This window comes from Oncorhynchus masou, chromosome 29 (assembly GCF_036934945.1).
Source record: "Oncorhynchus masou masou isolate Uvic2021 chromosome 29, UVic_Omas_1.1, whole genome shotgun sequence".
In the NCBI taxonomy this organism is placed as follows: Eukaryota; Metazoa; Chordata; class Actinopteri; order Salmoniformes; family Salmonidae; genus Oncorhynchus; species Oncorhynchus masou.
The window spans coordinates 76923696-76994435 of record NC_088240.1 but is presented as its reverse complement, the minus strand read 5'-3'; the positions used below and the strand labels follow the sequence as shown (position 1 = coordinate 76994435).

The 70740-nt window shown below is 42.9% G+C and overlaps 5 protein-coding genes across 5 annotated transcripts in view; 3 read left to right on the top strand and 2 right to left on the bottom strand.

The window, feature by feature from the left end:
* LOC135520619 (ephrin type-B receptor 5-like) overlaps window positions 1–2960 on the top strand; it is a 100864-nt gene extending 97904 nt beyond the window's left edge. The window contains exons 15-19 of the mRNA XM_064946303.1: window positions 1–188; window positions 377–526; window positions 872–1056; window positions 1237–1392; window positions 1513–2960. The exon at window positions 1–188 is cut by the window's left edge and continues 31 nt beyond it. Of these exons, the coding sequence (XP_064802375.1) occupies window positions 1–188; window positions 377–526; window positions 872–1056; window positions 1237–1392; window positions 1513–1618 (785 nt within the window). The 3' untranslated portion in view covers window positions 1619–2960. The remainder of the gene's footprint in view (window positions 189–376; window positions 527–871; window positions 1057–1236; window positions 1393–1512) is intronic.
* Window positions 2961–12446: 9486 nt separating this feature from the next.
* On the top strand, window positions 12447–22496 carry LOC135520617 (transient receptor potential cation channel subfamily V member 6-like). The gene is made up of 16 exons (XM_064946302.1): window positions 12447–12527; window positions 13942–14102; window positions 14571–14791; window positions 14901–15041; window positions 15127–15225; window positions 15318–15493; window positions 15713–15865; window positions 15945–16024; window positions 16124–16259; window positions 16370–16456; window positions 16564–16640; window positions 16756–16921; window positions 17062–17128; window positions 17478–17746; window positions 19473–19579; window positions 19717–22496. Exons 2-16 carry the CDS (start codon window positions 13972–13974, stop codon window positions 19988–19990), a joined length of 2184 nt encoding a protein of 727 aa, XP_064802374.1. The 5' UTR covers window positions 12447–12527; window positions 13942–13971; the 3' UTR covers window positions 19991–22496.
* Window positions 22497–29816: 7320 nt separating this feature from the next.
* On the top strand, window positions 29817–43591 carry LOC135521317 (transient receptor potential cation channel subfamily V member 6-like). The gene is made up of 16 exons (XM_064947236.1): window positions 29817–29890; window positions 32888–33048; window positions 37538–37758; window positions 39602–39742; window positions 39828–39926; window positions 40019–40194; window positions 40283–40435; window positions 40516–40595; window positions 40695–40830; window positions 40941–41027; window positions 41135–41211; window positions 41327–41492; window positions 41631–41697; window positions 41934–42199; window positions 42391–42497; window positions 42635–43591. The coding sequence occupies exons 2-16, from the start codon at window positions 32918–32920 to the stop codon at window positions 42843–42845; spliced, it is 2118 nt and encodes a 705-aa protein (XP_064803308.1). The 5' UTR covers window positions 29817–29890; window positions 32888–32917; the 3' UTR covers window positions 42846–43591.
* Window positions 43592–51545: 7954 nt separating this feature from the next.
* On the bottom strand, window positions 51546–56965 carry LOC135520615 (CD209 antigen-like protein E). The gene is made up of 6 exons (XM_064946299.1): window positions 56662–56965; window positions 53617–53721; window positions 53075–53242; window positions 52726–52877; window positions 52460–52557; window positions 51546–52327 (listed from the first exon to the last, which is right to left on the bottom strand). The coding sequence occupies exons 1-6, from the start codon at window positions 56765–56767 to the stop codon at window positions 52201–52203; spliced, it is 756 nt and encodes a 251-aa protein (XP_064802371.1). The 5' UTR covers window positions 56768–56965; the 3' UTR covers window positions 51546–52200.
* A 1612-nt stretch (window positions 56966–58577) lies between these two features.
* On the bottom strand, window positions 58578–61389 carry LOC135520616 (gamma-aminobutyric acid receptor-associated protein-like 1). Its single transcript, XM_064946300.1, has 5 exons — window positions 61171–61389; window positions 60068–60157; window positions 59671–59749; window positions 59330–59448; window positions 58578–59063 (listed from the first exon to the last, which is right to left on the bottom strand). Exons 2-5 carry the CDS (start codon window positions 60155–60157, stop codon window positions 58998–59000), a joined length of 354 nt encoding a protein of 117 aa, XP_064802372.1. The 5' UTR covers window positions 61171–61389; the 3' UTR covers window positions 58578–58997.
* Window positions 61390–70740: the final 9351 nt, after the last annotated feature.

Genomic DNA, 70740 nt, shown 5'->3' with positions numbered 1-70740 from the left:
TGGTAGGGATGGTGAGGGGTGTTGGGGCTGGGATGAGGTACCTCTCTGAGAGGAACTTTGTCCACCGGGACCTGGCTGCCAGGAACGTGCTGGTCAACTCTAACCTGGTGTGTAAGGTGTCTGACTTTGGGCTGTCGCGGCTCATGAGGGGTCTGGACCATAACATGCCCACCTACACTGCCTCACTGGTACATGCTGCTGGGAAATTTGAGTTTTCCTGTTGATATGCTTCTGTGTTTGTTTAATGATGATTAGTCTTGTATTTCCATTCTAAAAGACTACTTATGTTAATAGAAGATCACAACATTCACAGTCCTCAACCACTCATCCCCATCGCTCTCCTCTCTCAACCACTCATCCCTCTCTCTCCTCTCAGGGCAGTAAGATTCCTGTCAGGTGGACAGCCCCGGAGGCCTTCCAGCATCGCAAGTTCAGCTCAGCTAGTGATGTCTGGAGCTTCGGAGTGCTCATGTGGGAAGTGATGTCATATGGCGAGCGGCCATACTGGGACATGAGCAATCAGGAAGTGAGTTGTGGGAGGGTTAAGCGAGAGCCAAACAGAGACTAAACACACTGACAGCTGAACAGAATGTTTAATCATCTCTAAGTCCCTCTGCACTGATGGGACCTCTCTATATAGGGCAGCTTGTTAACATCCAGATGGTTACTAATGCCCTTCCTCCTTCCTTCTCTCTCTCTCTCCCGCTCTCTCTCTTTCTTCTTGCTCTTCCTCCCTTTGCCTCTCTCTCTCTCTCTCGCTCTCTCTCTCTCCCTTTGCTTCTCTCTCTCTCCCTTTGCCTCTCTCCCTCTCCCTGCCCCTGTCCCTCTTCTTTCTCCCCTACCTCCTCTCTCTTCCCTCCCTATAATACAGGTAATGAAGGCGGTAGCAGACCAGTACCGTCTCCCAGCCCCCCATAACTGTCCTCCAGCGCTCCACTCACTGATGCTGCAGTGTTGGCAGGCTGAGAGGGGCGACCGGCTAGGCTTCGACTCCCTCCTCTCCTCCCTGGACAGGCTCATACGACACCCTGCCTCCCTCAAGGCAGAGCAACCCCGGTGAGACTACACTTCCCATCTGCCTTTTCTTCCATATTTTATACAGCAGACGTAATGGATCACATTCACAAACAGTGATCTTAGGAGAACATGTATTACGTTATCATGTAAATGTATTGAATCATTTTGCTATGTTAGGCCAATAATTTTCGATCTCGATCTTTCCCTCTGCAACTCAAGCTCCACCCAGCCACTGCTGAGCCCCACCCCCACAGACCTGTCGTCGGTGGCGACGGTCAGTGAGTGGCTGACAGCGTTGAGGATGGACAGGTATAAGGACGAGTTTGAGAGGGCACATCTGGACACACTGGACCGAGTCAGCAGGCTAACCATGGAGTGAGTCCTGGGCTTCCATTTCAATATCAATAAAGTTATTTTCATATGATGCAAATCGTGCCTTTAGAAGCAATGGATACTTTTCTGAACTCTCTCTCTCTCATTCTCTCCTTCCCTCAGGGATGTGCAGAACCTGGGGGTGAACCTGTTGGGACACCAGAGGAAGATCACCAATGCGGCCCAGCAGCTCAGAACCCACCTCACCCAGGGCCAGGTGGAGGTCTAGAACCCACCAATCACCTGAGAGCTTCACAGGAAGTAACAGAGGTGCACTATTGAAGCTGTAGTCCAAGGCAAAGCGAGATCTGGGAGGAGAGTTGCTCAGAAGGAACAGGGAGATTTGAGGGAGAAAAGTCTGTGTTATTTCACTTGTTTGCTGTTTACATTCTCTTTCTCTTTGCCGGTCTCTACCTCTCTTTCTCTCACTCCTCCCAAATTGTCTCACTACTGTCTCTCTTTCACTCGTAAGTTTCACTACCCTCAGTAAATTAAAACAGTGAAAATGATTTCCCTTCACAAGCAATTGCATAGACAATCAAATACTGTTTTGCTGATTAATGTTGATATCATGAACATTGTTCATTATTATTTGTCAAGATACACCTCTTTACTGAAATCAGAAAATGCCAACCCCTGTTGACTAAACATTAGCCAATGGTTTCTCCCATCGGTCACTAGCCTGGTCACATTTGGGGATTATTCCATTAGACTCAAGAAATGGGGGTGTAGTTCATGTTGTGACCGAATGGAGTCACCCACCATTGAGCAGCACCCTCCTCTGTGTATATTTCAGTTCACACTCCTTTTTTGGAATAGATAAAGTCACTGGGTCATTTGAGCATTGTGAATGTGAAATGGTTGCCCATCGAAGTAAGGAAGGCGATGTTATGCTTCGTGAGTATTCTGTGTCTGTTTGAGTTCATGTGTGTATGTTGTATGAGGAGTGTGTGTGTGGGGGGGGGGGTGAAGAAATCCCCATTAACTGAGGAGGGTCACCATTCCTTGTCACTCCTCTTTGAACTGTCCGCCGTCCGGCTAACAAAATCACAGTTTCCCTGTAACAATAAATCCATAACACTTAGAGTACAATAAAACATAAACATTTGTAACATGACAGTTTAATTCACACAGTAACATTCATTTCATCCATCTTCACACCTCCAATGGTGTCCACACTCCCAGGGTTCTGGAGGAACGTCGTCCCCGGAGAAAGCCTCAGATAAGGTGTGTTCGACCCCTTTGATAGCCCACAGATGGTCAGCCATCCAAACAGTGTCATAAATTGGAATTTTGTCATCACTCTGGACCTCGGCGCCTACAAGTCTCCAGTAATGAGTTTCACCTTCTCTCATTCTTGTGTGTGTGTATGAGTGTATCCACATGAGTAATTCTTGTGTGTGTGTATGAGTGTATCCACATGAGTAATTCTTGTGTGTGTGTATGAGTGTATCCACATGAGTAATTCTTGTGTGTGTGTATGAGTGTATCCACATAAGTAAGTATGTTCATTTGTATTTGTTCACCACTATTCCACTATTGTGCAAATTTGTAAAATAAAGAATATGATTTTATTTAAATCACTGCATTAAGCCTGTTATGTGTCTGACACATAAAAACAGTTTAATCACCAGGGGCACTGGTGATTTTAGCATGTAAATATTGGTGGGGCAAACTCAACTTCTTTTTTTTTAAATGCATGCCAGCAAAGCCACTACACAACACTAAGCAATACATGAACTGCACTATAACTGTGAAAAACGGTGCCCACAAACTGTTGTGGCTAGCCGTAATTTTGATTAAGACATTAATGAGCAAGCTAAGACGGACGTAGTCAATATAACTATTTGTTCAGCACTTTTAAAATGTACAGAGACAGAATTCAGAACATGGGCCGTTCTTACAGTATTCTCCCTGTACACCAAGTCAGGACCGTAGGATCAACTAATGGGGCATATAAGCAGAAAATGAAAAATCTTACAATATTTGAAGACATTTCTCTAAAACAGGCTATAGGCTACATGTGTACCACCAAGTCAGAACAGTAGGCTAAGTTTAGAGGGGGAAAGGGACCAAATTATTAGGGTGAGGCACATAGGCTGCTAACAGCTCACTACACAACATACATTTAGTATTACTATCTTATCTACAGTATACATATTTCCCTGGCATATTGCAGCAGCACACAAGACAGTTTTGGACTTACTGTTGTGCTGTGCTCACTTAAACAGGAAGGTGGCATAGCAGTCCTTCTTGTGGGCAAATTTTGTCATGAAGCTTTGTCATCAAAGTCTGGCATTCTTTGGATGTATGGTGCTTTCAAGACAACTGGGAACTTGGAAAAAACAAGGTTGAATTATGACGTCAGTGATCTTCAGGTCGGAGCTCTAGAAAGAGGCCAGAATTCCCAGTTAGATGACTGCTCAAAATGTTTGATTTTTCCGGAGTTCCCAGTTGTGTTGAACTCACTGAAGTCTGAGATTTCCAAGTTCCCAGTTGTTTTGAACGTGGCAGAAGTCATGCTGGATTGACAGCATGGCCAATGTATTCAATCTTCTCTGGCCCATGGTGTTGCGTGTGAATGTTTATCCTTTTAAGCTTGGAAAAGAAATGCTTAAACACAGACTTGGACCACACACCCTCTCCACCGAATAGCAGGTAGGGGAGCAAAATAGTGATTGCTTTGCAACGCTTGCAGTTAGCCACTGATTCCTTCCAAACCACTCATTGTTGAACTTGCTGTGTAACTTTTATGTCCAATGGCCGATGATCACTGATACATTTTATCTATAATTTCTCTTCATATGACAAGGATTGAAAAGGATTTGCCAGTAGACTGTCAACGTGATTCATGACGATGACTGCTTGTCCAGCTTGCTAGCTAAGATTTTGAAAGTATGATGTTGACATGAGTCAGTCCAATCAGTCCAATCAAAGCTACGGTAGATATAACGTGATTTGACATCATTTTACCTGTGGCCAATGACCTTGAGCCTTCTTGGATGGGTATTTCTAATGGAAATCTATGGCAGCACCCAAGGGGGCTTGAAATTTCTAGCTCTCCCTGTAGATTTCGCAGTGACAGAACACTGAGCCAATCACGGTGCAACTAGAGAAGATTACCAACCCCTACGCTCTGTATTGTCCGCTAGCTGCCACCACAGAAAGAACTGAGCTAAGCTGAAACACCTGTGTTTTGGAGCTGCCTTACTCAAGAAACCTAAAAAGAGACCATGTTAATATGCAGCTTTATTAACTCAATAAATGTTTTACATTGTTTGCAAACTGATATGCCCCACCTGCCCTGAATGACGGGTTGCCACTGACCAGGAGGCCTCAACTATAAACATTGCATATGCGCAAAATATGCCCAAAACACGTTTGCCAATTTTTACGCAAAAGTTAGCATTTATAAAAACTGAAATTGAGGTGAGAATGTGCTTATCCCCCGCAAACTTTAGATCATGCATATGCACAGTTTCTAGTGGTTGAAGTATTGCATTGCAAGAAGGCTAAAATAGTCAGTAGCCTTGTGCAAATGGTATCATGACTCATGATGTGACCCAGATGCAGACACAGGAGGAGACAAAGGTCTGTGAGATGAAGGTTTTATCCGATGCTTCAGATCCGAAAACACCCGGTCAGCAGCTGGGGACCATGTGAACCAAACCTTGGGAGAGGTGAGAACAGAGGGGACCACGAAGAGTTACCTCAAGTAAAGAAAACAGTAGCTGCCTCCACTATACCAGCACCATTTCAACCTAAACATCTCAACATCATCAAATCACCTATGCTTAGTCTAATACAGTAACAACTAAAAGATACCAAAATCAAATTAGTCCAATCAATGTAAGCTAAATGTGATGTGGCTGTCCATTGTACTGGTGTGTGTGTGTGTGTGTGTGTGTGTGTGTGTGTGTGTGTGTGTGTGTGTGTGCGCAAGTTTAAAAAAAACATGTTGACTCACCCTAATTGTAGGTAGAGTCAAAACGGACTATGACTGTCATACAGTACACACTTTTTGTTTCTTTTGTCCTAGGCTACCTGGCTAAAATGCTTGCTCGCTAGCCTAACTTCCTTTCATAGACAACGATGAGTCGGCTAGTTAACATTAGCCTACTACATCTAGCTACATATTGAACTTCCATCCTCTCAGGCCAGGGGCACAATGTATGAATTTATGATTTGGAGGAAAAAGGGGGACGCTTGCAAGCCGAAGAACACCATCCCAACCATGAAGCACGGGGGTGTCAGCATCATGCTGTGGGGTGCTTTGCTGCAGGAGGGACTGGTGCACTTCACAAAGTGGATGGCATCACGAGGTTGGAAAATTATGTGGATATATTGAAGCAACATCTCAAGACATCAGTCAGGAAGTTAAAGCTTGGTCGCAAATGGGTCTTCCAAATAAACAAGGACCCCAAGCATACTTCCAAAATTGTGGCAAAATGGCTTAAGAACAACAAAGTCAAGGTATTGGAGTGGCCATCACAAAGCCCTGACCTCCTTCCTCTAGACAATTTGCGGGCAGAACTGAAAAAGTGTATGCAGCAAGGAGGCCTACAAGTCAGTTACACCAGCTCTGTCAGGAGGGATGGGCCAAAATTCACCCAACTTATTGTGGGAATCTTGTGCACGACTTATTGTGGGAATCTTGTGTAAGACCTGAAACGTTTGACCCAAGTTAAACAATTTAAAGGCAATGATACCAAATATGAATTGAGTTTGTGCACACTTCTGACCCACTGGGAATGTGATGAAAGAAATAAAAGCTGAAACAATTCATTATCTCTACTATTACTCTGACATTTCACATTCTTAAAATGAAGTAGTGATCCTAACTGACCTAAGACAGGGAATTTTTACTAGGATTAAATGTCAGGAATTGTGATAAACTGAGTTTAAATGTATTTGGTTAAGGTGTATGTAAACTTTCGACTTCAACTGTACATTTAACCTCTTGCAAATTGAAGGAAAATGCAGAAACACAGAGAGACAAAAGATCAATTGTTTAGTATGTTTTTAATGTTTTTTTCTACATTTTTGGGGGAAGCCTGGCTTTCCTTGGCATCCGTGAATACACGCCACTGGGCCTAAGCCTACAACAAGTTAGGATGTGCTACAATTCATCCCATCTCTCATTTAATTGGACCCAGTTCACAGTAAACAGATAAGCTATTTCAAGTATTTTGATCTATGCAATATGCGATCCAGTCTGCAGCACATTGAGCGCAGTTTAACGGTAGAACAGACGTTCACCTTTTCTGATGACTTACATAGGCTACGTCTGAAAACTGAAATGTCACATTTCTCCACTAGACTATTTCATTTATAAACAAAATACATTAGACATATATCATAACCACTGCAGAATAAATTCCTCATCAGTTCATATTCCCGATCAATACAACAAATTCCCATGCGCATCATTAATTGGGCCTATTAGATTGGCTATTATATCTGAAAGGGAGCAAGATGAATAACATACAGTAGAATTTAATTGGAGAACAGACAGTGTGTAGGCTACCACTGTAAATAGGCCTACTATAGTTGAGATGTATTTTTAATAGTAGGCAATGTTACAGAATTCTCGGGCAGTGCAGCATATTTAGGTCGGGTAGATATAAAACAATATTGAATTCTATACGATCTGTTTACAGGTCCACAACCATTTGTAATTGTTTTTGTCTTTCAGAAATGGTCAAATAGGCCAACAGCAAATTTCACTGCAAAAGAAAACATTCTGCCAACACTTCTAGAGACAGATGGTCAAGTTTGTTCTCGCTATTTCCTTTATAAAGTGCCTTGGCCTAATTCCAATACTTTCACATTGTACAGCAAATAAGGACGTTTTAAATGCTCGTTCATGCACACACAGTTTTTTAGGATGAGTCTGATTAATACCTGGAAACTTGCTATGTATGTGTGCGCCAAGTTTATAAATCTCTATCTGTAAATATTTGAAATGACATGTGGTTTAATGTAGTGAGCTTTGAAATTATGGATGTACAGTACCAGTCAAACGTTTGGACACACCTACTCATTCAAAGGTTTTTCTTTATTTTTACATTGTAGAATAATCAAAGACATCAAAACTATGAAATAACACATATGGAATCATTGTAGTAACCAAAAACGTGTTAAACAAATCAAAACATCTTTAATATTTGAGATTCTTCAAAGTAGTCACCCTTTGCCTTGACAGCTTTGCACACTCTTGGCATTCTCTCAACCAGCTGAGGTAGTCACCTGGAATGCATTTCAACTAACAGGTGTGCCTTGTTAAAACCTCTTAAGAATCAGCCCCTTTTTTTCTATTTTTGCCTAAAATGACATACCCAAATCTAACTGCCTGTAGCTCAGGCCCTGATGCAAGGATATGCATATTCTTGGTACCATTGGAAAGGAAACACTTTGCAGTTTGTGGAAATGTTAAAGGAATATAGGAGAATATAACACATTAGATCTGATAAAAGATAATACAAAAGAAAAAACAACATTTTTTTGTACCATCATCTTTGAAATGCAAGAGAAAGGCCATAATGTATTATTCCAGCCCAGGTGCAATTTATTTTGGCCACTAAATGGCAGCAGTGTATGTGCAACGTTTTAGACTGATCCAATGAACCATTGCATATCTTTTCAAAATGATGTATTAAGACTGCCCAAATGTCCCTAATTTGTTGATTAATAACTGTTCATGTTCAAAACTGTGCACTCTCCTCAAACAATAGCATGGTATTACTTCACTGTAATAACTACTGTAAATTGGACAGTGCAGTTAGATTAACAATAATTTAAGCTTTCTGTCAATATCAGATAAGTCTATGTTCTGGGAAATATTCTTGTTACTTACAACCTCATGCTAATCACATTAGCCTACGTTAGCTCAATCATCCCACAGGGGATCCACCAATCCTGAAGAAGTTCAAAGTTAATTGGTGGAATTTATTTTTATTCCTAATACATTTGAGCCAATCAGTTGTGTTGTGACAAGGTAGGGGTGGTATACAAAAGATAGCCCTGTTTGGTAAAAGACCAAGTCCATATTATGGCAAGAACAGCTCAAATAATCAAAGAGAAATTACAGTCCATCATTACTTTAAGACAGGAAAGGAAGACCCAGAGTTACCACTGCTGCAGAGGATAAGTTCATTGAAGTTACCAGCCTCAAATAAATGCTTCACAGAGTTCAAGTAACAGACATATCTCAACATCAACTGATCAGAGGAGACTGTGTGAATTGCTGCAAAGAAACCACTACTAAAGGACACCAATATGAAGAAGAGACTTGCTTGGGCCAAGAAACACGAGCAATGGACATTAGACCGGTGGAAAACTGCCCTTTGGTCTGATGAGTCCAAATTTGAGATTTTTGGTTCCAACCGCCGTGTCTTTGTGAGACATAAAGTAGGTGAACGGATGATCTCCACATGTATTGTTCTCACCGTGAAGCATGGAGAAGGAGGTGTGATGGTGTAGGGGTGCTTTGCTGGTGACACTGTCTGTGATTTATTTAGAATTCAAGGCACACTTAACCAGCATGGTTACCATAGCATTCTGCAGCAATACGCCATCCCATCGGGTTTGCGCTTAGTGGGACTATCATTTGTTTTTCAACAGGACAATGACCCAACACACCTCCAGGCTGTGTAAGGGCTATTTGACCAAGGAGGAAAGTGATGGAGTGCTGCATTAGATGACCTCGCCTCCACAATCACCCGACCTAAACCCAATTGAGATAGTTTGGGATGAGTTGGACCGAGAGTGAAGGAAAAGCAGCCAACAAGTGCTCAGCATATGTGGGAACTTCTTCAAGACTGTTGGAAAAGCATTCCTGTGAAGCTGGTTGAGAGAATGCCAAAAGTGTGCAAAGATGTCATCAAAGTGAAGGGTGGCTACTTTAAAGAATCTAAAATATATTTGGATTTGTTTTAGACTTTTTTGGTTACTACATGATTCCACATGTGTTATTTCATAGTTTTTATGACTTCACTATTATGTAGAAAATAGTTTTAAAAAATAAAGAAGAACCCTTGAATAAGTAGGTGTGTCCAAACTTTTTACTGGTACTTTATGTCCATTTAAAAGTGGTTACAATTCATGAAATGTTGATGACGGTAGCATGATAAACTAAAGTACATTTTCATTCACTTTTTAACCTTTTTTTATACCAATTTGAACCAAAATACCCCAATATCTCATAATTGATAAGTAGATGCAAAAATGTTATTTTAGTCTGTGGTGCCTGGCCTTAAAAGGATACTTTGGGATTTTGGCAAAAAAAGTCCTTTATCTACTTCCCCAAAGTCAGACTAACTAACATTAGTGCAATTGCTAATTAGCATCAGCGCTATGACTGGAAGTCTATGGTAACAGCTAGCATGCTCGTAGCACTAACACTAGTTAGCATCGGGCTCGCGAAGCTCCCTCTAACTTCCTTCATACTGGATGAAGAGACATAACAATGGTATCAATGAGCTCATCTGACTCTTGGAAAGTAAATAAAGGAAAACTTTGGAATGCTGGCAATGAATCCCTTTAAGTGCAATGTATTACCAATCTAGGGTTAGTGTGAGGGTTAAGGTAACCCAATTTGACATAAAACAGAAAAGCATCCACACTATAACCTTTCCATCAAACAGAATGAACTTCATGTTCCCCCATGTCTGATAGGAATAGACAGATCAGCACATTTCACCTGAATCTGTTGGAGATCTGTTGACTTCAGCATTAGAGAGAGGACAAGACACCTGTCTCCCAGATCTGGTGGCATCAGATAGGATCTGACCTGAGGGCCTCTTACACAACCACCATGTCCATTTCACCTGATCATCAAATTAACATCCAATGTCTGTATATAAATGACTCAACTAGAGACTTAAAGTAAATAAGAAAAATTCCTCTCAGTCTCAACTCCTTGTTCTTGTTCTGTAAAATATTCCCAAGGTTATCAAGTGTAGGGGAACCGGAGTTGGTTGTCGCACTTCTTACTCTCATGTCTATTTCTCAGCACCAGTATCTTACAAGACTCTTACAAGACTCTTTTCAATATTAGGATGAAGACTAAGATCTTGGATTAAAATGAGGACCGTTTTTACCCTTTTTAACTCCAACATGGAGTTATAAATCATCCAACACACTGTCCTCTTGTGACAACCAGCCCAATCGCTGGGTTGGTTGTCACAATGTTCACTAGTAACTTATTCCTTTTGTATCAGGAAATGAAGAAAAATAACAAACAGCCTTAGAAATAGCTAAGCCTTTCTTTGATTGAACAAAATACAGCATTTTATGCCTTGAGAATAACATATGACAATTTGAGTACATTATTTTGTGTATGCGTGCCTGTGTGTGTATGCATGTATGTGCATGTGTGGGTGCGTGACAGGAAAAATATGTGTGTCAGAGAGAGGCAACACTAATGCTAGTTAAGATATTACTTGCCACATGGCTTGACCTAGGAACTCAGAAATTGGTTTGAAACATAGCTCTCCCTTTTCTCTGTTCAACAAACATAATTATTTATGGATACTCCCATAATTCAAACATTTACAAAGAAATTACCAATATATATCATTTTTTTACTTTCACCTATGAAAATCACATACATTCCCCTCACCTCATTGTTTTGTCATGCTGACATGAATTGACCAGTTGTGACAGCCAACCCAGGTCTCCCCTACTGAGCTTATGAGAGCCAGTCCAAAACCCCACACACACATACACACACACACACACACACACACACACACACACACACACACACACACACACACACACACACTGCAATGGAACCTTGTTATTGTGCCTAAATAAAGACATGACAATTGAAACCACTGGTCTATATGGCAGTACTCCGGTGTCTCACTGCAAGGCGCTGTAAATAGCTATTATCAAGACAACACAAGATGACTGGCTCAGTCAGAACCATTACCCAGGCCTGTCTGATATAAACCTGCATTGAAACCCTTTAACACACTGTGGGTAACCAACATGTTACTCATGACCTATACATGGTACACACAAACACCTGAATACACACACCAAACCATGGCATTTGGAAAGTGTTTTGGGTGTCTGGGTTGTTATATATAATAGATGGTCATCAAATATGTGGAAATTAAAATACTGTATATCAGTTTAGACTATTTGCTTTACTGCAGAAGAGGTTTGGTTCGTAAGAAATCAAATGTACCATCAAGTCTTTTTGTCAAAAGGAAAAACATAATGCTCATAGGATTACACTAAGTACTCAAGTATTATAGTCTTTGAATAGTAACAATTATCATGTTCGTGAGCAATGCTGTTGACAGTTCAGTCAAACACACATTGTGAAAATATGATTTACCCCAACTAATTGGTTGAACAAGAACCCTTAGATTAGCATGTACTGTAGGTGTTGACTGGTGTCGGACTAGAATATACTTCTAGATCACAGCCAGTCAAAACTAGTTTCTATAGACCTGACAGGTAAGGTGTCTATAGGATCATACAGCTGAATCAGCAGATACTTGTCCAGGTAGACAAGCTCACCTCAATATGAGCTTTTTGATTACACACCAGCATTGAGACAATTGAAAGGTAGGCGACTTTCGAACCAGTTATCTGAACGGTTCACTGAGAATAAAGACCAAAAAGTGTTGACTGTCATGATGTTGACATTTTTTACATGGGGGTGATGCAGGGGCTGAAAATGAGCCAAGGGGGAGACCTATGGACCGTGGACCAGTCTCAGGGCATCTGCCAGGTAAACTGAGTGTGACGGTCAAGCACAAGGCCAGAGCACTCTTTAGTGTTCGAGATGTTTCAGCAAAATGTCAAACGGCCTTGGTATACTGCAGTAAATTATTCCAATAAAATGATGGATCTTTCCAAAAGATAATGCTCAATTTAACTACTACTCCTTTCCACCATTTGTCCTCTCCCTCTCTCCTCCCTCCTCTCTCATCCATCCATCCTCCTCTTGACCTCCTCTCCTTTATCTCCTCCCTCTCTTATCTGTCTTGTCTGCATATATATATAGATCCCCACCTGTGAATCCTCCTTCTGTTTCTCAAATCAGCTTGGTGTCACATGTTGTCTGTGTACCTGACTGTCAATTAGGAGTAAAGGACTAACTGTTTTCTTTCATAAAGGTAAGTGGGTCACTCCACCAATTCAGTGCCTGTTGAAAAGTGTAACTTGGTCTAATTGTTTGGGGGGATTTCACCTAATATTAGCATTCTGTCATAAAACAAATGTTCCCATCTCTAGAGGTTAAATAAGAAAAAAAGACTATATTAAGTGCCTATTAAGTGCCAAATAATGTAACAGGGTTGACCATAACAGTGTTGACCGTAACAGTGTTGACCGTAACAGTGTTGACCGTAACAGGGTTGACGATTTCATCTTAAATCGGCCATGAATTCTCTTGTGGCAGGAAGAATGTAAGCTTGTTGTGTGCAACAGGGAGTGGCAACTGAATGCAGGCTTCACAAAAACAAATGCATTGTTATCTATGGGTAATCGTGTTGACGTGTTATGCTCGACCCACTCAGTTTTCCACCACAAAACACCAGAAAATGTTTGGTCTGTGGGATTGTGCTGACCTGAACAGCTCACCCATTCTAGTTTTGATTTTAGTACCATTTTTATGAGCTGCGTCTGATGGTACAGTCTGGTCTCATAGACTAGACGTAACATAATATATTTAAATCCAGGCTCCTCAAATGAGTATGATATGTTACATTTGGTATGGTTACATAAGACAAATGTTTAATTGGTTGGGGTGGGAGGGTTGGCTTATAACGCCACCATCTAGCAATCCAAAGGTTGAGAGTTTGAATCTGATCATGGACAACGTTAGCATTTTAGGTAATGAGCTACTTTTCAACTACTTACTACTTTTGATCTACTTTGCAACTACTTAGAATATTAGCTAGAATTTGTACCATTTCATATGTTTTGCAAAACTGTAACATATAATACGTTTTGCAATTCGGAACATATTGTATGTCACCTAATATTAACATTCTATCATAAAAAACACGTTTTCCCATATCAAGAGGTTATATTTAAATTAAATAAAAAAAGACTACAGTAAGTGCCTATTAAATGCCCAATAAAGTAACAGTTTTTCTAAACCATAACATAGAGTACGTTTGCAAATTCGTAATATATTGTGCGTTTTGGAAATGAGTAACATATAATTAATATATAATAATAATATATCCCATTTAGCAGACGCTTTTGTCCAAAGCGACTTACAAGTCGGCTGGGGCCACTACTTTTACATATGGGTGGTCCCAGCGGGAATCGAACCCACGACGCTTGGCGTTGCAAGCGCCATGCTCTACCGACTAATTCAAATTGTAATTCGTAATATAGCATACGAAATGGGTGATAGAAATTAAAATACATGCCATTCGAAATGTAACATATCACACTAAATGGAGTGTCTCGGATTTACTTACAGAATAAAACTAAATGCTCTGAGACCATGTTGCAGGATAGCTCACGGTTTCTGACACTTAATTTCTCACACACATGCAAATTTCTTTCTCATCTCAGCAGTTTCAAATAGACTCATCCTATGAGAGGATGGCCCCGCCCCTGGCAAGATCTGCTCCAGGTGAACTCAACCATTGGTGGAGCCAGCTCAGGTTCCGCCTCCAGAACAGGAAGGGGTGGAACGAGATGCTTGATGAAACATTTTTGCTGCAGAACAAAAGGTGAGACTCCTATTGGTAACAACAACAAAAAAACAGCTCCTGACAAGTATTGGTTGTTATTATGCTGCGTTCATAACAGGTGAGAAACTCAGAAAATACTTCTTGTAATCTGGGAGCATCAGTTGTGTGTGTTCACATGCTTTTAACTAATTGAAAATTGCAGATTGGCTGATGACAAACAAGCTGCATCAACCATAAACTAAAAGTACAGCTATCATGCTTGAAAACATAATGTAGTGTTCAAAAACCCTTTGAACAATTTGGTACTTATGAAAATTGTTTTGTTGTTGGATTTAACTGCTGCAAATGGTCTGAGCTCAGAGATTATAGGTAGTTTCCCACTAGTAATTACCAGCTGGAGGGGCGTTCAAGTTGATTTTTCCCAGTCGTATGCTGATATGCTGATTACAACATGTTATGAATGCAGTGTTTGAATTCTAACTTGCAAACACACTCTCTCTCCCATAGGACAAATGACATCCCTCTCTTCTTTGCGGCCAAAGAGAACAGTGCAGGTTGCATTAAGAAACTTCTGGACTGTGCATCCACTAACATATTTGAGAGAGGTGCTCTGGGGGAGACAGCGCTGCATGTGGCAGTTCTGAATGATAACATGGATGCTGCCATAGCTCTGATGGACGGAGCACCTGAACTCATCAATGAGCCCATGACCTCTGACCTCTTCCTTGGTACATATAGTCTCACACACAATGGACAAATACACTATAATATCATAAAACTCACACAGATATTTAATCACACAATAATATATTCTCTCTCTTACTCGCTCTCAATCAGGCATGACACCTCTCCACATTGCTGTGGTGAATCAGAACTTTAACCTGGTCCGCAGTCTGATTGGTAAAGGGGCGGATGTGGCCACGCCCAGAGTCACAGGCCTGTACTTCAGGAAGAGAAGAGGAGGGCTGCTCTACTATGGTAAGATGACTGTTTGTGGTCTGTAAGGAGTAGAAAAATGCATTCTGGGAAATGTGGGTATTTTATTCCGTTTGCTTTACTTTAGGTGAGCACATCCTGGCATTTGCGGCCTGTGTGGGGAATCAGGACATCATCTCCATGGTGATCAACGCAGGAGCCAGCACCAGGGCCCAGGACTCCATTGGTATGAAACATTCCTCTTTCATCTCCTCCCCCTCCCCCTCTTCTCTCTGCTCCCGTTTTCAGCAGTTTAATATCTCCATCTCTCCCCCCTAGGTAACACAGTGCTCCATATTCTGGTACTGCAGCCCAATAAGACTTTAGCATGCCTGGCGTTGGATCTGCTGTTGGCATGTGACGTTGAGCTGGACCAGACTGTGCCACTGGACATGGTGCCCAACTATCGTGGCTTAACGCCCTTCAAACTGGCTGCCAAGGAGGGCAACCTTGTGGTGAGGAGGGATAGAGGGATAGAGAAAGAAACAGGAGACAATGTATGAGAGGAGAAGAGGGATAATGTTTCCCCTATTATCTTTAACTTAACCCGTAGTTATAACCTTCTCCTCCGTAATATTCTTTATACAGCATATGTTGTTATTAGAATGTATTTAACCTACAAATTAATTGTGCTGCATTTCTAGGTTTCTAAGGTTTTTCTATCTCTCTCCCAGGCATTCCAGCACCTGGTCAACCGGAGGCGAGTCGTCCAGTGGAACCTGGGACCACTGACCTCTAACCTCTATGACCTCTCAGAGATCGACTCCTTGGTCGCCGACGACGACCTCTCTGTGCTGGAGCTCATCGTGGGCAGCCAGAGGAGAGAGGTACATTACAGAACACAAACATGATACGGTCTAATATACACTACAGGGAAACTGATGATGAGGATGATCTCTTCCTCAGGCAAGAAGGATACTGGAAGTGACTCCTGTTCGGCAATTGGTCAGTCTCAAGTGGAACCTCTATGGAAAACACTACTTTAGGTAACCACACATACAGTGGATCATGTTCTGATGTTGTGTTTGAGATGCTGTCATTTGTTTATGTCTAATATTGTAATTTTATTATTTTGTTGTGTACAGATTGTTGCTGCTGCTGTACCTCCTGTACATTGGGACCTTCACACTGTGTTGTGTGTATCGCCCCCTAAAGGACGCTCCAGAGAATTACACTGTATCTGACATGGACAAAACCATCCGTGTGCAGAAAACTCTGAAGGTGCGGGAGACATGAAGGCATCTTCATATGACAGCCTGTGTGCAAACCTCAATCAGAGGTGTTCATATGAACCCTTTGTGATCCACGTGCCCTGTTCTCTGTCCCTGTAGGAGAGTTATGTGACCTATGGGGACAACTTGCGTCTGGCAGGAGAGATGATCAGTGTCCTGGGTGCCCTGGTTATTCTGCTACTGGAGGTAAAACATACATCACCCAATAGTTTTACATGTCACTTATATTTACACTGTAGATGAGATCACATTATTGGCTGTCAATATAATCTGTGTTCTTCCCAATCCCTAAGATCCCAGATATGCTGAGAGTGGGGGCCAAGCAGTACTTTGGGCAGACGGCCCTGGGGGGACCCTTCCATGTCATTCTGTAAGTCAACCTTGGTGCCTATGTGGCCTTTATTACCTGCCTAGTGATGTTGTTGTGTTATATCATGTCTATGTAGCATTTATAACCTGTGTAATAATCTGTGTTTCCTCCCCAGTATTGCCTATGCGTTCCTGGTGGTGCTGCTGTGTGTGTTCAGGGTCAGTGGGGTGCAGGGGGAGGCAGTTGTCATGGCTGTGTGTCTGGTGCTGGGCTGGAGCAACGTCATGTTCTTCGCCCGGGGCTTTCAGATGCTGGGGCCTTACGTCATCATGATACAGAAGGTATGTAAGGGAAGCAGACACACACATGTGAATGCACACACACACACAATCATTAGCATGACGTTACTGTAGAATGTATGGTTTTGCTGTTTTGATTCCCATGTTAAACTGTTGTGGTGTTTTGTCTCATTTCCTCCTAGATTATATTTGGAGACCTGACCAAGTTCATGTGGCTGAGCTTCATCGTGCTCATGGGGTTTTCCACCTGTAAGTACATTCTGTTTAAGAGAAACTGCATTAGCAAATCTTGGCATTTCAAATAAGCAAATGTAACAGATGTGAAACGGCTAGCTTAGTTAGTGGTGCGCGCTAAATAGCGTTTCAATCGGTGACGTCACTTGCTCTGAGACCTTGAAGTAGTAGTTCCCCTTCCGCAGCTTTTGTGGAGAGATGGGTAACGATGCTTCGTGGGTGTCAGTTGTTGATGTGTGCAGAGGGTCCCTGGTTCGCACCCGGGAATGGGCGAGGGGACGGTCTAAAATTATACTGTTACAGAAATTGTATAAATTGTATAAACAAAAATCCTGTTGTCCCTCCCTCCCTCCCTCCCTCCCAGCCCTGTGGATGGTGTACATGACTCAGGACCCAGACTCTCTACCTGCGTACCGCTCCTTCCCCATCACTCTGTTCTCCCAGTTTGAGCTGAGTGTGGGTCTGATAGACCTGCCAGTGGACCACACCATCACAACGCCCCCTATTGTCCATGTGCTGCACTGCACCTTCTCTGTGGTCTCCTACATACTGCTGCTCAACCTGCTCATAGCCATGATGAGTGATACACACTGGAGAGTTGCCCAGGAGAGGGACGAGCTCTGGAGGACACAGGTGTGCATCAGTGTGACACACACACACACACAAGCACACATTTTCTATTACAGTTCCTTCAGAAAGTATTCACACCCCTTGACTTCTTCAACATTTTGTTGTGATACAGCCTGAATTTAAAGTTGATTAATTTGAGATTTGTTGTCACTGGCCTACACACTATATCCCATAATGTGAAGTGGAATTATGTTTCTCGAAATGTTTACAAATGAATTAAAAATTAAAAGCTGAAATGTCTTGAGTCAATAAGTATTCAACCCCTGTTATGGCAAGCCTCAATAAGTTCAGGAGTAAAAATGTTCTTAAGAAGTTACATAATGAGTTGCATGGACTTATTTAAGCTTGCCATAACACAGGGGTTGAATACTTATTGACTCTATAGACATTTCAGATTTTTATTTTGTGCAATAATAGTGTTTAACATGATTTCTGAATGACTACCTCATCCCTGCACCCCAATTATCTGTAAGGTCCCTCAGTCGAGTAGTGAATTTCTAACACAGATTCATCCACAAAGACCAGGGAGGTTTTCCAATGCCTTGCAAGGAAGGGGACCTATTGGTAGATGGGTAAAAATACAAAAATCAGATATTGAATATATTGAATATATCAGATATATCCTTTTGAGCAGGTGAAGTTATTCATTATGTTTTGGATGGTGTATCATTACACCCAGTCACTACAAAAATACAGGTGCTCAGTTGCCGGATAGGAAGGAAACCGTTCAGGGATTTCACCATGAAGCCAATGGTGACTTTAAAACAGTTACAGAGTTTAATGGCTGTGATGGAGAACTGAGGAGGGATCAACAACATTGTAGTTACTCCACAATACTAACCTAATTGAAGGAAGCCTGTACAGAATACAAATATTCCAAAACATGCTTGCACTAAAGTAATACTGCAATTCACTTTTTGTCCTAAATACAAAGTGTTATGTTTGGGGCAAATCCAATACAACACATTACTGAGTACCACTCTCCATATTTTCAATCATGTTGCTGGCTGCATCATGTTATGGGTATGCTTGCAAGCGTTAAGGACTGGGGAGTTTTTCAGAATTAAAAGAAAAACGGACTGGAGCTAAGCACAGGCAAAATCCTAGAAGACAACTTGGTTCAGTCTGCTTTCCACCAGAAACTGGGAGATTAATTCACCTTTCAGCAGGACAATAAAGTTTTGACTTAAATCTACTTGGAAATGTATGGCAATACCTGAAAATGTTTATTTTTTATATTATTTTTTTATCTGTCAATGATCAACATCCAATTTGACATAACTTGAAGAATTTTGAAAAGAATAATGGGCAAATGTTGCACAATCCAGGAGTGGGAAGCTCTTAGAGACTTACCCAGAAAGACTCACAGCTGGAATCTCTGCCAAAGGTGCTTATAGAAAGTATTGACTCAGGGGTGTGAATACTTATGTAAACTAGATATTTCTGTTTATCATTTTCAATAAATATGCATTTCTAAAAACATGTTTTCACTTTGTCATTATGGGGTATTGTGTGTAGTTGGGTAAGAAATAAAGTATATTTAATACATTTTGAATTTAGGGTGTAACACGACACAATGTGGAATAAGTTAAGGGGCGTGACTACTTTCTGAAGGCACTGTGAATACTCCATAAAAATAGCTTAAAACCATGATGAAAGTGTATACAGCATCCCAATCAGTGCCATTCTAATGATCCTTATGTCATTTGTCCCTGCTCACTGTGTGTAGGTGGTGGCCACTACCCTGATGTTGGAGAGGAGGTTGCCCCGCTGCCTGTGGCCCCGGCTGGGGGTGTGTGGACTGCTCTACGGCCTGGGGGAGCGGTGGTACCTCCGGTAAGACAACAACACGTCATCTAACTGGCCTATTACTGTACTCTCTGTCTTAGGTGTGGTGGTGTTAGCAGTGTTTCCCCATCCCCATCATACACAGGCTTTGTATTATAATGGCTCTCTTAATGTCTCCATTGCAGGGTTGAGGATCGCAACGACCCACTGGTGCAAAAGATGCGTCGCTACATCCAAGCCTTCTCTAAGGATGAGGACCAGAGGAAGGAGCGGGAGGAGATGGAGAACACTGACATGTCAAAAGGACCTGGAAGCCCTCTGATCAGACCCAAACACAGGGGTGGGATAGATGGAAACAGGAAGTCCCTGGCATGCTGGCAGATGATTCGCCACAGCGCTCTGGGTTTAGATGTGGAACAGGAAGAGCCTGAGGATGACCAGGAAGTAAGATACGTCTGAGGGATAAGACAGCAAAACAGATCATTATATTGTTATTATATAACATATGTGTGATGCAATTATGTATGTATGCAGTATTATTTGTCGAAAACAAATGATTGCATTGTAGTAGCTAGTGTATATGGGCAAGACTGGGTTGAAATGTAGACTCGATTCATTTTCAGTCTTTTTGGACCATGTATGTCACTTTACCATTCCAAGTAAAGCACATCAATATTTTTTTATTAAAGATTTTACAAGACAGTATATTAAACTTTACTTTTCACTGGAACCTTTTTTTTCAGGATTGTAAATCCAAACAGAAAACCAAATGATTGGTTAATGCACATAATAATGTAGATCATTATTACATTCAAAGTCATTTAAAAAATATCTCACCAAAACAAGCAAATAAGTGCAAGATATTATTAATCTTTTACATTAGTGCAGATTCTAACTGAAACTGGCAGGCTGACTTGATTGTTCTTCACAAGGCATAACTAACTGTAATGTGATTTTATTTACCATCATTGGTTATACCTGGATGTCTAATGAATTATAACATAGAATTAGGTCATACAGTGTATAATAATGGTTTAAAAGGCTATTGATAGAGATGTGTAATCGTGGTTTAAAAAGGCTATTGACAGAGATGTGTAATCGTGGTTTAAAAATGCTATTGATAGAGATATGTAATCATGATTTAAAAATGCTATTGATAGAGATATGTAATCATGATTTAAAAAGGATATTGATAGAGATATGTAATCATAGTTTAAGGGGCTCTTTTCCAAGTTTAAAATGATAAACATTCAACATTGGCCATGCTGTCAATGAAGCCTGATTTCAATTGATTAACAACTGTTAACTCGGAGGCAGGAATAAATGAGCTCTGATTGGGAAAATGTGTTTTGAACGGTCATCCAACTTGGATTGTAAATTCGGCCTATTTCTAGAGCTACGGCCTGAAGATCAATGACGCCACCATGATTCAACCTTGTTTTTTTCAAAGTTCCCAGTTGTTTTGAAAGCACCATAAATCCAGAAAACTTTGATGACAAAATTTGCCAACAAAGGACCGCCGCGCCACCTTCCTGTTCAAGTGAGCACAGCACACCAAGTTGAGTTCAAGAATGTATTGTAAGCTGCTGCATAAATTATGTAATATGCCAGGGAGATATGTATAATGTAGCTAAGAAAGTAATACTAAGTGTATGTTGTGTAGTAAGATGTTAGTAGTCCATGTGCCTCACCCTAATAATTTGGTCTATTTACCCCTCTTAATTTCACCTGCTGTTCTGACTTGGTGGTGCACATGAAGCCTGTAACCTGTTTTATAGAAATGTAATCATTGAAGATTATTGTCTGCTTATATGCCCCCTGTATTTATCCTACGCTTCTGACTTGGTGTACAGGTCGAACACTATCCAGACGGCCCACGTTCTGAATTCTGTCACTGTATATTTCAAAAGTACTAAACAAATAGTTATGACTACATACGTCCTAGCTCACTCATTAATCTCTTAATAGAAATTACGTATTGCCTCTTATCCGCTTGTCATCCTCTTATGCCATAGTTTGTACTGTACATCTCAATTGTCATTAGAAACAACATTTGTTTAAGCAAGTCAGCCATATCAGCTGTTTTTTTAAAGGCAGTAAATGAGGCTGAATGAACTGTTTTGCTGCCAGACATCAGCTCCGCTGATAGCCAGGTGAAGCAGTGGTAAGATGTTGGGTCTCTGCTGTTGGAACAGCTTTATGTAGGCCCTAACAGTTTTTGGGCACCGTTTGTCATAGTTATAGTGCAAGTAATGTATTGTTTAGTGTTGTGTTGTGGCTTTGCTGGCATGCATCCCACTTTAAAGTTGTTTTATCCCACCAAGATTTACATGCTAAAATCACCACTGCAATATCTCAGTCCATGCAAGTCTTGCTGGCTTTGTCTCATGGCCATCTTTGTTCCATTCTATTCAATCAGCGCGACTCTTCTGCATTGTAACCAGTAGTGGGAAAAGTACCAAATCGTCATACAGGAGTAAAAGTCAAGATACAATAATAGAAAATGACTCAAGTAAAAGTGAAAGCCACCCAGTAAAATACTATTTGAGAAAAAGTCGACAAGTATTTTGTTTTAAATACACTTAAGTATCAAAAGTAAAAGTATAAATAATTTCAAATTCCTTATATTAAGCAAACCTATCACATTCTGACCTTAGGTCCTTTGTTTTGTCTTTGTTTTAGTTTGTTCAGGGCGTGAGTTGGGGTGGGTTGTCTAGGTGATTTTTTCTATGATTTGGTATTTCAGTGTTTGGCCTGGTATGGTTCTCAATCAGAGGCAGCTGTTAATCGTTGTCCCTGATTGAGAACTATACTTAGGCAGGCTGTTTTCCCCCTTGAGTTGTGGGTGATTATTTTCTGTTCAGTGTTTTTTCAGCACCACACAGGACTGTTCGTTTGTTGGTTTTATTTGTTTTGTTCAGTGTTCAATTACTTTATTAAAAAAAGATAAACACTTACCACGCTGCGCATTGGTCCTCCTCTTCTTCCACCTACGACGATCATTACAAAACCAGACGGCATCATTATATATATTTTTTTTTACGGATAGCCAGGGGCACACTCCAACACTCAAACATAATTTACAAACAAAGCATGTGTTTTTAGTGAGTCCACCAGATCAGAGGCAGGGATGTTCTCTTGATAAGTGAGTGAATTGGACCATTTTCCTGTCCTGCTAAGCATTCAAAATGTAAACAAGTACTTTTGGGTGTCAGGGAAAATGTATGGAGTAAAAAGTACATTATTTTCTTTAGGAATTTAGTAAAAGTTGTCAAAAATATAAATAGTTAAGTAAAGTACAGACACCCCCAAAAACAACTTAAGTAGTTCTTTAAAGTATTTTTATTTAACACCACGGATTGCAACAGTGTATTCTCGATTATTCACTACTTGTTCTAATTCCTATTTTACATCAAATGCTCTGTCAGAGTCGTGTGTATAGGTGGCAGGGAAGTCAGGCGCAGGAGAATCAAACTTAGTGGAATGGAGTTGTTTAATAACTTCAAAACAAACAACTCCAAAACCATGAATACAATAAAACAAAGTGGGTACGAGGACCCGTCGCGCACCAATACAAACAACATGAATACTGAACAACAAACAATCTCTGACAAGGACATGAGGGGAAACAGAGGGTTAAATACACAACAGGTAATGAATGGGATTGACACCAGGTGTGTAGGAAGACAAGACAAAACCAATGGAACATGAAAGATAGATCAATGATGGCTAGAATACCGGTGAGCACCGCCCGAACAAGGAGAGGCATCGACTTCGGTAGAAGTCGTGACATGCTCTCAGCCCTCAGATGAAGTTGTTTCATTCTACAGTATATTTATGTTTAAGACCTAACAGACCTAAGACAACAAATGTAAAACCATTGACAGCTATTACAAATAACTATCACACAATAGGGAAGTGGGAGCTAAAGGTTCATGTTGAATGGCAACAAAGAGTTTATTGAAGAATCCCTACTGTTGACCAATTACAAATGAAAGGGCGTAACTTCGGCTCCGGATTTCAGCTTGCCTTCAGAAATGTTTGGCGTGCCCGAGCAGCTAAAAATAAACAAAGTCCAAAGCGAACAAAAACATCACAAAATGTACCAGTCAAAAGTTTGAACATACCTACTCATTTCAGTGTTTTTCTTTATTTTTACTACTTTCTATATTGTAAAATAATAGTGAAGACATCAAAACTGTGAAATAACACATATTGAATCATGTAGTAACCAATATACTGTTAAACATATCAAAATATATGTTATATTTGAGATTCTTCAAAGTAGCCACCCTTTGCCTTGATGACAGCTTTGCACACTTTTATCATTCTCTTCAAATTAGCCACCCTAGCGGTAAGTCATTGGCGTTAGTAGCCTATAATCAGTTGGTCTGCATATTACATCATGGTTCCCTGTTTTCAAAAACTGAATCTAAAAAATAAAAACAAACTGAATCTAAGGCTTTATTTAGAATGAGTAAGACAGAAGCTTATATATATTAATAAAACAAATGATTTGAACAACAGTGCAGAAAGTGTGGTTTCACATAAATAAAACTATTTTCTAAGTAATGTGCCTACAACAGGATTCATGTAACGGGTTTCTTCTAACTCCTTCTCTGACGAAGAGGTGGAACAAGGATCAGACCAAAATGCAGTGTGGTTAGTTAGATACACCTTAATGAAGATGAAACACGAACAATACAAAACAACAAACGTGGAAAACCGAAACAGCCCTATCTGGTGCAACAAACACAGAGACAGGAACAATCACCCACAAACACACAGTGAAACCCAGGCTACCTAAATATGGTTCCCAATCAGAGACAATGACTAACACCTGCCTCTGATTGAGAAACATATCAGGCCAGACATAGAAATAGACAAACAAGACATCCAACATAGATCACACCCTGACCAACCAAAACATAGAAACATACAAATAAACTATGGTCAGGATGTGACAGTACCCCCCCCCAAGGTGCGGACTCCGGCCGCAAAACCTGACCCTATCGGGGAGGGTCTGGGTGGGCATCTGTCCGCAGTGGCGGCTCCGGTGCTGGACGTGGCCCCCACTTCACCGTAGTCCTCCCCCACCTTGTCCGCTTCCGTGACCTCCTAGCCACGGCAACCCTACTAAATAACACAGGACAGAGGGGCAGCTCGAGACAGAGGGGCAGCTCGGGACTGAGGAGCAGCTCGGGACAGAGGGGCAGCTCGGGACAGGGGCAGCTCAGCACTGAGGGGAAGCTCAGCACTGAGAGGAAGCTCAGCACTGAGGGGAAGCTCGGGGCTGAGAGGAAGCCCAGCACTGAGAGGAAGCCCAGTACCGAGAGGAAGCTCAGCCAGGGCAGTTGAATCCAGCAGATCCCGGCTGGCTGGCAGTTCTGGCAGATCCTGGCTGACTGAGGAATCTGGAAGAGTCTGGTTGACTGGCGGATCTGGAAGAGTCTAGTTGACTAGCAGATATGGAAGAATCTGGGTGACTGGCAGATCTGGAAGAGTCTGGTTGACTGGCAGATCTGGAAGAGTCTGGTTGACTGGCAGATCTGGAAGAGTCTGGTTGACTGGCAGATCTGGAAGAGTCTGGCTGACTGGCAGATCTGGAAGAGTCTGGCTGACTGGCAGATCTGGAAGAGATTGGCTGACTGGCAGATCTGGAAGAGTCTGGCTGACTGGCAGATCTGGAAGAGTCTGGCTGACTGGCAGATCCGGAAGAGTCTGGCTGACTGGCAGATCCGGAAGAGTCTGGCTGACTGGCAGATCCGGAAGAGTCTGGCTGACTGGCAGATCCGGAAGAGTCTGGCTGACTGGCAGATCCGGAAGAGTCTGGCTGACTGGCAGATCCGGAAGAGTCTGGCTGACTGGCAGATCTGGAAGAGTCTGGTTGACTGGCAGATCTGGAAGAGATTGGCTGACTGGCAGATCTGGAAGAGTCTGGCTGACTGGCAGATCTGGAAGAGTCTGGCTGACTGGCAGATCCGGAAGAGTCTGGCTGACTGGCAGATCCGGAAGAGTCTGGCTGACTGGCAGATCCGGAAGAGTCTGGCTGACTGGCAGATCCGGAAGAGTCTGGCTGACTGGCAGATCTGGAAGAGTCTGGTTGACTGGCAGATCCGGAAGAGTCTGGCTGACTGGCAGATCCGGAAGAGTCTGGTTGACTGGCAGATCTGGAAGAGATTGGCTGACTGGCAGATCTGGAAGAGTCTGGCTGACTGGCAGATGTGGAAGAGTCTGGCTGACTGGCAGATCCGGAAGAGTCTGGTTGACTGGCAGATCTGGAAGAGATTGGCTGACTGGCAGATCTGGAAGAGTCTGGCTGACTGGCAGATGTGGAAGAGTCTGGCTGACTGGCAGATCCGGAAGAGTCTGGCTGACTGGCAGATCCGGAAGAGTCTGGCTGACTGGCAGATCCGGAAGAGTCTGGCTGACTGGCAGATCCGGAAGAGTCTGGCTGACTGGCAGATCCGGAAGAGTCTGGCTGACTGGCAGATCCGGAAGAGTCTGGCTGACTGGCAGATCCGGAAGAGTCTGGCTGACTGGCAGATCCGGAAGAGTCTGGCTGACTGGCAGATCCGGAAGAGTCTGGCTGACTGGCAGATCCGGAAGAGTCTGGCTGACTGGCAGATCCGGAAGAGTCTGGCTGACTGGCAGATCTGGAAGAGTCTGGCTGACTGGCAGATCCGGAAGAGTCTGGCTGACTGGCAGATCTGGAAGAGTCTGGCTGACTGGCAGATCCGGAAGAGTCTGGCTGACTGGCAGATCCGGAAGAGTCTGGCTGACTGGCAGATCCGGAAGAGTCTGGCTGACTGGCAGATCCGGAAGAGTCTGGCTGACTGGCAGATCCGGAAGAGTCTGGCTGACTGGCAGATCCGGAAGAGTCTGGCTGACTGGCAGATCCGGAAGAGTCTGGCTGACTGGCAGATCTGGAAGAGTCTGGCTGACTGGCAGATCCGGAAGAGTCTGGCTGACTGGCAGATCTGGAAGAGTCTGGTTGACTGGCAGATCTGGAAGAGATTGGCTGACTGGCAGATCTGGAAGAGTCTGGCTGACTGGCAGATCCGGAAGAGTCTGGCTGACTGGCAGATCCGGAAGAGTCTGGCTGACTGGCAGATCCGGAAGAGTCTGGCTGACTGGCAGATCCGGAAGAGTCTGGCTGACTGGCAGATCCGGAAGAGTCTGGCTGACTGGCAGATCTGGAAGAGTCTGGCTGACTGGCAGATCCGGAAGAGTCTGGCTGACTGGCAGATCCGGAAGAGTCTGGCTGACTGGCAGATCCGGAAGAGTCTGGCTGACTGGCAGATCTGGAAGAGTCTGGCTGACTGGCAGATCTGGAAGAGTCTGGTTGACTGGCAGATCTGTAAGAGTCTGGCTGACTGGCAGATCTGGAAGAGTCTGGCTGACTGGTGGATCCTGGCAGACTGACGGCTCTGGCTGCTCCATGCTGACTGACAGCTCTGGCTGCTTCATGCTGACTGGCAGCTCTGGCGGCTTCTTGCAGACTGGCAGCTCTGGCTGCTCCATGCAGACTAGCAGCTCCGGCAGCTCCCTGCAGACTGGCAGCTCCTTGCAGACTGACAGCTCCTTGCAGACAGGCAGCTCCATGCAGACTGGCAGCTCTGGCTGCTCTATGCAGACTGACAGCTCCTTGCAGACAGGCTGCTCCATGCAGACTGGCAGCTCCGGCTGCGCTAAATGGGCAGGAGACTCCGGCAACGCTGTAGAGGCAGAAGGCTCCGGCAGCGCCAAACAGGCGGGAGACTCCGGCAGCGCAGGAGAGGAGGAAGGCTCCAGCAGCGCTGGAGAGGCGAGGCGCACAGTAGGCCTGATGCGTGGTTCTGGCACTGGTGGTACTGAGCCGAGGACACGCACAGGAAGCATGGTGCGAGGAGCTGCCACTGGAGGGCTGGGGTGTGGAGGTGGTACTGGGTCGACCGGACCGTGCAGGCGCACTGGAGCTCTTGAGCACCGAGCCTGCCCAACCTTACCTGGTTGAATACTCCCGAGCCTGCCCAACCTTACCTGGTTGAATACTCCCTGTCGCTCTGCCAGTGCGGCAGGCGAAACGGGGATACCGAGCGTAAGGCTGGTGCCATGTAAGCCGGCCCAATTAGACGCACTGGGGACCAGATGCGTAGAGCCGGCTTCATGGCATTTGGCTCCACGCTCAATCTAGCCCGGCCGATACCCGTGCTGGAAATGAATGCACCGGGCTATGCACCCGCACTGGAGACACCGTGCACACCACAGCATAACACGGTGCCTGCCCGGTCTCTCCAGCCCTCCGGTAACCACAGGAAGTTGGCGCAGGTCTCCTATGCCCACTCAGATCACACCCTGACCAACCAAAACATAGAAACATACAAATAAACTATGGTCAGGGTGTGACAATTCAACCTCATATCCTCACATCCATGAATGTTCCATAGTTCCCTACTCTACTTGCTAAGATACCGATCAGGTGAACATTTTGGTACAAAATCCTAACTGTATTTGCAAGTACGGTGTCCAGAAGAGGTCAGTGTTAGAAAGCAGCTTGGAATCGAAGAAAGCAGCTTGGAATCGAAGAAAGCGCCCAAACCACCGAGATATCAGTGTGATCACGCATTTTGCAACACACGGGTTGAAAAAGCACGTGACCAAACAAAGCTTCGGGTGTCTTTGATAAAGTACCTCTGATAAAGTGATACAAGCATCGACACACCACTTTGAAGGTAGCTGCTTAGCGATTTTGATGCATTCCTCAGAGCTACAGTTTTAAAAGTAACATCACTACTTACAAGTACCACCCATGACCGTGTTTGCTGGTGACCGAGATGTGGTTGTTACATTCATTCATGTTCAGTTCTGTGGCCTACACCAAGTGAGATTCTAAATCTGTTGTCATTGTTTAAGAAAATACATTACATATTTCATAAGGCCTGAAACTCACATTATGATGGCTTGCCAAGTGATGTGTAATTCCTATTGAAATCCAGCCAGAGTCGGGATATACAACAATTGGAATATTTTAGTCACCCCCAACCTGCATTCAGAATGACTGACAGTGCTAGGGTTGGGAAGACTAAGATATGAGACTGCCTTAAACATCTAAACTGGGACAACAATTTCAGTAATGGGTGCAATAAATCCAAGTAACAGATTGGAATAGTTTAGAAAAATTTATGTTATTTATATTTGAGTAGCATAAGATGAATTAATCAATCAATCTACGTGAAAAACATACATTTTGAAAAAACTATTAAAATTAAATCCACCTTCAATAGAGCATGCTGGAAAATATGATAATGATGGGCGTGGTTATGGTTCAACTCTGGTTATTAACACAAACACTGGGGCTCTTTTACACAACTGGGTGTTAATTTAACTCTCTATTCTTTACAATGTTATGTTAACTTTTTAATCAACACTAGAAATGTGACACTGAACAATCAACACTAGTTAACACTGGACAATTTGCTGTGTGCTATGAAAGGGACACATCTGTAGGTTTCCATACATTTCAAGAACCTTTTAGAATTCTGAAGAACTGTAGATGCCATGTCAAGAACCCCACACTTAACTCAAAGGTTCTTTATCGGGCAAGAGTTCTCTAAGGAACCTTAAGAGCTAATGAAGAACCATTTAAGAACATGTATTTGTTTCAGTGTAGATTGAACTAGATCACAGCCAGTCAAAACTAGTTTCTATAGACCTGACAGATAAGGTGTCTATAGGATCGTACAGCTGAATCAGCAGATACTTGTCCAGGTAGACAAGCTCACCTCAATATGATCTTTTTGATTACACACCAGCATTGAGACAATTGAAAGGTAGACGACTTTCAAACCAGTTATCTGAACGGTTTACTGAGAATAAAGACCAAAAAGTGTTGACTGTCATGATGTTGACATTTTTACATGGGGGTGATGCAGGGGCTGAAAATGAGCCAAGGGGGAGACCTATGGATTGTGGACCAGTCTCAGGGCATCTGCCAGGTAAACTGAGTGTGGCGGTCAAGCACAAGGCCAGAGCACTCTTTAGTGTTCGAGATGTTTTAGCAAAATGTCAAACGGCCTTGGTATACTGCAGTAAATTATTCCAATAAAATGATGGATCTTTCCAAAAGATAATGCTCAATTTAACTACTACTCCTTTCCACCATTTGTCCCCTCCCTCTCTCCTCCTTCCTCTCTCATCCATCCATCCTCCTCTTGACCTCCTCTCCTTTATCTCCTCCCTCTCTTATCTGTCTTGTCTGCATATATATAGATCCCCACCTGTGAATCCTCCTTCTGTTTCTCAAATCAGCTTGGTGTCACATGATGTCTGTGTACCTGACTGTCAATTAGGAGTAAAGGACTGTTTTCTTTCATAAAGGTAAGTAGGTCGTTCCACCAATTCGGTGCCTTTTGAGAAGTGTAACTTGATAAAAATATATATATATTTCACAAAATGTTAACATTCTGTCATAGTATTTTTTTCCCCATCTCAGGTGGTAATATTAAATAAAAAATACTACACTAAGTGTCAAATAAAGTAACAGGGTTGACGATTTCATCTTAAATCAGCCATGAATCCCCTTGTGACAGGCAGAATTGAAGCTTGTTATTTGCAACAGGGAGTTGCAATTGAATACAAGCTTCACAATAAAAGTGTAATTGTTAAAACATTTCTAGCCTGTCTACCTATGGGTAATAGTGTTGGTGTGTTGAGCTTGACCCGCTTAGTTTTCCACCACAAAACAACATAAAATAGCCAAAAAGAGTAGAACCAGCTCACCTGCTTTTATACTATGATTTGACTATTAGATGTCAAATTTTTCTTCAGAAAAAAAATATTTAAAAGGAACAGTTCACAATTCTGAATTCAGTTCACACAACAGGGTGGACCTTAAAATGAGGGACAGACATTAAATAAATAATCATTTTCAGAAATGACTTTGTCATGACTGCAGTCATGGCGAAAACTTAAGAGAAATGTTTGGGTTAAGTGGGTAGCAATCTAACTAGAAGTCACATAGGGGGCACAGAGGGATATGTCAAAATACTGAATTTGGGCACTTTAGCAAGTCTTTATTCATATAAAAAAATCAGATTTATTGAATTCTCCATGTGGTATGTATTAAAGCGATAAGAGAAGGAGAGAATGGCCTTTCTAAGGCTGTGTCCCAGATGGCACCCTATTCCCTGTTAAAACCTCTTGATACTCCCCATCCCGTATCCGGGATTGTGAATACAGCCTCAGGCTCATTAGCATAACGCAACGTTAACAATTTCTGAAAATCGCAAATGAAATGAAAATAATATGCCTGCTCTCAAGCTTAGCCTTTTCTTAACAACACTGTCATCTCAGATTTTCAAAATATGCTTTTGAACCATAGCAAATCAAGCATTTGTGTAAGAGTATTGCAAGCTAGCTTAGCATTTTGCGTAGCATTTAGCACGCAACATTTTCACAAAAACCAGATAACCAAATAACATTTACCTTTGAAGAGCTTCGGATGTTTTCATTGAGGAGACTCTCAGTTACATAGCAAATGTTCAGTTTTTCCTGAAAGAATCTTTGTGTAGGAGAAATAGTTCCGTTTTGTACATCACATTTGGCTACCGAAACGAACCGAAAATTCAGTCACCAAAACGTCAAACTTTTTCCGAATTAACTCCATAATATCGACCGAAACATGGCAAACGTTGTTTAGAATCAATCCTCAAGGTGTTTTTTCACATATCTCTTCATTGATATGCAGTTCGTGGAAGCCTGCTTTCCCCTCAGAATCGCATGGAAAAATACCAGCAGCTGAAAATGACGCACCAATTTCGACGGAGGAAATTGACCTGGAAAATGTAGTCTCTTATGGTCAATCTTCCAATGATATGCCTACAAATACGTCACAATGCTGCAGACACCTTGGGGAAACGACAGAAAGGGCAGGCTCATTCCTTTCGCATTCACAGCCATATAAGGAGACAATGGAAAACAGAGCCTCAAAAATCCTGCTCATTTCCTGGTTGCCGTTTCATCTTGGTTTTGCCTGTAGCTCCCGTTCTAGGGCACCCACAGACAATATCTTTGCAGTTCTGGAAAATTCAGAGTGTTTTCTTTCCAAAGCTATCAATTATATGCATAGTCGAGCATCTTTTTGTGACAAAATATCTTGTTTAAAACGGGAACGTTTTTCATCCAAAAATGAAATTGCGCCCCCAGAGTTTCAAGAGGTTAAAGAGCACCACTTTAGACCAGGGGCCATAGGGCTCTGGTCAGGAGTCGTGTATTACATAGGCTATGGGGTGACATTTGGGACACAATCTTGGATATGTGAGCGATTGTTTTCTCGAAGTGTGTCAGTTAATTTTGTGTGTTGCTCAGTTGGTAGTACATGGCGCTTGCAACGTCAGGGTTGCTGTGGGTTCGATTCCCATGGGAGGAATTCAGTACAAATGTAACAGCGTTCTTCGTTTGTCAAAAGAGAGTCGGACCGAAATGCAGCGTGGTGGTTACTCATGATCTTTAATGAAGGATCGTGATACATGAAATAACTATTACAAAATACAAAACAACAAACGGAACGTGAAATCTAATTACAGCCTATCTGGTGAAACTACACAGAGACAGGAACAATCACCCACGAAATACACAGTGAAACCCAGGCTACCTAAATACGGTTCCCCATCAGAGACAACCAGAATCACCTGACTCTGATTGAGAACCGCCTCAGGCAGCCAAACCTAAACTAAACACACCCCTAATCAACCACAATCCCAATGCCTACAAAAACCCCAATACGACAACACAATAACATAAACCCATGTCACACCATGGCCTGACCAACTAATTAATTAAAACACAAAATACTAAGACCAAGGCGTGACAACAAAATGTACACACTGACTACTTTAATTTGCTCTGGATAAGAGTGTCTGCTAAAACGAATAAAATGTAAAAAAAAATATGTTTTTAAATGTCAAAGGCACTTCATTTAATATAACAGGCTCTTAAAATTCAATATTGGTGCACAATTTCTACTTGAAATATCGAAGGGACGCAAAAGGCTCTTTTTGTGGAACAATAAGTATTTACCTTTTACGTTTTGCAGAACTGTTTAGAATAGGATAGAATAGAGAAAAAGGACATTATTGTGGACCTGACTGGAATGAGTAGGTCTGTATCTGGTTCAGCTCTGGTCTGTGGGATGGTGCTGACCTGAACGATTTGTCAGTTAGTTTGCTGACAGCTCTCACATTCTAGATTTGATTTGGGTCCCGAGTACATAAGGAGAAGGATATATTTATTTATGCGTTAAGTCTGACGGTAGAACATATCTCTGTTTCTGACAATCAATTTCTCTCACACACATGCACGTCTCTCTCCTCCCAGCCGATTCAAATAGACTCACCATATGAGAGGATGGCCCCACCTTTGGCAAGATCTGCTCCAGGTGAGCTCAACCATTGGTGGAGCCAGCTTAGGTTCCGCCTCCAGAACAGGAAGGGGTGGAAAGAGACGCTGGATGAAACTTTTTTGCTGCAGAACAAAAGGTGAGTTTCCTATTGGTTCCACTTCATTTCAACCCAATACATCTATGTGATGACATTGAATCCACATGGAAAACTTATTGGAAAAAGTCATCAACATAAGGGCATTTCGTCTTTTAACCTAACTAAATCCAATGACATGGCAACATTTCTTGTTGATTTCATGTTGAATTCACAATAGTTGACAACTAAACCAAATGTAAATCAAAATTAGACATTGAACTGATGTCTGTACCCACTGGAATTTGACATCAGAGCTCAGCATGTAGTAATTACCAGCTGGAGGGGCGTTCAAGTGGATTTTTCCCAGTCGTATGCTGATAATTACGACATCAAATCAAATCAAATTTATTTGTCACATACATATGGTTAGCAGATGTTAATGCGAATGCAGCGAAATGCTTGTGCTTCTAGTTCCGACAATGTAAGTAATGTAGGTACAGTGCCTTGTGAAAGTATTCGGCCCCCTTGAACTTTGCGACCTTTTGCCACATTTCAGGCTTCAAACATAAAGATATAAAACTGTATTTTTTTGTGAAGAATCAACAACAAGTGGGACACAATCATGAAGTGGAATGACATTTATTGGATATTTCAAACTTTTTTAACAAATCAAAAACTGAAAAATTGGGCGTGCAAAATTATTCAGCCCCCTTAAGTTAATACTTTGTAGCGCCACCTTTTGCTGCGATTACAGCTGTAAGTCGCTTGGGGTATGTCTCTATCAGTTTTGCACATCGAGAGACTGAAATTGTTTCCCATTCCTCCTTGCAAAACAGCTCGAGCTCAGTGAGGTTGGATGGAGAGCATTTGTGAACAGCAGTTTTCAGTTCTTTCCACAGATTCTCGATTGGATTCAGGTCTGGACTTTGACTTGGCCATTCTAACACCTGGATATGTTTATTTTTGAACCATTCCATTGTAGATTTGCTTTATGTTTTGGATCATTGTCTTGTTGGAAGACAAATCCCTGTCCCAGTCTCAGGTCTTTTGCAGACTCCATCAGGTTTTCTTCCAGAATGGTCCTGTATTTGGCTCTATCCATCTTCCCATCAATTTTAACCATCTTCCCTGTCCCTGCTGAAGAAAAGCAGGCCCAAACCATGATGCTGCCACCACCATGTTTGACAGTGGGTATGGTGTGGTCAGGGTGATGAGCTGTGTTGCTTTTACGCCAAACATAATGTTTTGCATTGTTGCCAAAAAGTTCAATTTTGGTTTCATCTGACCAGAGCACCTTCTTCCACATGTTTGGTGTGTCTCCCAGGTGGCTTGTGGCAAACTTTAAACAGCACTTTTTATGGATATCTTTAAGAAATGGCTTTCTTCTTGCCACTCTTCCATAAAGGCCAGATTTGTGCAATATACGACTGATTGTTGTCCTATGGACAGAGTCTCCCACCTCAGCTGTAGATCTCTGCAGTTCATCCAGAGTGATCATGGGCCTCTTGGCTACATCTCTGATCAGTCTTCTCCTTGTATGAGCTGAAAGTTTAGAGGGACAGCGAGGTCTTGGTAGATTTGCAGTGGTCTGATACTCCTTCCATTTCAATATTATCGCTTGCACAGTGCTTCTTGGGATGTTTAAAGCTTGGGAAATCTTTTTGTATCCAAATCCGGCTTTAAACTTCTTCACAACAGTATCTCGGACCTGCCTGGTGTGTTCCTTGTTCTTCATGATGCTCTCTGCGCTTTTAATGGACCTCTGATACTATCACAGTGCAGGTGCATTTATACGGAGACTTGATTACACACAGGTGGATTGTATTTATCATCATTAGTCATTTAGGTCAACATTGGATCATTCAGAGATCCTCACTGAACTTCTGGAGAGTTTGCTGCACTGAAAGTAAAGGGGCTGAATAATTTTGCACGCCCATTTTTTCAGTTTTTGATTTGTTAAAAAAGTTTGAAATATCCAATAAATGTTGTTCCACTTCATGATTGTGTCCCACTTGTTGTTGATTCTTCACAAAAAAATACAGTTGTATATCTTCATGTTTGAAGCCTGAAATGTGGCGAAAGGTTGCAAAGTTCAAGGGGGCCGAATACTTTCGCAAGGCATTGTATGTAAATAAAGTGGCATAGTTTAATGTGGCTCGTGATACATGTATTACATAAAGATGCAGTAGATGATATAGAGTACAGTATATACATATACATATGAGATGAGTAATGTGGGGTATGTAAACATTATATTAAGTAGCTGTAACGCTCGTCTTCTTCCTCTGAGGAGGAGTAGGAGAGATCGGACCAATGCGCAGCGTGGTAAGTGTCCATATTGATAATTTATTATCACGAGAACACTAAACAAAATAACAAAGGAGAATGAACGAAATGAATCAGTCCTATCTGGTGTAGACACAAAACAGAAAACAATCACCCACGAAACACAATAGAAAACAGGTTACCTAAACATGGTTCTCAATCAGGGACAACGATTGACAGCTGCCTCTGATTGAGAACCAATACCAGGCCAAACACAGAAATAAGAAATCATATAAAAACTAACATTGACAACCCACCCAACTCACGCCCTGACCATACTAAAACAAAGACATAACAAAAGAACTAAGGTCAGAACGTAACAGTACCCCCCCCCCCCCCAAAGGTGCGGACTCCGGCCGCAAAACCTGAACCTATAGGGGTGGGTCTGGGTGGGTGTCTGTCCGCGGTGGCGGCTCTGGCGCGAGACGTGGACCCCACTCCACCATAGTCTTTGTCCACCTCCTCAACTGCCTCCGTGGCCACTTTCGAGCCGGACTGGGGACCCTAGCAATGGGTCCCAAATGGACGCGAGATTCCAGCAGCACCGAACAAACTGGAGATTCCGGCAGCACAGGACAGGCGGGAGACTCCGGTAGCTCCAGAGTGAAGGGCGATTCCGGCAGCTCCTGGCTGACGGACGGCTCCGGCAGCTCAGGACAGACCGGCGGCTCCGGCAGCTCAGGACAGACGGGCGACTCCGGCAGCTCAGGACAGACGGGCGACTCCGGCAGCTCAGGACAGACCGGCGGCTCCGGCAGCTCAGGACAGACGGGCGACTCTGGCAGCTCAGGACAGACGGGCGACTCCGGCAGCTCAGGACAGACGGGAGACTCTGGCTGCTCAGGACAGACGGGAGACTCTGGCTGCTCAGGACAGACGGGAGACTCTGGCAGCTAAGGACAGATGGGAGACTCTGGCAGCTCAGGACAGACGGGAGACTCTGGCAGCTCAGGACAGACAGGAGACTCTGGCAGCTTAGGACAGACGGGAGATTCTGGCAGCTCAGGACAGATGGGAGACTCTGGCAGCGCTGGGCAGGAGGAAGACTCTGGCAGCGCTGGACAGGCGGGAGCACCTGTAGGAAGAAGACGGAGAGACAGCCTGGTGCGGGGGGCTGCCACTGGAGGGCTGGTGCGTGGAGATGGCACTGGATAGACAGGACTGTGAAGGCGCACTGGAGGTCTCGAGCACTGAACCTGCCCAACCTTACCTGGCTGGATGCTCCCCGTAGCCAGGCCAGTGCAGCGAGGTGGAATAGCCCGCACTGGGCTGTGCTGGTGAACTGGGGACACCATGCATAGGGCTGGTGCCATGTACCCTGGCCCAAGGAGACGCACTGGAGACCAGATGCGCTGAGCCGGCTTCATGGCACCTGGCTCGATGCCCACTCTAGCCCGGCCAATACGAGGCACTGCTATGTACCGCACCGGGCTATGCCTGCGCACCCGGGACACCGCGCACCTCACGGCATAACACAGTGCTTGCCCGGTCCCCCTCTCTCCAAGGTAAGCACGGGGAGTTTGCTCAGGTCTCCTACCTGACTTAGCCACACTTCCCATGTGCCCCCCTCAAGAAATGTTTGGGGCTGCCTCTCGGGCTTCCAACCGTGCTGCCCTGCTGCCTCCTCATACCACCGCCTTTCGGCTTTCGCTGCCTCCAGCGGGAATATTCTCCCAGCTGTGCCCAGGGTCCCTTGCCATCCAAGATCTCCTCCCATGTCCAGGAGTCTGGAGATCGCTGCTGCTGCTGCTTGGTCCTTTGGTGGTGGGTGATTCTGTAATGCTCGTCTTCTTCCTCTGAGGAGGAGTAGGAGTAGGAGAGATCAGACCAATGCACAGCGTGGTTAGTGTCCATAATTTATTATCACGAGAACACTAAACAAAATAACAAAGGAGAATGAACGAAACGAAACAGTCCTATCTGGTGTAGACACCTACAAAACACAATAGAAAACAGGCTACCTAAATATGGTTCTCAATCAGGGAACACGATTGACAGCTGCCTCTGATTGAGAACCATACCAGGCCAAACACAGAAATAGCTAATCATATAAAAACTAACATAGACAACCCACCCAACTCACGCCCTGACCATACTAAAACAAAGACATAACAAAAGAACTAAGGTCAGAACGTGACAGTAGCATTGTTTAAAGTGGCTAGTGATATATTTTATGAATGCAGTGTTTGAATTCTAACTTGCAAACACACTCTCTCTCCCATAGGACAAATGACATCCCTCTCTTCTTTGCGGCCAAAGAGAACAGTGCAGGTTGCATTAAGAAACTTCTGGACTGTGCATCCACTAACATATTTGAGAGAGGTGCTCTGGGGGAGACAGCGCTGCATGTGGCAGTTCTGAATGATAACATGGATGCTGCCATAGCTCTGATGGACGGAGCACCTGAACTCATCAATGAGCCCATGACCTCTGACCTCTTCCTTGGTACATATTAGAGGTCGACCGATTAGGATTTTTCAACGCTGATACTGATACTGATTATTGGAGGACAAAAAAAGCCAATACCGATTAATCGGCCGATTTTTACAATTTATTTGTAATAATGACAATTACAACAATACTGAATGAACATTTATTTTAACTTAATATAATACATCAATAAAATCAATTTAGCCACAAATAAATAATGAATCATGTTTAATTTGGTTTAAATAATGCATAAACAAAGTGTTGGAGAACAAAGTAAAAGTGCAATATGTGCCATGTAAGAAAGCTAACGTTTCAGTTCCTCGCTCAGAACATGAGAACATATGAAAGCTGGTGGTTCCTTTAACATGAGTCTTCAATATTCCCAGGTAGGAAGGTTTAGGTTGTAGTTATTATAGGAATTACAGGACTATTTCCCTCTATACCATTTGTATTTCATATACCTTTTACTACTGGATGTTCTTATAGGCACTTTACTATTGCCAGTGTAACAGTATAGCTTCCGTCCCTCTCCTCGCTCCTCCCTGGGCTCGAAACAGGAACACAACGACAACAGCCACCCTCGAAGCAGCGTTACCCATGCAGAGCAAGGGGAACAACTACTCCAAGTCTCAGAGCGAGTGGCGTTTGAAACGCTATTAGCGCGCACCCCGCTAACTAGCTAGCCATTTCACATCGCATCGTTACACCAGCCTAATCTCGGGAGTTGATAGGCTTGAAGTCATAAACAGCAGAGCTGCTGGCGAAACGCACGAAAGTGCTGTTTGAATGAATGCTTATGAGCCTGCTGGTGCCTACCATCGCTCAGTCAGACTGCTCTATCGAATCATACACTTAATTATAACATAATAACACACAGAAATGCGAGCCTTGGGTCATTAATATGGTCAAATCCGGAAACTATCATCTCGAAAACAAGACGTTTATTATTTCAGTGAAATACGGAACCGTTACGTATTTTATCTAATGGGTGGCATCCATCAGTCTAAATATTGCTGTTACATTGCACAACCTTCAATGTTATGTCATAATTACGTAAAATTCTGGCAAATTAGTTCGCAATGAGCCAGACAGCCCAAACTGTTGCATATACCCTGACTCTGCGTGCAATGAACGCAAGAGAAGTGACAATTTCACCTGGTTAATATTGCCTGCTAACCTGGATTTCTTTAAGCTAAATATGCAGGTTTAAAAATATATACTTCTGTGTATTTAAGAACGGCATTGGTGTTTATGGTTAGGTACACGTTGGAGCAATGACTGTCCTTTTTCGCGAATGCGCACTGCATCGATTATATGCAACGCAGGACACGTTAGATAAACTAGTAATATCCTCAACCATGTGTAACTAGTGATTATGATTGATTGAGTTTAAGGCTAGCTAGCAACTTACCTTGGCTTCTTACTGCATTCGCGTAACAGGCAGGCTCCTCGTGAGGCAGGTGGTTAGAGCGTTGGACTAGTTAACCGTAAGGTTGCAAGATTGAATCCCTGAGCTGACAAGGTAAAAATCTGCCGTTCTGCCCCTGATCAAGGCAGTTAACCCACCGTTCCTAGGCCGTCATTGAAAATAAGAATGTGTTCTTAACTGACTTGCCTAGTTAAATAAAGATTTTTTTTAAATTTAAAAATCGGCAAAATCGGCGTCCAAAATTACCGATTTCCGATTGTTATGAAAACTTGAAATCGGCCCTAATTAATCGGCCATTCCGATTAATCGGTCGACCTCTAGTACATATACTCTCACACACAATGGACAAATACACTATAATATCATAAAACTCACGCAGATATTTAATCACACAATAATATATTCTCTCTCTTACTCACTCTCAATCAGGCATGACACCTCTCCACATTGCTGTGGTGAATCAGAACTTTAACCTGGTCCGCAGTCTGATTGGTAAAGGGGCGGATGTGGCCACGCCCAGAGTCACAGGCCTGTACTTCAGGAAGAGAAGAGGAGGGCTGCTCTACTATGGTAAGATGACTGTTTGTGGTCTGTAAGGAGTAGAAAAATGCATTCTGGGAAATGTGGGTATTTTATTCCGTTTGCTTTACTTTAGGTGAGCACATCCTGGCATTTGCGGCCTGTGTGGGGAATCAGGACATCATCTCCATGGTGATCAACGCAGGAGCCAGCACCAGGGCCCAGGACTCCATTGGTATGAAACATTCCTCTTTCATCTCCTCCCCCTCCCCCTCTTCTCTCTGCTCCCGTTTTCAGCAGTTTAATATCTCCATCTCTCCCCCCTAGGTAACACAGTGCTCCACATCCTGGTCCTGCAGCCCAATAAGACTTTAGCATGCCTGGCGTTGGATCTGCTGTTGGCATGTGACGTTGAGCTGGACCAGACTGTGCCACTGGACATGGTGCCCAACTATCGTGGCTTAACGCCCTTCAAACTGGCTGCCAAGGAGGGCAACCTTGTGGTGAGGAGGGATAGAGGGATAGAAAGAAGGGGACAGTGGGAGACATGGGAACAGTAAAAAATAAAAAATAATAATCTGTCTCTCCCAGGCCTTCCAGCACCTGGTCAACCGGAGGCGAGTCGTCCAGTGGAACCTGGGACCACTGACCTCTAACCTCTATGACCTCTCAGAGATCGACTCCTTGGTCGCCGACGACGACCTCTCTGTGCTGGAGCTCATCGTGGGCAGCCAGAGGAGAGAGGTACATTACAGAACACAAACATGATACGGTCTAATATACACTACAGGGAAACTGATGATGAGGATGATCTCTTCCCTCAGGCAAGAAGGATACTGGAAGTGACTCCTGTTCGGCAATTGGTCAGTCTCAAGTGGAACCTCTATGGAAAACACTACTTTAGGTAACCACACATACAGTGGATCATGTTCTGATGTTGTGTTTGAGATGCTGTCATTTGTTTATGTCTAATATTGTAATTTTATTATTTTGTTGTGTACAGATTGTTGCTGCTGCTGTACCTCCTGTACATTGGGACCTTCACACTGTGTTGTGTGTATCGCCCTCTAAAGGACGCTCCAGAGAATTACACTGTATCTGACATGGACAAAACCATCCGTGTGCAGAAAACTCTGAAGGTGCGGGAGACATGAAGGCATCTTCATATGACAGCCTGTGTGCAAACCTCAATCAGAGGTGTTCATATGAACCCTTTGCGATCCACGTGCCCTGTTCTCTGTCCCTGTAGGAGAGTTATGTGACCTATGGGGACAACTTGCGTCTGGCAGGAGAGATGATCAGTGTCCTGGGTGCCCTGGTTATTCTGCTACTGGAGGTAAAACATACATCACCCAATAGTTTTACATGTCACTTATATTTACACTGTAGATGAGATCACATTATTGGCTGACAATATAATCTGTGTTCTTCCCAATCCCTAAGATCCCAGATATGCTGAGAGTGGGGGCCAAGCAGTACTTTGGACAGACGGCCCTGGGGGGACCCTTCCATGTCATTCTGTAAGTCAACCTTGGTGCCTATGTGGCCTTTATTACCTGTCTAGTGATGTTGTTGTGTTATGTCATGTCTATGAAGCATTCATAACCTGTGTAATAATCTGTGTTTCCTCCCCAGTATTGCCTATGCGTTCCTGGTGGTGCTGCTGTGTGTGTTCAGGGTCAGTGGGGTGCAGGGGGAGGCAGTTGTCATGGCTGTGTGTCTGGTGCTGGGCTGGAGCAACGTCATGTTCTTCGCCCGGGGCTTTCAGATGCTGGGGCCTTACGTCATCATGATACAGAAGGTATGTAAGGGAAGCAGACACACACACGTGAATGCACACACACACAAGCATTAGCATGACGTTACTGTAGAATGTATGGTTTTGCTGTTTTGATTCCCATGTTAAACTGTTGTGGTGTTTTGTCTAATTTCCTCCTAGATTATATTTGGAGACCTGACCAAGTTCATGTGGCTGAGCTTCATCGTGCTCATGGGGTTTTCCACCTGTAAGTACATTCTGTTTAAGAGAAACTGCATTAGCAGATCTTGACGTTTCAAATAAGCAAATTGCCAACAAGTGTATAAATAAAAATCCTATTTTTATAACCTGGTTGTTTTTGTCCCTCCCTCCCTCCCTCCCTCCCTCCCTCCCTCCCTCCCTCCCTCCCTCCCTCCCTCCCTCCCTCCCTCCCTCCCTCCCTCCCTCCCTCCCTCCCTCCCTCCCTCCCTCCCTCCCTCCCAGCCCTGTGGATGGTGTACATGACTCAGGACCCAGGCTCTCTACCTGCGTTCCGCTCCTTCCCCATCACTCTGTTCTCCCTGTTTGAGCTGAGTGTGGGTCTGATAGACCTGCCAGTGGACCACACCATCACAACGCCCCCTATTGTCCATGTGCTGCACTGCACCTTCTCTGTGGCCTGCATGCTGCTGCTCAACCTGCTCATAGCCATGATGATTGATACACAACGGAGAGTTGCCCAGGAGAGGGATGAGCTCTGGAGGATACAGGTGTGCCACACACACACACACATGCACACACACACACTCAGGCACACACACACACAGTCTCTCCTATATCAAATAAAAAATTGACATACTCCATAAAAATTGCTTAAAACCATGATGAAAGTGTATACAGCATCCCAATCAGTGACATTATAATGATCCTTATGTCATTTGTCCCTGCTCACTGTGTGTAGGTGGTGGCCACTACCCTGATGTTGGAGAGGAGGTTGCCCCGCTGCCTGTGGCCCCGGCTGGGGGTGTGTGGACTGCTCTACGGCCTGGGGGAGCGGTGGTACCTCCGGTAAGACAACAACACGTCATCTAACTGGCCTATTACTGTACTCTCTGTCTTAGGTGTGGTGGTGTTAGCAGTGTTTCCCCATCCCCATCATACACAGGCTTTGTATTATAATGGCTCTCTTAATGTCTCCATTGCAGGGTTGAGGATCGCAACGACCCACTGGTGCAAAAGATGCGTCGCTACATCCAAGCCTTCTCTAAGGATGAGGACCAGAGGAAGGAGCGGGAGGAGATGGAGAACACTGACACGTCAAAAGGACCTGGAAACCTGGCATTCTTGCAGATGATTCACCACAACTCTCTGGGTTTAGACATGGAACAGGAAGAGGATGACCAGGAAGTAAGATAGATCTGAGGTTTAAGACAGTAAAACAGATCATTATATTGTTATTATATAATATATGTGTGATGCAAGTGTCATGACGTTGGCCTCTTTGGGTATAGCAAGCCCCATCCCCCTCTCCCTGCCTCCCCCTTTCCTCTTTCAACTAGGTTGCTGTGGTCAAAGAGACATTGTAAATTCCTAAGGGTCTCCTCATGGACACACAGTATTGTTAGCAAAATTATGATTAAATGACTGAACAAATCATTTTAAATGGAACTGTAACTAAGTAAACTTATACTCTGTTTTATTATATCTGATTAACAGTATGAGTTCATAAGAAGGGATTGTGTGACACGGACAAGGAGTAATTAAAGTTAATGAACACCATTCCAACTAGGAAGAAAGGAATGGTTTGTGGATGAAGTAAACAGATAAGGTAGTTAACCTATGGTTGAACCGACGAAACTGAGCTCTGGGGTGTTTTAGATAAGGCAGTGAGTGCAAAACTAGGTTTTCTGTTAATTAGAACTGTCAGCTAAGTGGTGATCGATAATGGTGAGGAGTCAAAAGTTAATTCAGTTTTGTTGTGTCCTGTGTATGTGCTAGGGGGTCAGAATTAACTTTGAATTAAACTTTTAAAGTTCCCTTTGTTCCAGTCTGGAGGAGGAGATTCATTTTTTAAGCAATGAAATGATGTCAGGTTATTGTATATAAACTGTTGCTCGTGGTAACGTGGCAGCGTGCTCTGAGAATAAATTATGTTACCTATTATTGAAAAGACTGGTCTCCGTCTATTTTATTCAAACACGAATCTTACAAATTCTCATAAAATAGATTAAGGGAATTCAATGAATGAAAACATATTGGAATAACTAAATTACAGTAACAAGTATAGAGAGAGTAAATGTTCATAGAGGACAAAGGAAATCCTTCCACCTCACAGAACTTGAGGTACAAACAAATTTCATGTTCCGGAGAAAGTATAAAAGATCGATGAAGAATCCAGCTACGAACTGGTCCGTTTGTCACAACTTGAGGAAGCTCATGGGAGACGTTGTGGCCACATTACCATAACACTGTTTATATAATAGCCTCAGATATGAGGTTTACATCTAATTGGTGTATAAGATGAATGAGTGAGTATGATACTGTTTGTACAATTGTGTAATATGATTTTGGACTGTTTAATGAAGAAAAATACAATTCCCTTTTGCTTTGAACTAAATCAGATGACCGCCCCTGAGCCCAGTTAGGGTCAGGCCTCCTGGGACAGCCCTTTTTCGTCCCTTCCGAATAAAACCCCCACTCGGGTTTTCGATCAGCAGACGGAGCTTACCTCAGTTACGAGATGGCTAATGTTTTTCTCCATTAGGGGAGACAAAGGATGTGGACCATTGCTGAATCTTTTAACCAAACCACGTGGTTAAACTCTTAGACTATCGATACCGACAGAATAAGAATAAGTCTTTGATATGAATTACTAGTCTGGAGCTAGGAATTCGGTATCATTGAACGCGAAGAACGACAACCGCCGAAACCTCCATCCATAACGAAACGAATGAATGTCACTCTGAACTATCCACTATAACCACGACACAGAGAGAGAGAGAGAGAGAGAGAGAGAGAGAGAGAGAGAGAGAGACGGACAATTCTACAAACAAACTTTTCACCAGCGATCAAGACGACACACTGAACGTAAATATATATATTGATTGCAATTGTTCCCAAATGAGTGAGCATTCATGTGCAAGGGATTAGCATTTCATTTGTTATAATTATCACTCTGTAGTGACTTCTTCGTCGACCCCCACTTCCCCTTTTGTCTAACAAGCCGCCATGCCGGTTTAGCCCACTAGGGCACATTCTCCTATCATTTCTTGTAACCATATTTACTGTTTGTTTATGCATTTCTGTGAATTACTTAGTTAGTAATAAATAAATGATTTAACACAATTGATCTATGGATGACTCATAGTGAAGACTGGGTTCGTGAACCAACAATTTATGACGTTTGGAATGAGACTAACGTGAGGTAAAGTAAATAATTCATTAATCAGAAGACTATGGATCAGATATGAAAATATCTGAAAAGTTATTTTAGGAAATGATAACTTTGTAATCTGAATATTTTTCCTTGGTGCCCCGATTTCCTAGTAATTACGGTTACATGATTAATCAGTCTAATAGCGTAATACTTAATTACAGAGAATCTTTGACAAAAACTATAAGTCTTCAGTTAATGATAGTAGAGACACGACACAAGCATGAATGCAGAGGCGTCACACCCATACGGCACACACACACACACACATATAGTCTCTCCTACATACTCCATAAAAATACCTGAAAGCCATGATGAAAGTGTATACAGCATCCTAATCAGTGCCCCTTCCCCCCATACTCTCCAAAATAAGTGGTTCCTTCCTAGGTGAACCACTAAGCAAATATATGTGTGAAGACAGTACCATGAGTGGAGGAGGAGAGAGAGTGTCTAGTGACAGACAGAGTTTCTTCTGATTTTAGCTGCCGGTGATGGGCAGGAATGTTTGTAAATGAACATTGTTGATTCCTTCTTGCCAAATAAATAAAACAAGCATTAAAGAAGTGCACCTTCAGAGGGGATGCTGATGACACTGACGAAGGCTGAAACATTTGTCTATCTACTCCCCCCCTCCCCCTTGAATGAAATAAATACTCTAAATAAACCTTGAATCTCTTTTTGAGTGAGGACCAGCTAAACAATTTAGGAATTCTATTTAATTTTGCTACCGGAATCTGTTCTGAGTGCCGTGGTCACAATAAGTTTCTCTGTCATACTAGCCACCTAGCAATTTTATATTTTTTTATTAGCTAGCCAGCTGATGGGTTCCCAATCTCACAATCTCGTAACTAGCTACCATGTCATTTCAGGCTATCAATTAAGTTAGAATTGCTTGTCTAACTAGCCTAGCTGACATGCCAGCCGGCAAGGATGCTAGACTTTAGAAAATACAAAAATTGCTTTAATTCTTGTCTTATGATACCATACACACCACATGGCCAAAAGCACAGTGCCTTGCGAAAGTATTCGGCCCCCTTGAACTTTGCGACCTTTTGCCACATTTCAGGCCTCAAACATAAAGATATAAAACTGTATTTTTTTGTGAAGAATCAACAACAAGTGGGACACAATCATGAAGTGGAACGACATTTATTGGATATTTCAAACTTTTTTAACAAATCAAAAACTGAAAAATTGGGCGTGCAAAATTATTCAGCCCCTTTACTTTCAGTGCAGCAAACTCTCTCCAGAAGTTCAGTGAGGATCTCTGAATGATCCAATGTTGACCTAAATGACTAATGATGATAAATACAATCCACCTGTGTGTAATCAAGTCTCCGTATAAATGCACCTGCACTGTGATAGTCTCAGAGGTCCGTTAAAAGCGCAGAGAGCATCATGAAGAACAAGGAACACACCAGGCAGGTTCGAGATACTGTTGTGAAGAAGTGTAAAGCCGGATTTGGATACAAAAAGATTTCCCAAGCTTTAAACATCCCAAGGAGCACTGTACAAGCGATAATGTTGAAATGGAAGGAGTATCAGACCACTGCAAATCTACCAAGACCTCGCCGTCCCTCTAAACTTTCAGCTCATACAAGGAGAAGACTGATCAGAGATGCAGCCAAGAGGCCCATGATCACTCCGGATGAACTGCAGAGATCTACAGCTGAGGTGGGAGACTCTGTCCATAGGACAACAATCAGTCGTATATTGCACAAATCTGGCCTTTATGGAAGAGTGGCAAGAAGAAAGCCATTTCTTAAAGATATCCATAAAAAGTGTCATTTAAAGTTTGCCACAAGCCACCTGGGAGACACACCAAACATGTGGAAGAAGGTGCTCTGGTCAGATGAAACCAAAATTGAACTTTTTGGCAACAATGCAAAACGTTATGTTTGGCGTAAAAGCAACACAGCTCATCACAATGAACACACCATCTCCACTGTCAAACATGGTGGTGGCAGCATCATGGTTTGGGCCTGCTTTTCTTCAGCAGGGACAGGGAAGATGGTTAAAATTGATGGGAAGATGGATGGAGCCAAATACAGGACCATTCTGGAAGAAAACCTGATGGAGTCTGCAAAAGACCTGAGACTGGGACGGAGATTTGTCTTCCAACAAGACAATGATCCAAAACATAAAGCAAAATCTACAATGGAATGGTTCAAAAATAAACATATCCAGGTGTTAGAATGGCCAAGTCGAAGTCCAGACCTGAATCCAATCGAGAATCTGTGGAAAGAACTGAAAAAGGAGGAATGGGAAAAAATGTCAGTCTCTCGATGTGCAGAACTGATAGAGACATACCCCAAGCGACTTACAGCTGTAATCGCAGCAAAAGGTGGCGCTACAAAGTATTAACTTAAGGGGGCTGAATAATTTTGCACGCCCAATTTTTCAGTTTTTGATTTGTTAAAAAAGTTTGAAATATCCAATAAATGTCGTTCCACTTCATGATTGTGTCCCACTTGTTGTTGATTCTTCACAAAAAAATACAGTTTTATATCTTTATGTTTGAAGCCTGAAATGTGGCAAAAGGTCGCAAAGTTCAAGGGGACCTGTCAGGACCCGGTTACGAACCTGGGTCTCCGGAGTGAGAAACAGTCACTTAACCAACTGAGCCACGAATAGTCAGCAGAACCCAGAAGATGAGGCAGACACAGCAGTACTTAAGACGGTGTATTTAATAAAGTAAAAAAGGAGAAGTCCTTCAATACAAAAATGGTAAATCCAAAAGGTGGTAGGAATAGCACAAAAAAAACCTTAAGAGATACTCAAAAACAAAAACAGAATTCCACAAGAGCATCCACCGGAATCGACAAGAATACACAGAACACTAGAGCTGGGTGCTAACATACAAACACAGTGTCAGGATTTGGCCAGGGTTGTTCCGGGTTTTGGTCACTAGATGCCCCCATTGTGCTTTTTGACCTTATGTTTTTTCCCTTGTTCCCCATTATTATTTGCACCTGTGCCTCGTTTCCCCTGATTGTATTTATACCCTTAGTTTCCCTCAGTTCTGTGCTCTGTGTTTGTATGTTAGCACCCAGCCCTAGTGTTCTGTGTATTCTTGTCGATTCCGGTGGATGCTCTTGTGGAGTTCTGTTTTTGTTTTTGAGGATCTCTTAAGGCTTTTTTGTGCTATTCCTACCATCTTTTGGATTTACTATTTTTGTATTGAAGGACTTCTCCTTTTTACTTTATTAAATACACCGTCTTAAGTACTGCTGTGTCTGCCTCATCTTCTGGGTTCTGCTGACTATTCGTGGCTCAGTTGGTTAAGTGACTGTTTCTCAGTCCGGAGACCCAGGTTCGTAACCGGGTCCTGACACACAGAGCACAGAACTGAGGGAAACTAAGGGTTTAAATACAATCAGGGAAAACGAGGCACAGGTGCAAATAATAATGGGGAACAAGGGAAAAAACATAAGGTCAAAAAGCACAATGGGAGCATCTAGTGACCAAAACCCGGAACAACCCTGGCCAAATCCTGACAGGACCGAATACTTTCGCAAGGCACTGTATATGGCCATGCCTTCAAATTAGTGGATTAGACTATTCCAGCCACACCCGTTGCTGACAGGTTTATAAAATCGAGCACACAGCCATACAATCTCCATAGACACAAATTGACAGTAGAATGGCCCTTACTGAAGAGCTCAGTGGCATTCAATGTGGCACCGTCAGAAGATGCCACCTTTTCCAACAAGTCAGTTCATCAAATGTCTGCCCTGCCTGAGCTGCCCTGGTCAATTGGAAGTGGTGTTATTGTGAATCGGGAACGTCTAGGAGCAACAATTGCTCAACTGCGAAGTGGTCGGCAACACAAGCTCACAGAACAGGACCGCTGAGTGCTGAAGCACGTAGCATGTAAAAATGGTCTTTCCTCGGTTGCAACACTCAATACCGAGTTCCAAACTGCCTCTGGAAGCAACATCATCACGATAACTGTTCGTCGGGAGCTTCATGAAATGGGTTTCCATGGCCGAGCAGCCGCACACAAGTCTAAGATCACCATGCACAGTAACAAGAGTTAGCTGGACTGGTGTAAAGTTCGCTGTCATTTGACTCTGGAGAAGTAGAAACGCGTTCTCTGGAGTGATGAATCATGCGTCACCATCTGGCAGTCCGACGGACGAATCTGGGTTTAGCGGATGCCAGGAGAACGCTACCTGCCCCAATGCATAGTGCCAACTGTAGAGTTGGTGGTCTGGGGCTGTTTTTCATGGTTCGGGCTAGGGCCCTTAGTTCCAGTGAAGGGAAATCTTAACACTACAGCATACAATGTCATTCTAGATGATTCTGTGCTTCCAACTTTGTGGCAACAGTTTGGGGAAGGCACTTTCTTGTTTCCGCATGACAATGACCTTGTGCACAAAGCGAGGTTCATACAGAAATGGTTTGTCGAGATGGTGTAGAAGAACTTGACTGGCCTCCACAGAGCCCTGACCTCAACCCCATCGAACATCTTTGGGATAAATTGGAAAGCCGACTGCGAGCCAGGCCTAATCGCCCAACATCAGTGCATGACCTCACTAAAGCTCTTGTGGCTGAATGGAAGCAAGTCCCTGCAGCAATGTTCCAACTTCTACTGGAAAACCTTCCCAGAAGAGTGGAGGCTGTTATAGCAGCAAAGGAGGGACCAACTTTAAATTATTGCCCCTGATTTTGGAATGAGATGTTTGACGAGCAGGTGTCCATATATTTTAGGTCATGTAGTGTACCAGTGTAGCAGTTGTACTAAACTCCTTAAGCATAAAGTTTTTAAAGAATCAATGTGCATCATTAATTAAAATGACAATTGAACAGGTAAAGAGGCATAATAACTATGGCTCTAGATTGCAGGAAAGCACTGCTTCAGGTGTAAAAAAAAACTACATTCTCCGACTTCCGAAGGGGGGCTGACCCCCCGCCCCTGCATCCTCACGTACTTCTTGTCCCTTCTAAAATAATGGGTACATGGCGTCACTGCATGTACAGTACCATTCAAAGGTTTGGATACACCTACTCATTCAAGGGCTTTTCTTTATTTTTACTATTTTCTACATTGTAGAATAATAGGGAAGACATCAAAAATATGAAATATCACATATGGAATCATGTAGTAACCAAAAAGGTGTTCAAATCAAAATATCTGTTTGAGATTTTTCAAGTATTCACCCTTTGCCTTGATGACAGCATTGCACACTCTTGTCATTTTCTCATCCAGCTTCATGAGATAGTCACCTGGAATGCATGGTGTGCAAGGTGTGCCTTGTTGAACATTTTCATTTGGAATTTCTTTACTTCTTAATGCGTATGAGCCTATCAGTTGTGTTGTGTTAAGGTAGGGGTGGTATACAGAAGATAGCCCTATTTGGTAAAAGACCAAGTCCATATTATGGCAAGAACAGCTCAGATAAGCAAAGAGAAATGACAATCCATCATTAGTTGAAGATATGAAGGTTGGTCAATCTGGAAAATTTCAAGAACTTTGAAAGCTTCTTCAAGTGCAATCACAAAAGCAATCAAGCGCTATATGAAACTGTCTCTCATGAGGACCAACGCAAGAAATGAAGACCAAGAGTTACCACTGCTGCAAAGGATAAGGTCATTAGAGTTACCAGCCTCAGAAATTGCAGCCCAAATAAATGCTTCACAGGGTTCAAGTAACAGACACATCTCAACATCAACTGATCAGAGGAGACTGCATGCCTTCATTGTCGAATTGCTGCCAAGAGATCACTGCTAAAGGTCACCAATAAGAAGAGACTTGCTTGGGCCAAGAAACACAAACAGGAGGAAATCTGTCCTTGGTCTGATGAGTCCATATTTGAGATTATTGGTTCCAACCGCCTTGTCTTTGTGAGACGCAGAGTAGGTGAACAGATGATCTCCACATGTGTGGTTCCCACCGTGAAGCATGGAGAAGGTGTGATGGTGCTTTGCTGGTGACACTGTCAGTGATTTATTTTGAATTCAAGGCACACTTAACCAGCAAGGCTACCACAGCATTCTGCAGCGATATGCCATTCCATCTGGTTTGCGCTTAGTGGGACTATCATTTGTTTTTCAACAGGACAATGATCCAACACACCTCCAGGCTGTGTAAGGGCTATTTGACCAAGGAGGAAAGTGATGGAGTACTGCATCACATGACCTCGGCTCCACAATCACCCGACCTCAACCCAATTGAGATGGTTTGGGATGATTTGGACCGCAGATTGAAAGAAAAACAGCCAACAAGTGCTCAGCATATGTGGGAACTAATTTGAGACAGTTGGAAAAGCATTCCTCATGTTGCTGGTTGAGAAATGCCAAGAGTGTGCAAAGCTGTCATAAAGGCAAAGGGTGGCTACTTTGAAGAATATAAAATCTATTTCGATTTGTTTAACACTTTTTAGGTTACTACATGATTCTATATGTGTTATTTCATAGTTTTGACGTCTTCTCTACAATTCTACAATGTAGAAAATAGTAAGAATAAAGAAAAACCCTTGGATGACTAGGTGTGTCCAAACTTTTGACAGGTACTGTGTTTATGCAGTTTTACATGTCAAAAACAAAATATTTGTACATGGGTATGACTGGGTTGAAATGTAGACTAGATCCATTTTCAATTTTCTTGGACCATATATGTGACTTTATCATTCCAAGTAAAGCACATGAACACTTTTTATGAAAGATTTGATGAGACAGTATGATAACTGATTCTTTATTACATGGACAAATTATATTAAATGTTTGTTTCTTTCAGGATTGTGAATCAGTACTTAAAACCTAATGATTGGTTAATGCACATAATCATGTCGGTCATTATCACATTCAAAGGCATTGAGAACACATATAGAGAACATCTCAGCAGAACAAGCAAATTAATGCAATATACAGTGTTAATCTTTTACATTAGTGCAGATTCTAACTGAAACTGGCAGGCCAACTTGATTGTTCTTCACAAGGCATAACTAACTGTAATTTGATTATATTTACCATCATTGGTTATACCTGGATGTCTAATGAATTATAACATAGAATTAGGTCATACAGTATATAATAATGGTTTAAAAGGCTGTTGATAGAGATGTGTAATCATGGGATAAAAGGCTATGGAATAGGACTGAATGATAGAAGTCTAAAGAGAATCCGTATTGACAGGTTTCTTAGTTGGAATATGGCAGTGGCCACAAACCCTGCTGACCTACATGGTGTAAACACTTAAATGATTCAGCTAATCAAGGTGATTCATTGACTATCTAAATCATGTGTCTTACTGCTGGGCTGGAACAAAAGCCTGTACATCGTATAGCTCTCCAGGATCAGGGTTGGTGACTGCTGGCAGATGGTGAAGTCTGTCCTTTAGCGCCCCCTCTGGCAGATGTAGAAGCTGTACTGGTCACATGATGTGGAGCTCCAGCTTCTCTCAGGAGGATCCCTTCCTGTCAGTAACCCACAATCCCCTTGTCTGTTGGATCCTGACCAGTAACTACCAATGAGAGGAAAGGGAACAACAGCTCAGTACTGTCCATACTAAAATATTACACTTGTTTTCATTTCTGTATAACAAAGTCTGTTTGCCATCTTGAAGGCCAATAAACATCATCATCGGTTGTCTCACCTCTGTCCCAGTGCAGTGTTGTTGACCCAAACCCAGTTACTGGTTCTCTGTCTCAGGCCGATCCAGTACATCAGGTTCCCCTTCTTCGTTAGAAAGGTCTGGGAGAATGCACAGTTTTTATTGGACTATTAGTAACCTTCGTCAATCCAACTGTTATGTATGGTTGTCATACAATCTCTGTTGCATTGCTATCATCATTGTATGGTCACTGTTATACAAAGAAGAGAAACAAGAGGTAGAAAGGAGAACAATTGTAGTTGAACCACCTGCACTGTTTTGTTTGTTATGACAGCCAGATCTGCCCCTCTCTTCTTACACTCGTCCCTGCTCTCATCCCAGTTCATTCTGTCTCTGGAGAGGAAGTAGCAGGAGCTCTCAAAGTGCAGCCAGCCTTCATCACACATGTGGCAGGCAGGGACTGGAGGAAAGGAGGGAAATTGCTCTTCAAGTACAACATGTAGTTCAGTTAATATATATGTAGGTTCAATAATTATTATTAGCATGGTATGAAGTCAAAGAGAAAACATTGTAGTGGTACAATACATCTCAAAGCATTAGATTGATACATTGACAATATGTAGAGCGATATAGTTTAACAGGTTACATTGGACTCACCCTGGCTCTGTTGTTGGAAGTATTGTGCTTGGCATGTCTGCAGGCTGCACACCTCAGTGGACTGGAACCTCTCTTCTTTAGTGTCAATCCCTTTTTCAGTCACACTCCCCTTCTCTTTAGCCTCAATCCCTTTTTCAGTCCCATGACAGACTTGAGGCTGGAATGGAACTAGAGAATAATGAAGAAAGAAAGAATAAGAGAATGGAATCATATTACACATTTGGTTTGTTCTTTCTTGCATAGAAGGCTGTTTAAACCAACATGCTGGATATTCTATCAAAATAAAATAAAACAATTTTATTTAACCAGGCAAGTCAGTTAAGAACAAATTCTTATTTACAATGACGGCCTAGGAACAGTGGGTTAACTGCCTTGTTCAAGGGCAGAACAACAGATTTTTACCTTGTCAGCTCGGGGAATTGATCTAGCAACTTTTTGGTTACTGGCCCAATGCTCTAACCACTAGGCTACCTGCCACCCCTAAAATGAGTATTGCCTGTTTCTAAATCACTATTCTAGAATAGAATGTCTATGATACTCACATTTGACACAGAGGATGATGATGACGAGCAGTAGAACCAGACAGATGACAGACAGTAGTAAACACACTGCACGGTACAGACCAACGTTCCCCAGGACCTGCAGGTCTAGACAAGGAAAGAATAGTCTTAAGGGCCATCCACACCAAAGACGATAACTATAACGATAACAATAACATTATACACTGAGTGTACAAAGCATTAGGAACACCTTCCTAATATTGAGTTGGACCCCCTTTAAGCCCCCCTTTGTGAAGGGCCTGAATTCGTCGGGACATGGACTCTACAAGGTGTTGAAAACATTCCATTGGGATGCTGGCCCATGTTGACTCCAATGCTTCCCACAGTTGTGTCAAGTTGGCTGGATGTCCTTTGGGTGCTGGACCATTCTTGACACACAAAGGAAACTGTTGAGCGTGAAAAACCCAGCAGCGTTACAGTTCCAGACACACTCAAACTGGGACGCCTGGCATCTACTACCTACCATACCCCGATCAAAAACACTTAAATGTTTTGACTTGCCCATTCACCCTCTGAGTGGCACACATACACAATCCATGTCTCAATTGTCTCAAAGCTTAAAAACCTTTCAAACTGACAGCCGTTTTGCACTGTTTCACTGTGGTTTTAGTCATCAATCTAGCAAGAGGTCAATATTTTATTAATGTAGTAGCGTTTCCCCCCCTAGAAAGCTATGACCTTTGGCTTTCACCTGGAATTGTTTATTTATGTCTGAGAAAATAACACTTTTCAACCCATAAGATCAAGTACACACTACAAGTATAACAAAACACATACAAATATGATAATATGATTTATATATTTTTTTTGTGAATGAATAAGCCTTTTATATTTTATAGTATGTCAATATATAGTTATAATCTGTTTTAGGAACATCTACCCAAAATATTTCACCTTCTTTATTACATTAATGATAGTCTAAATCTGTTAAATTTGTGAACGTCTAAATCAATATTTGGGCTTGCGTCTCTCCTATAGACAAGGGGAGAAGAGCCATGTAAAGGGCTCGGTTTGTCATTCTGAACATATGCAATGTGTCTGCCTCCAATGCAAAATGTTTGACTTCCACACAAAATTACTTCTTTACTTATTTTAGGTTTAAGGACGTGTGTAGGTTGCAATCTTTATCATAAAGCTATGAAAGTTATGTATTTAGATCTGCCTACTCGAGACAAATTCAGCGATTGCTTTGCCATGTCTGTGCCATGAAGCAGTCAAGCTGGATACATTTTTTCCTAAGGACCGCCCCTTTGACCTAACGTTGTAGTGTAGTGATATAAATTGATGTAATGATGCAGCCGAACACCAGAGGGAGGCAAATACCAGTTTATTTGACAGAGGATGTTGACAAGGTCCTATGAAGCTTTGTCTTCTGACTTATAAAACGATGGGAAATCAATAAAATAAGTCATGTAAGCATACATATGTTTTAAGTAATTCTAGTGCCAGATTTGGAAAGAGCAGGTGTTCCTAATGTTTTGAAACAATTGTGTATAAAAATGTATATATAACTTCAATAACCGCTAATAAGCCTTGCGTTTTGAATGCCAGTTTCATTTTGAAATAATAATAATCTAGCCGAGGCCATTTTGATCAGTAATGGGTCTTTTCTCGACAGTTTACAAGGTTCCCAAAAGGCACATTAGCAGGCCAGTCAGTGTTTATTTGTCCTGATGTATTGGCATTAACATATACAGTACCTGTCAAAAGTTTGGACACACCTGCTCATTCAAGAGTTTTCCTTATTTGTACTATTTTCCACATTTTAGAATAGCGACCCAACACACCTCCAGCCAAAAAGTGCTCAGCATATGTGGGAACTCCTTGAAAACTGTTGGAAAAGCATTCCTCATGAAGCTGGCTGAGAGAATGCCAAGAGTGTGCAAAGCTGTCATCAAGGCAAAGGATGGCTACTTTGAAGAATCTCAAATCTCAAATATATTTAGATTTTTTTAAACCTTTTTTGGTTACTACATGATTCCATATGTGTTATTTCATAGTTGATGTCTTCACTATTATTCTACAATGTAGAAAATAGTAAAACATAAAGAAAAACTCTTGAATGAGAAGGTGTGTCCAAACCTTTGACTGGTACTGTACCATCGGAAAATATGGCCTTATAATGATATGGGCTGTTTGTCATGGATCATCATTCTCCCAAGTCGTCCTATATCAGCAGTGGTGAAAAAAGTACTGAAATATCAAGATACCTTAATAGAAAATGACTCAATTAAAAGTGAAAGTTAATCCAGTAAAATACTACCTGAGTAAAAGTCGAATAGTATTTGGTTATAAACGTATCGAATTAAAAGTATTAATAATGTCTAATTCCTTAAATTAATCAAACCAGACGGCACAATTTGTATTACATTTTTTATTTACGGATAGCCAGAGGCACACTCCAACATGAATTTACAAGTGAAGCATTTGTGTTTGGGTAGTCCGCCAGATCAGAGGCAGTAGGGATGACCAGGGATGTTCTCTTGATAAGTGCTTGACTTGGACCATTTTCCTGTCAAAATGTAACGAGTACTTTTGGGTGTCACGAAAATGTACGAAGTAAAAAGTTTATTATTTTCTTAAGGCAAGTTTACCGTTCCCTCCTCTATGAGCAGCCTCACGCAGCTCGAACCAAGAAGGCATTTTTCATTGTTTGTTGATGTTTTATCGTCAGAGGGACAGGGGAAAATCGCTCTGAAAGTGACCGCAAACGATAGATAGATAGATAGATAGATAGATAGATAGATAGATAGATAGATAGATAGATAGATAGATAGATAGATAGATAGATAGATAGATAGATAGATAGATAGATAGATAGATCTCGTTATCCACTGCTTTTGTCGTTATCGTTGTAGTGTGAACGCTCCTGTTCACTTGAATTAGAACGATTTTAATTGTTTGATGTTATACTGTAGTTCGTTATAGGTATCGTTCTTGGATGGCCCTGGCTTTGTTATGTGGCATATGGCACAATCAGACATTTTAAAAGCAATCACTACGAGCAACAATTGAAATCCTGCTTACCTTTCCCTTGCTGCTTCTTCAATTCAACCGAAAACTTTGCGTTTGCCTCATCTGGTAATTTGTCATTCCCTCCACGTCCTACAATACGGCAAAACTTGATATACATTGCTGCTGTTCCTGACCCACCGACTGCGACTGTAAAGTGCTGTGAAGGCTGAATGCACTGTGGTTTTAAAAAACCTCCCTCTCCGTCTCTATAGCAACGTGCCCCTTTTAGATTTATAATTAATTCCTGTAACACAATAGTCAGTCTGTCCCAAAATCCGTTTGCTGCTGCTACTCTATCTCTGCTGTGTGTGTGATAGAGACAGTGTTCTGAACAACTGTCTGGAGAGATATCTAGTCCTTGGAGAGATGTCCATTCAGCCTTGCTGTGTTTCTCAACAATAGATTGGGTCTCTGCTTGGAGGTTTGCTATTATCATGTCTCAGCCTTGATTGTCAGACAGACAAACAGGTCCTTCCCTGCCAGATGGCTTTCATTAATATTCTCCCCTAAAAACGAGACATTTTGGAACATTGACATTGTGTTTTTGTTATAACAACCTCACCTGTAACATGCAAACTGCAAGCTGCACTCCACACGCAACATTAATAGTAGGCTCGAACAAGGAAATGTGTCATAATCGAAATTCGGAAATGGGAAAACTGTACTTTCACTGTAGTACTGACCACTATTTTTCTCACTCACACACGATCTTTCAGTCTCTCTATATTCCTCTTGTTCCTCTATGCTTCCTCTCTTGTGTATTAAAAGTAGAAAAATGTATTTCACTTTAATAGGACATTTTAGACCTCCATTTATTTAGGATTAGTTCAGACATATGTAATAATAATGTAATAATATTATAATTATAATACATTTTGGGTTTTAGGCCAGGCTTCTGTAAAGCACTTTGTGATATTTGCTTATGTAAAAAAAAGGGATTTATAAAATGTATTTAATTTATCAAATTTGATGAATAATATAATAACTGTGCTGTAGCCACCTGTATCTGATGTACCTGGTCTGTCTTTGGCACAGGGCTGGCCAGGAGAAGCTTCAGCATAAATGTCCTCAGATGAACTCTTCAGTTTGGAGTAGACTGTAGATTCAGCTTCCTCGACTGACAGACATGCAGACACACAAATATGTGGAAGCTTAGGACCAAATTAATCAACTCAGAACACAACAAAAAATTGCATATAGCCTAAGACATTTTTTTTTTAAGGATTAAACCTACAGTAAGAGAAATGAAAATATGCTGATGTATTCCGAGGAAAGTGGTGCAAATTTACCCCAGTAGCTGAAGTTTGGTGATGAAGATGTTCTCTGAGGTGATGAAGATGTTTACCTGAGGTCTCCAGCATTCTCTGACTATCGTCCACAACTCTTTCCTCCTCTCGGGGGTTTCTTGTATCTCCATGATTCTCTCGTTTTTCTGTCTGGGTCTCGAACTTTCGATTTCCCTGGAAAGCCTATAAGCCTGTTCAGCAAAAACTCCAGAAAGTTACTTGTGTAGCAAGTCTCCCACACACAAACCAAATATGTCTATTTAAATTATCTCCCTTAGTCTCTGTAGCTAGTGTCACTTGAATACAAAATAAACCATGTGCAAAGTGATCCCTCCTGTCATGTACAAGTTACACTTCTTCACTGATTTATCTTTGGCTCACTCACTCTTTTTTTTAAATAAAAGATGATTCGTCATTCCCATTCGCCATTACTGAGTGTCAGCAATTTATTGAATTGCACAGTATATCCAAATGTAACATCTTAGAACTTCTGTAAAAGACAAATAGATGTCTTACATTCACAACTTGAGATGGGATGAGATTGGGACAGTTTGTGATGTGACAATATTGTGATGTGAAATCACATGCGCACACAAACTTGCTTGAATAAAACTTTTTTCTTTAAATGACAAACTGCAGAACTAGCAAACCATGCATTTTTTATTTTATTTTCCACAAAAACTCACAACATTAATTTACAAAAAAATAAAAATTTGCATTAAATACAGATGACTGGCTGAGAAAAAAATATGGAAATCAAGAGCTTTCCACTTAACACTCTTCTTTTACTGAAATCTCTTTTTCACTCCCCCTATTTCCAACTACCCCGTTATTTTTCAAATTCAGAATGGCTTACCATGGTTTAGAGTATACTGACACAGAATATAATCACCCCAAAAATACTGACAAAATTTATAAAAACCTTACCCACTAACTGTCCTCCCAACCCTCTCTCCTCCCCACAGCCATCTCCTAAATAGTTAAGAATAACAGTGGTGAAATATTACAAAGAGCTCTCTTCATCTCCTGTCTCTCTCTCTCTTTCCTCCTTTTTGTCCCATCTCAGGCACCGTAGACACTCTCGTTACTGTAGGTCATGTATAGGAACAGGTCCTCTTCATGGTGCTCCTGTGAGGGACCGGGGAGGACAGGGACAGGGAGGGAAATAAGGATTTCAAATGGCAAAAGCAGAACTGCTGACAATAACTAAAATATGTACACTGAATAAAACATGATATTGTAATTGTTTATAACATAGGTAAAACCCACGCAACACAATCTCAATGTAATGGAGTTGTGTCACTGATAGTGAGGGAATGCCTGGCATCTGGATCTGGCGTTAGGGGGTCATGGGGGTAGGATATAAGGTTGTGTCAGTGTGCATGTGTGTTTACCTCATAGACAGCGGAGAGAGGAGAACTGGATGGGGGAAGGGAGTTGTTGACGAAAAAGAAGAGAGCCTCCTCAGGTCTCATAGACACACGCTGTCGGATCAGGAAACACAGTTGACCCACTGAGAGAGAAAAATAGAGAGATGCTCAGGCAGAGACTTACAGAACAAAACAACACATTATATAGACTTTAATTTCAAAAGAAGAGGAAGAGTGGCGCTATAGTGGAGAAAATAGGGAAGGTGGAGAGAAGGAAGAGAGGGAAGGGAAGAGGGAGAGAACAAGGTCATGAGTTGGGAGAGAGTTAATAATTGTGAAAAAGACAGACATCTTGTCAGTTTCACCTGTGAGGTCAGAGGGTACGAGGTACTTCTTCTTGTCCAGGTCAGGAGCTCTCGACCTGGCAGCCCTCTCCACAATGATCTGGTTTAGGAGGGAACACAGTACTTGGTCAGTAATTACACACTGCACCGTCATGTCCCATTCAACTGGAGCCAAGAAACTTGGCATGTAACCTATCTGCCCTTAATAATACCTTACTAGCTTCCTTTCCCTTCATCCTATGCCAGGATCACTTAGCGGCTGATAAAAGGGATGGATAGGGTTTTTAGGCCCTGAAAATTCATTCACAATCACATGAGTGTGATGTCCTTTCAGATCAGTTGCCAATGGTCATAAGAGAAAGGAGCTAAGGAGAGGAAGCTATTCAACACTACTGGCATTTATTCTGTTCACACTCACCGGTATCTTGTCAGGATGCTTGGCTCGCACCCTCTCACCCTCTGCCCTCCTCACCTCCAGTGGTACAGAGCGCTGGTACTGACTGTCCATCTACAGAGACACACAGGGTCAACAGTGGTTAACATTTGATAATACATCATATGCATGCACCGTTATCATTGCAACACCACTGTATCTGTATACTGTTGTTATTTGCAGTTGTGCATATAATAATGCCATATAAAATATGTTCATTGATGTTCTTCAAACAACACCTATTCTAATGTGTATAGTCAATTTAAAAGTAAAATATAGCCTAGCCAGCCCAGACTGTATGTGTGAAGACTGGAGCCACTTATCAGCTGTAAACACCACCCTGTCTTGATATGAAGGTACACATGACCATGATGACATAATGGATCAGGTACACAAAAGCAAACTCGTCAGGGAGAGTCAGATAGGCTATTTTATTAGGTCTTGACAACTCAATCATTTAAATAATGTATTGTATGTAGACGGGCCTACAATGTTTATAACGTTTCTCTATTTTCTTTCAACTTTATAAATGTGATATCCATATATAATCGTATATTTGCTCTTGTTGGCAAACTAAATATTGAGATTAGATATGAAATTGTACAATTTAGTCTACATTACGTGAACACACTGGCTTTCTTTCTAGTGGATACATTAATTAGCTACACAGCTTATTTACAAACATCGTGTGATAGCCAAGGTAACGTCAGCTAAAATGTATTATCATAATAGCTACATGTTGAATTCTGCATAGCCCTGTTTCTATCACAGCCAACTACAGTAGCCTACTGTTGTGGTTTTTCAGACAATGGCAAGGTAGCCACGTCATTATTTACAGTTTTGGGCTTGGTCAGCTGAGTAAGCGAAGGTTAACGTCAGCTGCCTCCAATAGCTAGTTTATGTTGCAAGCGGATGTTATGGCGAATCCTAATCGCGGGGTGAAAAACGTATTCACAATGGCATCCAAAAGATAGCCAATACCTGCCAACAAATCTTTCAAAGTCAATTAGATATTTTTGCGAGATTGAGGAATATGCTGCACGATGTCAAAGCGAAGACAATGAATATTAAACAGTCAAGACACTCACCTTCTTTGGAAAAACGTAATAAAAACAAATACAAGTGAAAATTCCACACGGATCTTTCCCACCGACTCTTCACGTAACCAACGCTATCATACAATGAGTACCACGAACAGTACTTTTGTATTAAATTATTTAAGCGAAATATATTCTTAAATATGCGACTGTTCTAACTATCTAGCTACTTCTTGACCCAGAAACAACAACAAATACAGTCACGCCCAATTTGAGTTATTTAGACCAACGAACGTCCTTCGCCGTTGATGGAAAACGTTTTTAACCACTCGGGCAAAGTTGGGGGACGGCGTTCATGTTTGTTTAAAATGCTCCCATTGGAGAAATGGTGCGGTTTCCCGCCTCCCTGACTCGGTTTTTGGTTGATTTACGTTTCAGTCAACCAATTAAATTGTTAGAAAACTGGGCCAGGAGCTGTTTCCTCTACGTGCCAGACGATGCATTCAACTTGTCCTGTAAAAAGTACACCTTAAGTCAGAGCTGTAAACGGATCGAAACGAACTCTTTCAGTGGAAATGGAGTCCCTAGGGAATGCAAGAACAACATGGTTGTCAGGAGTAGTGCAGTATTATCATAAGGATACGTATACTTGGAATACGGCGGAGGAATGGAGGGAAAAAGAGAGGGAGAGGAGGGTGAGCTTGAGTCGGATAAAAATGGTGGGGAAAAGGGAGATTGTTTGTTAAAGAATGGTAGAAAGTGTAAGCAGAGGGAGCTGAAGACAGGAGGAGAAATGGAAGTGAATGAGGGTGAAGTATCGGAGGTGGTCGGTGTGGTGAAGTTATCAGAGACCGAAGTATGCACAAAGGATCAGGAAAAATAGGAGTTTGGGACAGGAGTGAAGTTTATGGAAGAAGTGGACTCTTTTTGCAGATCCATTTGTAGTTTAACAGTGGTTGAAAAAAGAGTTGGATAATGTGAAATCGGTGAGGGTAACCAGAAGTGGTCTAGTGATAATTGTTTGTGTTTCTGTTGGTCAGAGGGAAAATGCGCTCGGAATAAAATAAATGAGAGCAAGAAAAGTGAATTGTTTAACTCTCAAGAAAAGGGCACCAATGAAAGGAGTAATTCCTGGGGTAGCAGTAAATGTAAAAGTTGACCAGCTGAGGGGCAAGATTTCCGGTGTATGTGATGCTCGTCATTTGATGCGATGCAGACAGGTTGGCAAGAGTGGGGAAACAGAGTAATTTTCTGTTCTTTTGAAGACGAGTCTTTGCTCGAAAAGGTGAAGTTAGTTATCCTGTGCAAGCGTATGTGCCTAATACATTACAATGTTACAGGTGTCAAGCTTATGGGCATGTGGCAGCAGTGTGTAGGAGGGAGGGTCCAAGGTGTGGAAAAATGAGCAGAAGGGCATGAGACAAAGGAATGTGTAGCATTGGGGAAAGTAGTGGTATGTGTTAATTGTAGGGGTAGATTGAGGTTCCCAGGATTAGAGTAGTGCAGAAGTTGTCATATACTGAGGCAGTGAAGAAAGTAGAGGAAGACGGGTTAAGGGGGAGGAGTGGTGAGAGTACTAGAGATATACCAGTACAGGGGGATAGGCCAAAAAGTTAAATACATTTCAGTAAGATTGGATTTTTAGCATTTATAGCACTGGTTATCAACTGTACTGCAGGGATGGAATGTAAGTCGCAGAAAATGGAGGTTGTGGTGGCAGCTGCAGAGAGGTAATTGGGTGTGTAAGTGGTAATGCCCCATCCTTTCAAGACGATGGGAGGAGGTAAGAATTAATACATGTAATTAGTGGAGTACGTGGGTGTCAATTTTATTTAATATAATTTTGAAATTAGTGAACTGTTAGTGAGTGTAGTGTTGGGAAAAAAAGCAACACAATAAGACTGAGGTATGGAGATGTTGTGTATTCCCACAACCAATCAGGAAGTGGGTGGTTCTGTCTTCCTTACTGTCGCGGCTCTGCTGGTGGACGATAATGACCTCAACCTTCTCCAGGGACAGCCCATCTGGTTGGTGGGCAACGAAGGCTCGGATGCACTGCGTCTGTTTGAAGTCTGAGTGGGAGAGAGGTCAAATACAGCAGGGTCAAGATGTCCCCATTGTCTGGCCATGCTAGGCTGGATGGCAATATAGCAATTTTCAACCCACCTTGTTCTGCAGAGTAGTCAATGGGACCCGGAGACAGCTGAGATCCAACACAATTTATAATTTTGAAATGAGTGAGTTGTTAGTGAGTGTAGTGTTAGATTTAATTAGTACATTTTTATTTTTCAAGCAAAGTATAAGGGAGTTGTACTCCAGTCTAGTAGGTGGCGGTAATGCAACAAATTGGATGCCACCCGCCGTTAAGCCTCATAGAAGAAGAAGGGCTGTAAACGTAGTTGTGTTCAGTCCTTTGACCAGGGTCTACGATTGATTTTAGCCCTAAAGTCCGTGGCGTAGGCCAAGTTCCCCTGCGGTTCCAATTTCACTATTTGCTATCAAAAACAAAAATCAGAAAAGGAAAAATGTATTTCACATAAGCCTACATTGATTTACAGGTGGAGGACAAGTAATATTCATGAGTATCGTCATTTATTTCCAAAGCATACTTTCTCAGTCTCCTCAACACAGACAGAACTGCTTATTTTGATCATTGCACCTCTTTTTCATAAAATCAAATTGTGTACGCTACAAGCACAGTTCTGGAAATGTATTGCACTTACAGCCCTTTCAACATTCTTAACAATGTGCATGCAAACTCTCTCTTTATCTCATAGTCTTCTGTATCTCAAATGGGATTAAGTATCCTTGCCTGGCTACTCAAACTCTTTGCTCCAGCCAAATGCTACACCATGCCCACAGACATTAGTTTCTTCTCCGGATCTGAATCTGAGTACCTCCCTGACGATTTCTAGAAAGCAAACACATTCTAACCGTTCTGATTGGTCCCAGAAACCAATGGGTTGGGCCAGATCCAGAGCACACGTAGGTAAAGCGGCGTTTAAAACATTTGTCATTGGCTTTGATACTCTGATTGGTTAAAGATGATCAGTCGCTGATTCATTTGTTTTGTACAACACCCCACAAACGACTTCAACGATGGCAGTCTTACTTAGACTGAAGTATGTAGTGAACATAGAGCAGCGGAACTATTCAATTTGAGCCGTCAGCCAATAAGTACCCCCCATAAAAGTCATGTATGAAAATCTTTGTAATATACACAAATAATAAATTTCCCTGAATATGTAGAAACATTTTGTTCAAATACAATAACCTCTATTGCAAAACACTGCCATGGTGTATCATACCATGTCTTGTTTTTGTACTTTTTACCCCTTTTTTGTGATATCCAATTGGTAGTTACAGTCTTGTCTCATCGCTGCAACTCCTGTACGGACTCGGGAGAGGCGAAGGTCGAGAGCCAGGTGTCTTCCAAAACTGCTTGCTTAACCCAGAAGCCAGCCAATGTGGAGGAAACACTGTACAATTGGCAAATGAAGTCAGCGTGCAGGAGTCACTAGAGCACAATGGGACGAGGACATCCCAGCCGGCCAAACCTTCCCCTAACCCGGACGACGCTGGGCCAATTGTATGCCGTCTCCCGGGTCGTGGCCGGCTGTGACAGAGCCTGGGATCGAACCCAGGTCTGTAGTGACCTGTAGTGGCCTTAGACCGCTGCACCACTCAGGAGGCCCCATACCATGTCTTTTTAAAGTCCCCAAGTAAAGTAGTTATGGAGAAACTTCTGTCCTTCTCCAGGGCCACAGGTCCTCAATCCACTGATGTTCTTAGATGGCTGATTTCCAATAGATTCTGTAACAGTCAATCGGCATTCATTCGCAAGGTTTGATTTACAAGGCTACCCTAGACACTCCCAGACACCTCCAAAACCCTTCCAATAATTTACGTTGACACTCCTGTAAGTGTTAAAGGTATTCATGTCAGTCCAGTGCCTCTCTCTAAGGCACCCCCTCTAAAGCCATTCATCCCCAATAAGCAGGCTGAGGCCGGGAAGGACAACTCCAGTCTGAAACACTATGTTTCATCCACTGTCCAAATCCACAGGTCCACAGTAACTCCACCACATTGATACACGGTGACTAGGATTCCCCCAGCGCAGTCAGACAGTGGATGGTTTGTCATACTGCAGCCGTGGCTGTGGTAATTTTTAGAGCATCCAGCAGGTTGCGCTGTCGGACCCTGAGGCTGGCTATGGTTTCCAAATGGGACTCAGGAGTCCATCCTCTGTGTCTGTCTGACAGCCTGGTCCCCTCCACCCAACCTGAGGAATGACAGATAGAGGGAGAGAGAAGCAGGGAGGGGGAGAGGAAAGAGGAGGGACAGAAGGGAAAGAGTTTTAACAAAAAGCAACTAAAAAAGCAACGCATTTTAAGCACTCAATAATGCTGAGGTATGGAGATGTTGTGTATTCCCACAACCAATCAGGAAGTGGGTGGTTCTGTCTTCCTTACCGTCGCTGCTCTGCTGGTGGACGAGAATGACCTCAGCCTTCTCCAGGGACAGCTCATCTGGTTGGTGGGCAACGAAGGCTCGTACGCACTGCATCTGTGTGAAGTCTGTGAGTGGGAGAGAGGGTCAGAGGTCAAATACAACAGGGTCAAGATGTCCCCATTGTCTGGCCATGCTAGGCTGGATGGCAATATAGCAATTTTCAACCCACCTTGTTCTGCAGAGTAGTCTATAACAGGATGAGGCCTGGAGACAGCTGAGATCCAACGCAGTTTATCACCTCTGAAAGATCACAAGAAAACACACTTTTTTACACACAATAACACACACCTGTGGATTAAACTACTCTCATTCTTTGTAACACACACACAGGCACACACTCACACACACACAACCCTCTCTGTCTTACTGTGTGTCGGTGCTAAGTAGCAGGGCTTTCTTGTTAAGGTAGAGGCGGAAAAGGTTCTTCTCTAGAGAGTGCAGTTTGACCCGACAGTTCTCAGCTCGCAGTTCTGACACTGGAGCATGGTCTATCACCGTGAACCTGCCCCCTCTAGAGCGAGGGAGGAGAAGAGGAGAGGAGGGGAAAATAATGGCCAATGATGAGAACATTAAAAAACTTCACCGTCAATAGAAAGTCCTATCGGTCTAGATTTCCTAATGCTTGGTTTGCTTTGCTTCGTTGTGTGAGTGTGTTTGTCTGAAGGGACTCACTCTTTGTTCAGCGACAGCAGCAGGTAGTCATTGAAGAGGTGAAGGTAGACACTCCTCTCTGTCTCCTTCAGAGAGAAATCCATCATCTCAGTCACCGGCCCCTCTCTCACCAGCCTACGAGACTGACTGACCAGGGGGAGAGTCTACAACACACACACATAGGTTAAACTTGTACTTGTATTGCAACTTTTTATTGTGATCAGTTCAACACATGTTCAAGGGACAGCATGTAAAGCAGGGGATCATGGGATATGTAGTTTATAACACACCCTGCATTCAAAGTCCACTCTGGCACTGAGAGAGACAAGCGACTCAATGCTCTTCATCTGAGTAATACTGTCATTGCTCTCCTGGATCAACTGAAGGACAGGGAGAGAAGAGAGATGGTTAACAGTTATCTCTTGGCTACATCATGTAACAGTGCACCACCAGAAGGGAGGGGGGGGGTGTAACATACCCTCTCCAGTAGCTTCATAGCTTTGATGGCCTGGACCTCCTCCTCTGTGCCTTGGGCTGTTCTCTTCACAATGTTCTGAGGCAGAAATACAGAGAGAAATGGGGAGAATGAGAAGGGGAGAGTGAGTCCGAGTCGATTAGAGGATTATAAGGAGTCGCATACTTAGATTGTGCACTTAAAACATACACACAGTCACACAAACACACCTGTACAAGGAGTTTGATTCGTGTGATCCTCTGGAAGGGGAGGATGAGGAAGGAGCGAAGAGGAAGGCGCTGACACACTGGACTGCGTTCCAACTTCTCCACTACCCGCCTGAACCCTTGGTTCTCATCCCTGCAAGGCAGACAGAGAGAAAGAAGGTGCTGTTTGTAAGTCAACGTAAACACATATAAATGTGCAGTAATACAAAGAGTGTCAGAAAGAGTCTGTCCAGTCAGTGAACCCTGGGGGAGGACTCACATGAGTCTCTGGTAAGTGGCATCCTGATATGATTGGTTGGTGAGGTAGGGCACGTAGACCTTCTTGAAGCGTTGACAGTGGCGAGCGATGATGTCACACACGGTGAAGTGCATCATATCAGATTCCACCCTCTCTTCCAGCTTTGACAGAAAACTATGAGAACAACAAATACAGAGAAGGACTATGTGGTAAACGTTGACAGAAACAAGATAAAGAGGGGCATAGAGAGGCCCGTGACATTCAGCCTGTGGGTTTGCTAGTTTGAGGAACAAACAAATAAGTCCCAGTCCTCTCACCTGTGGCTGATGGCTCGGACATCAGCCAGCCTGGAGAACAGCCAGCTCCTGTCCTGAGTAGTCAACAGCTCCCCGAGCTGCTTAGACTTGACAAAGTGATCCACCACAATGTCCAGGCTACGACAGTACGACGCTTCTGAAGTTACAACCTCAAACTGCACCTGACAGGAAGAGGAGAGGGGGAGATTACAGGCACTGTTCCAACTACCCCAAGGACCCATAGATCCAGGCTCTAGGAAATCAACATTAGCTACTAGGCCCCTGGCAAATGTCATCATCGACATCGCTGGTTAAAGGGTCAACTGTTTGTTTTTGTTTACCTCCTGCAGGCGTCTCTGGTCGTTAGTCAGCTCCCCAAACGCAGCACTGTTCCTGACCTCAGGGATCTCCTGCCACAGGCTGGGGGACTGGGTGAGGGAGATGGAGAGGCGGGGAGAGGAAGGCCTGGCCGGGGGGCCTGGGGCGGCTGTGGTACGGGTAGGAACTTGGCACTGGTGCCACTGGAGGTAGAGCCAGAGTGGGACAGAGAGTGGGGGTGGATGACTGGGGGGAGACAGGGTAAGGGCCTGCGAGCCGGAGGGAGCGAGGGGGCCAGGGGGACAGGGAGCTCCTCGTAGATGGAGAGGGTGTCAGAGCAAGACTGACTGAGGATCTCCCTGTTCTGAGCTGTCTCACTGTACTCCTGGTAGAGCTGGGAATCTGAGAGGGGGTGAGGGAGAGGAGGGGAGAGGGAAGAGATAAAAGAGGGGAGGCAAAGAGAGGTGAGTAGAGTAAGAGAGAGAAAAGTTAGACAGGGACATAATGGGTGTTGATGAAGAGGACAAGTGAGAGAGAGGCAGAGAAAGAATGCAAAGGAGAAAGTGGAAGACAGTAAGAGGACAGTGAGAAGAAAAACAGAGTTAGGGGGAGAAATATCAAGAGAGGGAAAGGTAGAGAGAGACAGAGAAGTGGGTTAGCATTTTACACTTCTTGGAATGCCATGCTGTAGCAGCAACAGTTGATATTAATTGGCGTTAAGATATATGAATACCTGCGCAAACCTGCCTGTGGCCCTGGAGCACACACACACGACTTCCCCATTTCATGCAATTTCACCATGACTCAGACCTGCAAACCTGCTGCCATGTTGGTATGTTTTTTTTTATTTTACCTTTATTCTAGGCAAGTCAGTTAAGAACAAATTCTTTTTTTATTTTTTTTATTTTACCTTTATTTTACTAGGCAAGTCAGTTAAGGACAAATTCTTATTTGACGGCCTAGGAACAGTGGGTTAACTGTTCAGGGGCAGAACGACAGATTTTGTACCTTGTCAGCTCGGGGATTTGAACTTGCAACCTTTTGGTTACTAGTCCAATGCGCTAACCACTAGGCTACACTGCCGTTTAAACGATTGGGTTGGAAAGTAGAACTGAAAATGAAATCCTACAGTTAATAGGTTCCATGGAAGAAACCTACAACATGTTTGAGCTGGAAAACAATCTGGGAAAATACAGAAAGGGATCAAGCACACACTGTATACATGATTAAGCCATTCACAGGAAGAAGTCTGTCTTGGGACTCACAGTACACTGCTATACAGTCATATCTAGTCTCAGATTCAATCTGTCTGTGGACACGTTTGTTTAACAGCACCTTCACTGGCAGATGATATCTGTCTGTGGAAGTATCTTGTTTGATTTTACTGACTTTTTCATTTCAAATTACAAGGAGCGTAGTCAACCTAGAAATACATGTGCCTTCACAGATTCCATACCTACATAGCCATAAACACAAGACTAGCTCTCTCTGCTCATTGTAGCATAAAAGGTGCTATTGAACTAACATTACTATCATATTATTACATATAAAATACATTTCAGAGAAATGGATGTGTGAAAGTGGATGTGAGTGCCTCAGGGATGAAGGAGAGAAAATAGAGGCAGAGCAGTAGAGGAAGAGGTAGAGCAGTAGAGGAAGGGGTAGAGCAGTAGAGGAAGAGGTAGTGAAGTAGAAGTAGTGCGTTAGAGGAAGAGGTAGAGCGGTAGAGCAGTAGAGGAAGAGAGAGAGCAGTAGAGGAAGAGGTAGTGCACAAGAGGTGGAGCAGTAGAGGAAGAGCTAGTGCAGTAGAAGTAGAGGTAGAGCAGTAGAGGAAGAGGTAGAGCAGTAGAAGTAGTGCGGCAGAGGTAGAGCAGTAGAAGTAGTGCAGTAGAGGAAGAGGTAGTGCAGTAGAGGAAGAGGTAGAGCAGTAGAGGTAGTGCAGTAGAAGTAGAGCAGTAGAAGAAGTGCAGCAGAGGTAGAGCAGTAGAAGTATTGCAGTAGAGGTAGAGCAGTAGTAGAGCAGTAGAAGTAGAGCAGTAGAAGAAGTGCAGCAGAGGTAGAGCAGTATAAGTAGTGCAGTAGAGGTAGAGCAGTAGAGGAAGAGGTAGTGCAATAGAGGAAGAGGTAGAGCAGTAGAGGAAGAGGTAGTGCAGTAGAAGTAGAGGTAGTGCAGTAGAAGTAGTGCAGTAGAGGAAGAGGTAGAGCAGTAGAGGTAGTGCAGTAGAAGTAGAGCAGTAGAAGAAGTGCAGCAGAGGTAGAGCAGTAGAAGTAGTGCAGTAAAGGTAGAGCAGTAGAGGAAGAGGTAGTGCAGTAGAGGAAGAGGTAGAGCAGTAGAGGAAGAGGTAGTGCAGTAGAGGAAGAGGTAGAGCAGTATAGGTAGAGCAGTAGAGGAAGAGGTAGTGCAGTAGAGGAAGAGGTAGAGCAGTAGAGGAAGAGGTAGTGCAGTAGAGGAAGAGGTAGAGCAGTAGAGGTAGTGCAGTAGAAGTAGAGCAGTAGAAGTAGTGCAGCAGAGGTAGAGCAGTAGAAGTAGTGCAGTAGAGGTAGAGCAGTAGAGGAAGAGCTAGTGCAGTAGAGGAAGAGGTAGAGCAGTAGAGGAAGAGGTAGTGCAGTAGAAGTAGAGCAGTAGAGGTAGTGCAGTAGAGGTAGAGCAGTAGAAGTAGTGCAGTAGAACTAGTACAGTAGAGAAGAGGTAGTGCAGTATAAGTAGTGCGGCAGAGGTAGAGCAGTAGAAGTAGTGCAGTAGAGGTAGCAGTAGAGGAAGAGGTAGAGCAGTAGAAGTACTGCAGTAGAGGTAGAGCAGTAGAGGTAGTGCAGTAGAGGTAGTGCAGTAGAGGTAGAGCAGTAGAAGTAGTGCAGTAGAAGTAGTGCGGCAGAGGTAGAGCAGTAGAAGTAGTGCAGTAGAGGTAGCGCAGTGGTGGTAGTGCA

Coding starts and splice junctions, on each gene's coding strand:
- LOC135520615 (XM_064946299.1), bottom strand. CDS start 56,767: ATGTATATCAAGTTTTGCCGTATTGTAGGACGTGGAGGGAATGACAAA. Junction 53,243..53,616: donor CATCATCCTCTGTGTCAAAT/GTGAGTATCATA, acceptor ATTATTCTCTAG/TTCCATTCCAGCCTCAAGTC. Junction 52,558..52,725: donor TAACAAACAAAACAGTGCAG/GTGGTTCAACTA, acceptor GCATTCTCCCAG/ACCTTTCTAACGAAGAAGGG.
- LOC135520617 (XM_064946302.1), top strand. CDS start 13,972: ATGGCCCCGCCCCTGGCAAGATCTGCTCCAGGTGAACTCAACCATTGG. Junction 15,494..15,712: donor CCAAGGAGGGCAACCTTGTG/GTGAGGAGGGAT, acceptor TCTCTCTCCCAG/GCATTCCAGCACCTGGTCAA. Junction 15,866..15,944: donor TGGGCAGCCAGAGGAGAGAG/GTACATTACAGA, acceptor TCTCTTCCTCAG/GCAAGAAGGATACTGGAAGT.
- LOC135520616 (XM_064946300.1), bottom strand. CDS start 60,157: ATGGACAGTCAGTACCAGCGCTCTGTACCACTGGAGGTGAGGAGGGCA. Junction 59,750..60,067: donor AGCATCCTGACAAGATACCG/GTGAGTGTGAAC, acceptor CTCCTAAACCAG/ATCATTGTGGAGAGGGCTGC. Junction 59,064..59,329: donor CTCTCTCCGCTGTCTATGAG/GTAAACACACAT, acceptor GGTCCCTCACAG/GAGCACCATGAAGAGGACCT.
- LOC135521317 (XM_064947236.1), top strand. CDS start 32,918: ATGGCCCCACCTTTGGCAAGATCTGCTCCAGGTGAGCTCAACCATTGG. Junction 40,436..40,515: donor TGGGCAGCCAGAGGAGAGAG/GTACATTACAGA, acceptor CTCTTCCCTCAG/GCAAGAAGGATACTGGAAGT. Junction 42,498..42,634: donor GGGGAGCGGTGGTACCTCCG/GTAAGACAACAA, acceptor TCTCCATTGCAG/GGTTGAGGATCGCAACGACC.